At 41.6% G+C, this 72,089-nt stretch overlaps 1 protein-coding gene across 1 annotated transcript; it reads right to left on the reverse strand.

Moving 5' to 3' along the window:
- Window positions 1–19,768: 19,768 nt before the first annotated feature.
- Window positions 19,769–23,784, reverse strand: LOC147631564 (uncharacterized). Its single transcript, XM_086808076.1, has one exon. It carries the CDS (start codon window positions 23,315–23,317, stop codon window positions 20,042–20,044), a length of 3,276 nt encoding a protein of 1,091 aa, XP_086664202.1. The 5' UTR covers window positions 23,318–23,784; the 3' UTR covers window positions 19,769–20,041.
- Window positions 23,785–72,089: the final 48,305 nt, after the last annotated feature.

Consider the following 72,089-nt stretch of genomic DNA (forward strand, 5'->3'; position numbering starts at 1 on the left):
ATCCAATCTCTGATAAAGTTTCTTCTACTTTACTACATGCGGCTTGAGCAGCTGAACTAGGTTGCATCTTGTAAGCAAAACACACATACTAAAACACCAATTTCTTAATAATTCTCACCATGGCATGCAAAGTGCAAAATTGGACTCTGGTCAAGGAAATGTTAAGAATAGGATACCACTTTGGATCCCCTTGTACCATTATTCCGTCATGGCAAACAAGCTGGTCATGGTTTGGGACACCATCTATGCACGTGCGTGGTCTCTTCACTCCAATGTTTATTTCCATTATTGTCTTTTTTTCTTGATCGCATACAATACAAACAAGGAAATTTTTTATTGGAACCATTTGACACACCAAACATGCACTTCAAAGTTTTTAGATCTCTTGCAGGATGCCATTCTACTAAGTACTCACCAAAATCATCAACCTATAAAAGTTCCGCGCCACTTTGATGTCTCAAAACTTCTGGTATCTGTATTAAATTGAAGAAAACCTTCAACATCTCATGATCTTCTTTTGGTACTTCAAATGCAGCAAGCCACCATATTTCATTTTTGCTCTACACACTAAAGTGATCTGAATGATCTGACAAAATATTACGATTCAATGCTCTGTTCATGAGGGTCAAGCTTACTCGTTCTAGCTTCTGACACCCTTTATACAATTTCACTTTCATTTTTGCTCTGCACACTAAAGTGATCTGAATGATTTGACAAAATATTACGATTCAATACTCTGTTCATGAGGGTCAAGCTTACTCGTTCTAGCTTCTGACTCCCTTTATACAATTTCACTTTCATCAAGCTTAATAACAAATTTTAGCACACCACCACATTCTTCAACCATCATATTATAGAATCTAACCATCATATTATAGAATCTAACCATTGCAAATTGTACTTTGTATACATCCATCACAAAGTTATTCTTTTCATGTAGCTTGAATATTACCTCCTTTGAGCCGATCTCCTTTAAGCTTATCTTTGAGGGTGCCTTTGAGCTTATCCCTACACTTGTCTGTGAGCGTGTGTGCGCTTTTGCCGCACAGGTCGTAGCTGGGGACTTGCCGAACACCGTATGCGAGCCACGAATGGCTGCAAGCATACAACCAGGAAGGCAAGCTCAAAACAGAATGCAAAAGGTGTGTCACTCACCGCTTAACTGCTGCCTTGAAGGATTCTCGCGTCGTAGCTGTGAAGGAGGAGCCGCCGTCGCCGCTCTACCGCCTCGCCGCCGCCGCCGCCGTGCCGCTACACAGTGCGCTCGATCGCTCTCTCACTCTCTCTCTCTCACACACACACGCAGGAGAAGGAAACCAAGGAGATAAGGCAAGAGCACTCTTGTATTCACAACACATGAGAATGAGGATTTTAGGGTTACATTTGACTCTTATAGGTGACTTGGCCGTTCACACTTGGGTGCCCATACATGGCCGGCCGACCCTAACCCTTATCCTACTGATATCCAAGGTGCACCTCTCATCGACGATCACCCAATCCCTTCATCCTTAACATATCGTGCCGACAAGCCCGGCCCATGACTCAGAATATTTAAATTAATGACGTAAAATATAGTACGTCGCAATGTCCGCCATGAGTTAACATGCCCCCCTTCCTGATGTAGATTCCGTCCTCGGAAGCTATGGTATGGTAAGCTCGAGAGGGTTGTTGTGGTAGACCGTCTGCAAAACAGGGAAGTAGAGTGAAGGTATGCTGGAATTCAAAAGATATAAAGTGTATAAATTCAAGCATGTGAGACCACAATGGATGTTGCTATGAGAACTTAGTTTAAGGGTCACATGAGTGAGCTAGTGTAGCAAATTAATAGGAGTTTTAAAATTATTGAAAGGAATTCAAGAGTTAGCAAGGTGTCAAAGGTTAATCAAGGTTTATAACTGGCCTAAGTCAAGGAAAATAACCAAGCTTAATAAATAAACAGATGACCACACTGTGTCTACTCTAAGAACAAGTTAATACCACGCGTCTAGGGACACAAGAAACATCAGAGTTACAGGAGCCTTTTGCCTTTTTTTTTTTTTAATGCACGTGACAATTTTTACACACAATGGCGACCTTCCTAAGGCAAAACTAACATCGATCCTGGTACCATGTTTAACACAAGGCATTATCCAGGAATCTATTAGCTCACTTTAGGCAAGGCTACCCCCTACCAACCAAGGCATCGGTCTGGAGTAGAATACTCCTCGCCTACCAAGTATCAATAAGGCGATAGGCCAACATTAAAGCACATCATAGACTTGTATTGCCATTTATTGTAGGCTTTTTTTTTTAATAATCTATTTCTTTTGATCTTCGCTCTCCTGAACTATAATTTGTCTTGCATCCTTTCGACAAAGGGATAATAGCTATGTCCTAGAGGTCAACACACACATGGCCAGGTGTCAAACATTAAGATGGTTTGACCCTAGACCTAAGACAATCGTATTCCAAGGTTAACTAAAGACGTCATGCTGCCTAGGAATATTTCCAATAAAGTTAAGCTCATTAATGATTTACACTAGCATGCAAGCAACTTCAAAAACTAAGTAGTACATTGACAATTTCCATGTGGTCATGCATTATAGTTTATGCAATTGATTGAACAGTAAAAACGAAAGAGAGTGGGTATGGAAGAATTACACCTGTAATTGGAGATCTCCTTGATTTGACGAGACAACTTGCAATTTGATGTAGATATATTTTGATGAACGTTGCGGCAGTCTCAGGACTTGAAAAGCGAACCCACCTCAAACTTTTCAACCTGTACAATCAACTAACAAGTACTATACCTCGAGAGGCACATCAGTGTGAAAATTTCAAGACTTGTTTAAGGAATCTAAACTAGAAAAAACTTAAAAACACTAACCTACCTACCAGTCACCACACTACTACTAAGGATACGGTAAGAGGATGTTGTAGAGTCCTGGCTCTAGCCCTAAGGCTAAGCCTCTATCCGCATCATCCAAACAAATAAAGTCAACCTCAGTAGTGCCATGAGTTTCATCCGTCCATTCATCATTGTCAGATATTTCCTTTTCATTTTCCCATCCACATAAACTCATCAAAAATGTAACCATGCGAGGATAGTCATCTTGTGGAAAAGGAAAGCATTGGGCTATCGGGGATATGTCCTCTACGGAGTAGGGGTCAGTCATGGTCAATAGGCAAATTAGCCATTCTAATTCCTCAATATTTTCCTCTCTGGCTAGTACATCTATATGATCCCATTCAGTTTCAAATATAGGATAGCACATGTGGAATATCTGAGAAAGGTACAGATGATACCTCTCACCAAAGGTAGGAGTGGATGAAGTGTATGATGATCGGGCATCTGCCATATCTGCAAACACAGATATAGCATCAGTAGGTTTATGATAGGTCAATCTAGTTCTTGATTGTATATGGATATTTCTCTTGTTTTTGTGCTCTTGCTCTTTTTACTATTTTTTGTTTTTCTTTTCTTTCTTTGTTTTTTTTTTAAATGTATGAAGCTATATATATACATCCCCTTGAATTTGGCAATTACATGGTCAGGGGAGAAGGTTATAAGGAGGAAGCATTAGAATGTCGAGCGTGAGTACATGCTCCCCCTTTCCTTGGGTAGATCATATTATTTGCAATGATGTTGCAACCTCTTGGAACCAATTTGTCCAGCGGGTCATAGGTTGTGATGTGGGCAGATAGCTTTTTATGACCCTTGTGGCCACATCCAATTGCAGAGATGGTAGTGTACGCTCCCATTGACGAATGGAGGAAATGGTTTCCGATGATACTATTACAAGGGGAGACGTAGACTCATCGGTTTTTTGTTGGGTGTTGACAAGAGTAGGTGTAGAGCATGTAGAAACTTCTATATGAGTGTGTGCCTGGCATGAGGAGCTAGAAGCTTCATGTGGCTCCCCCCTTCCTGAGCTAGGTGGTAATGATCGATATCGTTTGGGAATCCAAACTAACTCTGGAAGAAGTGGTGCAGAGCACTCTATTACCTTTCCCTTACCACGGTCTTGAATTGTCATTGGGGTGGCAACAATTGGTTTGCAAGGTTTTACAGGTGATGTAGAGGGATTCAACTTATGTTTAGGGACCCAAATCTGGTCATTCCCCTCATAGTACCCTTGGGCTACTAATAATTTTTTAGGGATCCATCGCGATGTTACATTGCCCTTTCTCGGGTGGGTAGCTGCTTTCCTTTTACGAGGCTTCTTGGTGGCTGAACTAGATTGAGCAGGGGAAGTAGCTGTTAACGAAGCTTTGGGGACCCATTTGTATGTACTCTTTGGCATAGTAAGCGAAGCTTTAGGGACCACCCTGCGTGTTTCCACTCTTGGCATTGAAGCGTTAGAGGGGTGGCCAACAATCGAAAATGGTTTTGCCACTGGACTTTGTGATTTTTCGTTATCTAATATTTGAGTGGATGACTTAGGTGCGGGATTTTGAGCGGTCAGACCTAGTGTTGGTTCTTGCGTTGTGACTTGTCTGGTTGCCCAATCGATATTGCACTTGGTGGCCATCATCCATTTGTGCCCTAAGATTACAGTCCCTTCCATGGTACCAGCAGGCATAACCAAAAAGCTTTGAATTATGGTTCCCTTGTCATAGGCAACCGGAGTGTGCAGAATTCCTGAGACAGGGGTTTTCTTCTTGTTGATTCCTTGAACTTGGATAGAACTCTTGGTTAAAGGTGGTTTTCCCAGTTGACACCACACGCCATATGATAGCAAATTATGTTGAGCTCCTGTATCCAATAATGCATTATACAGCACCTCCCCGTATAAGGACTCTGTAACTCAATTGGGTATCTTAGAGGTGGGTCAGATTCCAGTGCATCCTCCTCTGATTCCTCGAAAAATACTTGCGTAATTCCCACGTTGGCTTCTCGTTGTCGCCTAGCACGCTGTTGACGTTCTTTGGCTTCAACTCTCGCTTGTATCTTTTTAAGCTCAGCTTATTCTTTAGCTGCCTTCTTTTGATGGATTGCATGTAACTCCTTCTGGCCCAGGGGGTCATAGTATCTTTTGAATTTACTCCCATTAAGGAATCCAATGGTTTCAACTCTGTCGAGAGTCTCCACTCTAATGGTACCTTGTGGGGTAATTTCACATACTCTATATGGTCCCTTACCAGCATATTTGAGCTTCTTCTTTTCGTTTCGCACTCCATACATCAGGACTTTATCCCCAACCTTGATGTCCTTGTCCTTTAGATGGGAATCAAACCATTTTTTCCTTCTATCCTTCTCCACAAGGGCATTGTATCCAGCCAATTGTCTTTCTTCGTTTAGCCGCTCAAGGATATACAGACGTTCTGCTAAGGGATTACCATCCCAACCCTCTTGAGTAGCAACACGAAGACTGGGAATGACAAATTCCCATGGCATGACTGCTTCTTGGCCATATACCATTTTGAATGGTGTGCAATTAATAGCCACTTTGTACGCAGTACGATAGGCCCATAAAGCTGTCGTAAGCTTTAGATCCCAATCCGTGCGATGAGCTTCCACTGTCTTTGTCAAAACAGAGATTAAGGTCTTGTTGGTACTCTCAGCTTGGCCATTCGCTTGCGGATAGTAAGGAGTAGATTTATGATGGGATATCATGAAATTTGTTGTGAGCTCCTTAATCACTTCATTTATAAAATGCGTCCCATTGTCGCTCACAAGTTCAAAAGGACAACCGAATCGTGTGATTATATTTTCAAAGAGGAACTTGGCTGTTGTCCTCGCATCTGCCTTACGTGTCGCTTTTGCTTCAGCCCATTTGGTCATATAGTCAGTGGCCACAATAATATAGCGAGATTTTGTGTTTCGGGCCGCTGGACTAATTGGACCTACAAAGTCTAAACCCCACTTTTCAAATGGTTGGTTTACTTTGATTGGATGTAGGGGCATCTGATCTTTCTGTTGGGGTTTCTTGTATCGTTGGCATTCATCGCAACCCTTCACAAAGAGTGATGCATCTTGGAACATAATGGGCCACCAATACCCTGATTGTAAGATCTTTCGCGCAGTTAAGTCTCCTGAGAAGTGACCACCGGCTACGCCCATATGTGCCTCTTGTAAAATGTATAGATACTCATCCTCTCGGGCACAACGCCTAAGAACGTCATCCTTTCCTCTTTTATAAAGAGTCCCGGCTATCAGGCAATAGGGTTCGCATTCTTTGATTAGCTTTCGAGCTAGATCTTTACGAAGCTCCTTGGGTGGAAAGCCATTAACCAAAAAGTTAACAATCTTCTCACTCCATTCAGGCATTGTCTCCACCATGAACAGGGAAGTGTCAGGTAAGTCATCATCAACCCCTGTAGGAGCCTCACCATTGGGTATGCGAGACAAATGATCAGCCATAACATGTTTCTTGCCAGGTCTCACAACAACCGTGAAATCAAACTCAAGAAGAATCAATAGCCATCGTGTGATTCTTCTTGTGGAGCATGGTTTGTTTACCAAATACAACAATGCTTGATGATCCACATAGAAAACAAACTTGGTGGCAAGGAGGTAATAACGAAATTTCCTTACTGCATATATCATTGCCAACCCTTCTCGCTCCGTAGTGGTGTAGTTCATCTCAGCATCGTTCAACTGGCGAGACTGGCAAAGCTAATGGGGTAGTCTAGCTTGTGTTCTCTAGGTTGAGTTAACACACACCCAATAGCAAAGTTTGATGCATCAATATGCACATGGAAGAGTAAATCCCAGTTAGGCATTCTCAAGATTGGAGCACTCGCCAAGGCCTTCTTTAATAGCTCATAGGCACGGTCACATTCTTCGGTCCAAATAAACTCGATGAGAAGCTTATACAATGGTCGAGCTATCTCGGCGAAGAAGAGAATAAACCTTCGATAATAACCAACGTGGCCCATAAAGCGTTGGACTCCCTTGTAGTTGGTGGGTGGGGGTAATTCCAGAATGACCTTGATTTTACTCTCGTCAGTGGAAATCCCATTTTTGGACACTATATGCCCTAAGATAACTCCGTGTTTAACCCAGAATTGGCATTTGAAAGGATTCAAGGAGATGCGATATAATCTACACCTTTCAAATATTTTTCGTAAACACATCAAGTGCTCATCCCAAGAGGAATGAACACAAAGATTGTCTAAGAAAGCTTCACAGAAGTCCCTTAGATATTCCTTAAAGGCCGTGTTTATCAATCGTTGGAATGTTGCAGGTGCATTGGTCAAGCCAAAAGCCATGACGCGAAAGGCAAACACTCCAAACTCCGTGATAAATGCTGTTTTAGCTTGGTCCTCGTCTGCAATTGTGATCTGATTGTAACCCGAGTACCCATCTAAAAAGCTATATGCCTCCTTGCCTGCCACTCTTTCAAGCACATGTTCAGAATATGGCAAGGGGTAATGATCCCTTCTGGTGGCTGCATTAACCTTTTTGAGATCAACGCACACTCTGAGTTTCCCATTCTTCTTTGGCACGATGACTATCGGAGAAACCCATTCTGAGTGCTCAATAGGGTATATGAATCCACATTTTACCAGCTTTTCAATTTCCTCTTGTATAATCTTTGCGTACTTAGGATTCATTGGGTAGGGACGTTGCTGGACTGGTTTAGCAGTGCTAATCATTGGAATCGTGTGTTGCACCACCGAAGGTGTAACACCCTTCATATCATGATATGTCCAAGCAAATATGTCCTTGAATTCTTTAAGAAGCTTCATAAGTGCAGCTTCTTCCGCCTTGGTGAGGTCTTGAGCAATAAAAACTGGTTTAGACTCCTCACCCGGATCTGCTAAGTCTATCTCCTTAACTACCGCAGGGCCATCGTAGACACCGCTACTCCCATTGGTAGGCGTTCGTTGGGCTTTTGTGTAGACTACTTTACGTTCCCCTGTGGTGAATGATTTGAAATGCTCAGGTGCGGGGTGTAAGTCTACTGGTTCTTGTTGTGCCCGGTTTTTTTCTTTTAATTCCGCCTCCTTTTGTTGTTGAGCCAACTCTTGGTTTTGCCGCCTTCTTGCAGTACGACTTAGTTTCGGCTTCTCTTCGATTTCTAATTGGGCGACGTCATGAGGTTGCGGAATACACCACATGACACTTTGGAGGTATTGTCCCCAATTATCCGCTATCTTCCGATGGCTCCTACATAACTAAGCCATTCTGCAGTGGATCTTTCCTTGTTTATTGCAGTGCGTACATTAGCTCGATAGCGTTGGCGCTTATGTCTCGTTTTCTTCTTACCAAGTTTTTGATTTTTGTTTCTATCAGATTCAGATTCACTTGGTCGATCTTCACTTGTGTCCTCCTCACTTTCGGATGAACTACAGGAGGTCATTGTCCTAGGCCGTGAGCACCTTGCTTCCACCTTTGGGTGAATATTTGATTCATTCCCCCCATCAGGCTCAGGGTCAGTTTCTTCTTGAGATTCATACTCAGAGTTGCATTGGTCAGAGTCTTCGCTACTTTCAGTGTCGGTGGAGTTTGCCACTTTCTCGCCATCAAGGGTCAAGTGCATAACACCTATCATGTTTATTGGCACTAACGGTGGCATATCTTGCCCCTCAGGTGTTACCCAACTTGTGCCTCTATTTCCCCATGTGTCTATGGTTGCCGCTAGGTGTACCCAATCCACGTTATCCGACTCAGTCATACCCGGTAGGACATCCATGTAAGGAGAATCTTTCCCATCATCAGTCTCTTTTTTGCATGTATAGCAATATCTTAATGGGGCAGAGTGAATAGTGGTATCCGATTGATTATCAATGATAACCTTGCTTCCTAAAGGATGTGCACGACCATTCTCAAGATCAACTCGAATGACAGAGTCCTGGAATTGTAGGTAGACATGGTTTTTCGACCAGTCATGCACCATTTGTGCTTCCCTCATGAAAGGACGTCCTAAGATCATTTGATATGACATAGGATGCTTGGAGAAATCCATTACAATGAAGGTATGTTTTACCTTGTATCCCAGGACCTTGATCTTGAGGTCCCTTAACATTCCAATAGGTTTAGCTATGGTTCCGTTTGCCATCTTAACCACTATGTTTGTGACTTCGAGGTGAGGCCTTCCCATAGATGCCCAACAGTTTTTAGTCACAATGCTCACTCCAGCACCACCATCAAGGATTCCCTTTAGAGTTAATCCCTTGGTAGTAATGGGGAGGGTGGCATTAGATTCGTCCCCTTCAAAGTACTGACCCAACTTGTTCACAGGTATTTCAACGACCGAATCTTCATCTAAGTTGGGTTGTAGATCCCAATGCTCCCCTTCATCTTGAAGCGTGTCGGGTCTATCCATGTTTGCAAATTGTGGTAGCCCCGCCTTTAGTTCTCCATTGAGAAATGCCCGAAGAGCTAAGAATAGCTCAGGATCTCCGTATAATTTGGATATGATCGTGGTTCTGATCTCAGAGGACATGAAATCCATTAGCTTAGACACATTCAACGGTACTTTTCGAGACATCGCCCCTTGACTAGGGACTGGTGAAGATGGAATCACTTCCTCTTCGATGGGGTCAGGCATTCCCTCACTAAACATTCTTTCCAGCAAGAAGGGTGTTTGCCCACTTCCGGATGTCCTATCCTCACTTTCTTCCCGAATGATACTCGGTATAGCTAACGGTTTATGGTTCCGGTGAGGCTGAACTTGCGTAGGAAACACTGTGTCTGGAATTTTGATTTTTCTCGGGTTTGGCTCCAGTTCTCTTTGTGTTTCTTCCACCAAACCCCTTAAGTGTTGCACTTGTTCAATCTCCTCAACTGGGTTTGGGTAAGTTCCAATCTTTTTCTTGAGGGTTTTTGGCCCACGTGGCTTGTCTTGGGGAGTCTCAGTCAGTTTGGGTGGTCGAGAGGGCATTAACTGACTTGGTTGTGGGGCCGAGGAAGTTTCCTTCTGTTTCCCCTTATTTTTGTACTCGCTCGATTCTCCTTCATTGAGCTCCTGAGTGGGTTCCTCCCTTAAGGTAGTGGCTTTGGTCCCCATGGTTTCTATTGAATCAGAATCATCTTCAGGATCATTCATATACACGGGGTCGTCTCCTGTCCCCCTATGTTAGTCTTTGAACTGGGCTTGGAGCTCGTGGCATTAAGCGATCTCTTTCGTCGTGTTTTCTTTTTCTTTACCTGAGCGATTGATGCAGTATCCCTCTCTTCAAGAATGTAGTTTTGATTTTGAAGCATTGACCGTGTAACTACATTCGCGGGTACAACGGGTGTGGTTCCTCGTGCTTGGTTGGTGACCTCAACCAAATTCAATGGCGTAATCTTGGGTGCATTAGGATTATGTGGACATTGAGCGATCAAATGATCTATGCCACAACGATTACATGTAAGTACCGGCATTCCCGATGTGCTCCCTTGATTTGGTTGCATATGAGTAGCGATCTTCTGTAGCCTATTAGGGCACTCCGCTACACGATGCGGTCCATCACAATCGTAGCATTGAAGAGGTGGTCTCCTCGCCATGGTATTAAGGTTTTGCCCTCTTGTGGCGAGAGCAGCCGTTTGATATACAGGCTTAACTTGCCCGAAATGATCCTCCATGTAGTACTGGGGAATCATTTCAAACGTATCAATCCCGTATGGAGCAGTGGGGTCTATCTCCTCTTCATAATCCCCACATGCACTATGTGACTCACAACCCATCTAGTTTACAGGGGTAATCCTTGGTGGATGTGGAGGTTGTGGTCCTAGCACTGGCGGTGGTAACGGCACAGACTGGACTACATTCGGATTCCTTGGAACTATGTGCTGTGACGGTTGCTCGACAGGTTGTGCAGGCATTAGCGCGGGTACTTGAGGTGTGTTTGACCAGGCTAGTGGTGCCTGATTTGCCAACATTCGCTTAAGTACTAGGCAATCTTTAGATTGATGGCCATACTTACCACATGCATTGCAATTCCCATTGAATTTGACTCTGAATGTGGGACATTCACTCGTGCTATGTGGTCCTAAGCACACCGAACACCATTGTTGCTCTCTCCTTGGGTACATATGGCTATTCTGAGGAGCTCGATTACCCCTAAAGTATTCTTGGAGAGCCTTAGTAAGGTCGGTCATAGACATTTCAGATATCTTGGGCTCCTTGGCAATAGGTTTTACCGTCATTGGCTCGTGCCGCCCAGATACTTGCGAACTAACGGATTTTGTTTCTGAAGACACCTTTTTACCTGCAATCATCAAGTTGTCTTCTAACTGGATTGCATTGGCAGTGACTGCTTCCCACGTTGTAAGACCTCTAATGACTAGGCCATTGTAAATGTCCTCATGGCGCAATCCTCGGATGAATCTATCGAGGAGTTGGTTGTTATTGAAGCGTTCATCGGGCAGCGAGAATTTAGATGCTTCAATCGACTTATAAAGTCTCTCACTGACTCCCGTTCCTCGCGTTCAGCTTTTTGGAGTTGAGATGCTACTCCCCAAAGCACACCCTCACGTATGTATTCTTTCAAGAACAATCTCTTGAGAGTGGGGTAGTGAGTGCGCTCTTCAACCCTTAAGGTTCGATACCAATCTCCAGCCTTCCCACTCAAGGTTAAGCCTAGGGCTTTACACTTATGCAGCTCATTGTGCTCTTCCAAGGAATCACACACGTGTTCAAAGACTTCAATGTACTTCCTAACGTCCTCGTTACCACTGAAGTTTTGAGTGAGCTTAGCCACTTGTACTGCCTTGCTTCTAGGTTCTCTCTCAGGCATGCCCCGCATGTTTTCCGCAATGGATCGTCCGATCATCTGAGCAAACGCTGCGAGATCACCTAGGTGAGCAGGCATAGCTGGTGGAGGCACTTCTGGGATAGCCTGGCTGATAGGAGTTGGCGTTGGTCTGAGTAGGTTGGCAAATGACGTAGGATATGATATGTGACTTGGCCTAGCTCCTCTTGGATAAGGGTTGTGATAAGGCGGTCGTGGAGCATACGCCCTCGGCATACCAACAGGCGTAGGAGCTACTTGAGCATGAGTAGCAATAGGTACATAAGGCCGATAGGCACTGCCACGCACTGTTGTAGGTACTGTTCCACTAGGTAGCGGTGTCGTACTAACTACAGTGGTAACAGGTGTGCTTTCTGTCATGCTCATCATTGGGGTAGGCATTGTGGATTCCTTAATGGAAAGTTGAGCCAAGGTTGGAAAGCTAAAGTTACTGCTCGTGGGCTTAACCTGCATTGAGACTCCAGGCGAAACAACATACGAAGGGTCTATGGGACTCATCGAGGGAGTCTCCCAATTGTGATAGGGTTGGTTGTTTTGCCTTGCCCGTATCCAAAAATCTCATAGGGCCAGTGGAAACTAAGTTCACTCCCCTATTTTGCCTCTCAATTTGGATAATTCTATGAATCACCTCACATATCATGTGTTGTTGCTCCTCTAGATTAGTGGCGCTAGATGTAGATTTTAGGACTTCTAACCAACCTACATGGTATGTGTAACCTGTGTATAGGTCAGTTAGAGTCTCTGTGTGTAGATCATATTCCCAATTTTCATTGAGAAATATCCCATCTAGACTTGGTGTGCCAAACGGTTCTCTTGAAGTGGACGCAATTTCACTTCTTATGGATTGGCTTCTAGGGACCTCTACTTTAGGAAGAGCATTGGAATGTGGTAGCTCAGTAGGGCCCTCATTAAACGAAGTGGGTAGAATATCCACATGGACACTCTTTGGGAGGGTAGGGTCTACATAAGATGTGAATGGCGAATCTACTACCCCTCCTTCCTCATTTACTTCGCTTGTCGCATGTTCAGAGCGTGTAGCTCTACTAAAGGTCTCTATTAAACGACTAAACATGCTAGATCCGGGTTGTGGGGCCCACACTGGCATGTTTTGGCTTGTCTCCTCAGGGTTCTTGGTAGGGTGCCCTTCCATGGCTTCTGAGTCAGAGGATGAGTCACTATCCACTATTCGTGGATCTTGGGTTGCACTCCCTTGGGTTCCAGCCGAAGGCCAAGATGCCAACGTGGAGGGATGGTGTGAGCCTGCGTAGACTGAGACACTTTCTAGTGGTTCAGGCTCTAGCACCCGACCAGAACGTAGATGCATGTGACGTGGGTACCCTACGTGCGTTGACTACCCTTGAAACTCACACAAGTGGTTTCTTAGGTGTTTCGCACCCCGTTTTTACTTGTTTTTAGATTGTTTTTAACTCGTTTTTTACCCCCTTACTTACGGTCGAACTTGGACTAGGGCGTGTGATAGCTCGAAACGAGCGTATCGTTCAAAGGGTCCTGGTGTGCTTTACAGCACTGTGTTCGCCTATCTAGAGCTCCTGTGGTCCTCAAAACAGTCCGTTTCCCTTGGGGGGAAGGGGCAAAAGCCTATTTGCTTCTTGTGGAGGAAAGGGTGAGGGCTTTATCCCACATGCTCACTTTACTCCTTGGGGAGTGGGCTACATATAGGGCACAACTTCCCATAAGCTCTCACTTGAAAGAAAGCTATGGAGGCTCACTCTCCTATATATATATATCAAAAGACCGAGACCGAGGCCGGGGTCGTGGGTCAATTGGGGTTCTTTCTTTTCAAAAAAAATTTCTCCAATTAGAAAAGCTTTCCTCTCCACACGTTTGGTTCTTTCTTTAAAAATAAAATTTAATTTTTTATTTTTTATTTTTTTTAGATTTTTATTTTCTGTTTTTTTTTAGATAAGTTTTCTAGGGTTTCTTTAGTGTTCAACCTTGGCCGCCGCGACGCAGTTCGCATACGCACACAGCACAGATCTGGGGATTCAGAAATCCCCCTGCCCTCAGATAACCAGATAACAGAACGCACGCCCACGCGCACGGAGCGGAAAAATAACAAAAGGAACAGAAATGCGGAAGACAAATTACAAAAGACAGATTGCAAAACACAGAAACAACAAACACACAGTCTCTTTTCTGCAGTGTAGATTAAACTTCACTCAGCAGCAGCCGAGCTGCAAACTGGAGCTTGGTGCAGGGCAACTCCCCGGCAGCGGTGCCAAAAATGTGCGCTTTTGCCGCACAGGTCGTAGCTGGGGACTTGCCGAACACCGTATGCGAGCCACGAATGGCTGCAAGCGTACAACCAGGAAGGCAAGCTCAAAATAGAATGCAAAAGGTGTGTCACTCGCTTAACTGCTGCCTTGAAGGATTCTCGCGTCGTAGCTGTGAAGGAGGAGCCGCCGTCGCCGCTCTACCGCCTCGCCGCCGCCGCCGCCGTGCCGCTACACAGTGCGCTCGATCGCTCTCTCACTCTCTCTCTCTCTCTCACACACACGCAGGAGAAGGAAACCAAGGAGATAAGGCAAGAGCACTTTTGTATTCACAACACATGAGAATGAGGATTTTAGGGTTACATTTGACTCTTATAGGTGACTTGGCCGTTCACACTTGGGCGCCCATACATGGCCGGCCGACCCTAACCCTTATCCTACTGATATCCAAGGTGCGCCTCTCATCGGGGGCGATCACCCAATCCCTTCATCGTTAACATATGGTGCCGACAAGCCCGGCCCATGACTCAGAATATTTAAATTAATGACGTAAAATATAGTACGTCGCAATGTCCGCCATGGGTTAACAGCGTGCCTTTGAGCTTAATTTATAAGTGTGTATGTAACAGAGATGTACAGGCTCACCAATGAGCTCCAAGATTTTATTGTTCAACAAATTTCATACCTATAGTATATAATAGGGCTTTGGAAGAGGTAAAACTCTTTTTCTCTTTAACACGATCTTAAACCGTTTATCCAATTGCTTTGGAAGAGGTAAAACTCTTTTTCTCTTTAACACAATCTTACGCCCTTTATCCAATTGCTTAAATCATAGCATATGATTGTGAGCTAATCCCCACTTTATCCACAAATACCTTGAGCATCATTGGGTGTGAAAGACTTGCTCACCTCCTACAAACAATTTATGGCTGTCCTTAGAGACTGATTTAAATTTGGAAGATTGGAGTGCAGACTTTACCGTGCCTTTTGTGAGTACTTTTGAAATTGCCATATCAACTTCATCATCTGGATTGGTAAACATTTGTTCAATGTTCTTGCATGCTCTAATTCGACACTTCCATTGACCACCTCCAATTACCAGTTTATCCATTGATTTTAGCTGTTTTACATGCTCACGTGGCCCTAATGGAGTCAACTTCTCTAGCATAGTTTGTACCTTCCTATTCCTTTGTTCTAAACTTTGCACATTAATAGACAACTGAGCATTTTTTATTTGAACAACATGCACTGCATCCTGCAATTTATTACACACAGCTTCCTTCTCAATCAACGGATTTGACAACTACACAATCCTTGCTTCCTTGTTCTTTAGTAGATGTTGAGTAGATGTATAAACACTATATACTTGGTTGACAAGTCTTTTTGTGTATCCTACCAAACCAGCATGACCCTCACATACATACTTAATGAAAGATGTTAATCCTAAAAATTGAGGAGGTTGTAGAGTAAGAGGATCAAGTGGATATATTGATCCCTATACCCAAAGATGAACATGATTTTTACTTGCATCTCTTTACTATTGCATCACTCTTTGTTGTTGCACTATTTTTTCTTCTGTCCTCTTATGTAAAGGTGCATACTCAACATCTAATTTAAAGTGTATATCTCTTTCCATGTTCCTTCCTACATCCTGTATTGAAAATATACAGAAAATTAACCACAAAACTTATAATACAAAAATTTAACCATTGAATCTTAATCAAAAAACATGACATTAATTCTTAAATAGTAAACCAAATAAATATAACATATTAAAAGCTCACTTAACATAGTAAACCATAACAATAGCAATAACAACATATTAAATCATAATATTAAGCACACTAATTAAAGCATAACATCAAGCTTAACTATAAAACATTTTAAGAAATTTAATATAACAATTTATATAACATTGAATCATGTCAGTAAAGTAGAGTATAATATTAAACTTAAATATTGTACCATTACAAAAGAAAACTATATTAAAAAACCATAAGAAGATACCAAAACATAAAAAGGACCAAACCTCCATAGCTTTCTTCTCCTTTGAAGTTGCAGCACAATGGATATCTCTGAATAGAAAGCTTAATGAAGGGAAAGCTGAGTTTTTAGTTCCAACCAAATGGCACCAAAAAATCAACACACCCTTCATCATCAATCTTGATCTCTACATCATGTTTTCTAATCGGTCTCATGCTTGAGAAGATCAGCGCCATAAATATGGGAATGGAGGGAAAGGAAGAGATGTTCAAAAAAAAAATAGAGGCAAGCTACACAATTTGAAGGCCTTACATAGAGATTCAAATTTCTCCTCTGCAAAGGAGGGAAACTCGAAACAATACCCTAATCCCTCATAGCCCTACAAAAAAGAACCTTAAAAACATAATGGTTAATTAAAAACATATAGAGTAAGTCTCGAAGTAAAAAAAAGACTTGTAAACTGAATAGAAATTGGGAAAAATGTACATACACACTCTTTAGGCCCTAATCTAGGCGTGGATAAAAAATAATTCAAAAATCTGAAGTCTACATGTATATATATGAAATTTCTTAATTGAAATGTAAAAAGAGCTTAAATTCATCAAATTTGATGAAATTTGAAAGGAAAAAGCTAGGAGGTTAATCAAGAGAGTCACATCAACAAGCTGCACGTTTTAAGTTTAAACAAAAAACACTTTTTGTTATCTTCAAAATCTAGTCCCAATCTTAGACAAAGATATTGTCAAAATAAAAAAATACGTGAATCTATTATAATATAGCCAAAACGTGATCTTTTAAATTCTAAAAGAAGAGAGAGAGAGAGAGCTAATATTTTATAGTTCTTTTTGTACTTTTCCTTGATTCATGGAAGAGAGAGAGAGCCCTTACAAGGCCCCTTTTTGAGTCCATATTTTTCCTAATGTTTATTGTAAAGTGGATGCATACTATACAATTCACCTATAAACAATTTGTGAATTAGACTTACAATATTTGATATAAATTATGTGCAATTTATCTAGTTTGAAGATCACCTATGATAAGTAAGCACAAGCTAGATGCACTATACTAAAAGAAGATGTAATGTATCCACTTATATACTAAAAGAAGATGTAACGTATCCACTTATATACAATGTGAATGCATAATATCCACTTTTATGAAAAACTTGATATTTATGAAATGCTTAATACAAATCTATTTTGTGTATAGTTCAAAGAAGATGTAATGTATCCACTTATATACAATGTGAATGCATAATATCCACTTCTATGAAAAACTTGATGATATTGATGACATGATTCATATGAATCTATTTTGTGTATAGTTCAAGCACAATATCACTTTGTGCAAAAATAATAATAATACTTTCTTAAAGTAAAGCATGCTTGGTATCTGAATCATGCATAAAGCATGCACGAAGTGGTATATCCACTTGATGTTTTTTTTTAAGTTGAATATGCTTGGTATCCAAATTGCACTTAAAAGTATGCTAGGCATCACGAATTGATTATACTAGGTGTTTTCTCACAACTATGGCTAGTAAAAAGCCACACATGAAGTTTGTTTTCATACCAAAATGATCCACTCAAAATACTTTATATCATGAGACTTAAAATTGTGGCCAATAAAAAGCCACATATGAAGTTTGCTTTCATATGAAAATTATAAGCTCAAAATATTTTTTATAATGAGACTTGAAATTGGTGTGTGTAATGTTTGCAATATTCAAGAAATGGATAAAACATTGGACGATAGAATGTAGTTGTGAGTGCTCTACAAATCTAGATAGAGTGTATAAAAAATATATTTTGTAATAATTACATGTGTTTTAATAGCATGGATGTGATTTTATAATAATCACATGTATAAAAATATATTTTGTAATAATTACATGTGTTTAATAGTATGGATGTAATTTTTTTGCATGAAAACAATTATATACGTGAACAATTCTTACAAGTAGTATGCATCCTTTTCAACCTTTGGAAAAGGAATCCTTAGTGTATCCTAAAAATTGGCTACCTAAAATTGTTTTCAACCTCCCTTTGGAAAAGGGAGGCCTCTTACTGATATCCCAAAAATCGGCTACCTAAAAGTCTTGAAAACATTAAAAAAATCCAATGTTATATACTTTATTGAATGCATATAACACCGCTTAGGGAAATATTTTCTTTATGTGAATTAACAAGTGATCATTCTTTTCAAAATAACACATAGAAATAGCATATCCCACTTTCTCTTTTGTAAAGTCTTTAAAAAACCTTTAGGCTTAAAATCTATTTGTTTGACCGCTAAAGTAAATCTCAAACCCCCCCCCCTCTCTCTCTCTCTCTCTCTCTCTCTCACACACACACACTTCTCCGATGACCTCCCTCTCTCTCTCACTATCTTCTCACTTCCTCATGCCTGCCTCAATTCTATGTATGCACACATGTACAAATCTTACATGTATTGTATGCCATGCATGGCATTGTAGAAATTGGATAACCATTTTTTTTAAAAATAATCCAATTGTATGTACTTCATTAATTGCATATAGTACTAACAAGGGAGGAATTTTTAATTTGACAATTCCCACTTGTCCTTTTTGTAAAGTCTTAACAAAAATTACAAAAGAATAATAGAATATGCATGCTTGTCGGTCTGTAAAGTCTATATGTTTGAACCCCTAATGCAACTCTCTCTCTCTCTCTCTCTCTCTCTCTCTCTCTCATGGCATGCCTTATTTCTTCTTTTGTATCAAAGAACTCAAGTTTTAGGCTTCAACACACCAAAAGTGTATGCATTACTTCTTCTTTTTTTGATATATTGTATTTAAGATACTTTCCTCTTGTAGATTTTTAAACTTCTCTAGTGGACTTTTGGATGTAAGGTTGGTAGTAATTGATGAGGGTTTGTGGGCAAGGCGATACCGTTGACAGGGTCAGAAAAACTTTCAATAATGGCGGTTAAACACATCTTTTCTCTAAGGTAAAGAGGATTTTGTGCTTCACTAGAATGTGAAGAGTTAAATTTTTAGCACTTCCAACACCTATCTTCGCTATGTCACATTACATACAAGAAATCCACAACACCTATCCGCTATGTCACATTACATACATTTCTTTCTTTCTGTCTGTAATGATATACCTAGTCTTTTTTTTTAACTTTTGAAGGCACACTTACAAGATAAGCTAATGCTAAATGCAAGCGCATATAGGTACATGTCTTTTTGTGTTATATAGATTTACATGAAAGGAGCATTTCTTGCAAATTCTCTGGCATTGCAAAATCAGACTGCCCCGACAATACATGAGCGCTTCTTTTTTTTTTTGGGGGGGGGGGGGGGGGGGGGGGGGGGGGGGTGATGGTTTTGGCTCATGCTCACATGCCTACATACAAATGGACAATTTTGGGTGTGACTATGCTCTTTCATGCCACTTTCCTAACTATTTAGAGCTTCAAAAAAAACTATCTTTATCATGTAAAACGTGCAGAATGACCCTCTCTCAACATCTAGTTGAGGAGACAGCGTGGCTTGTGATCATGTCGAGGAGGTTTGATTGTGGGGGTCAGCACTAGATGCACTTCCCGTTTTAATCACGTGTAGCACTCCCCAGAAATGTGTAAGTGTGTCATTTCTTTGCACTCTAAGTTAATGGTTTAATGGGAGGAAATGACCCCAATTGCCTCTCAGTATTGCTGAATACACTATGATGATGCTCGAAATTTCTTACAGAACTTCATCACCACACGCATAGTTGCATCAGAGAGACTCTCAAGCTCCTACATTCATATCCCTGTAATAGCACCATGGGGCAAAGAGTATCTCCTACGTGCCTAACGCCACTTTGCAAGAACAAGTAGCGAAATCGCTTAATCTTGCTTTGCAAGAACAAGGAAAATTTCCTAGTACAAGGATCGCGTTTCATTGTATTAACCTTCAGAAAGTTGCAACAAAACCTTCCAAGCTGCATTTGTGAAAATTTACAACAGAAGCCGTCTGAGCTCAATAAGTATCCCCAAGTATAGGTCTACTCATTTAAGTTTAAAAGGGATAAAAGCTCTTTTTACTTGGAACTATTGAGGGAAACAAAACTTCTAAGCTTATAGAGTGATAAAAAGAGGATTGAAGCTTCTTCCTTCTAATCCACCATGCTTGTTGAGTGCTGCCTCCATCAATTCTCAGTGCTGACAGCGACGTGGCCGTTTTCATATAACTGTTCCACAGCGACAGACTCAACCATCTCTGCCTCAAATGTCTTGGAAGGTAGCCTTTCATACATCTTGGAGCCCATGCGCATAAGCTTGCTTGACCCTTGCCGCAGAACCTTTGCCCATTTCAGCCCATTCCACCTCTGCTGAATGTATACCACAATGGCTAGTATGACTGCGAACACTGGTATGGCTATGTCTCCTGCTTTCGAGTAGAAGTCTGAGCTTGGATTGGCATATTGAAACTCATCAGCAAAGTACGGATTGAATACAGACGGACGCAGGCTGTCGTACACATGAGGCAACAGCCTTAAAACAGTCACCCCAACATAGAAAAGACTTCTCAGAGGCTTCCCTCTCACTACCCACAGATGGTTTCCTACCACTTGTGGGAGTAGAAACAGGTCTTGCACCAATCCATAATACTCCTTTAGTATCCTCTCCCAATCATACTGTTTATGCAGGCCACCACGCCAATCCATGTACATGGATGAGCTGATGGGGCGCTGGCTGATACGGATGGAGTGCATGATGAGTACAGTGATGAACCCAAGCACATGGACACCAAAGCAGATTGCTAGCACTTTCTTATCACTAGGCACCCTCCATGTCTCTAGGGGTCGTCTCGAGAGCAGGCGGATCCTCGACTTGTAGACCTTCTGCACAATCCTCAGTGTGAGAAGAAATGTAGCAAGAGTGAGCAAATTCACCATGTACCCAATGGCCTGGGTCCACCTCCCCTCATTGAGCACACTCTCCCTCATGTCTTCTCCATCTGAAGTTATCCGTGCAAACAATGCCTCCACACCTGTGATAAGCGGGATACTGAAACCTACACCTTGTATTGCAAGCATGAGCAAGGAGATGTAAGGAGTGGACTCTGCATGGCTTTTGACATAAACCACCTGACTGATCAAACACCCTAGAATGAGGCTCAGTGTTAGCATACTGAGCCCCCCCTCCAAGCTCTTCCTAGAAACTATCTCTTCCCTCTGTCTCTTGTATAGGATAGGGAATGTTTCGAGGTTCATCTCTGAGAAGAAAAGGGGATCATCCTCCGGGCGCTTGCTAGTTATGGTGAGCATCACAGTTGGGTTCATAAGCCACCTTGCATTTGTGGGCGGATACTCCACCCTGAATTCTATTAAGCAATCAAGGCCATCTTCTAAGAGTTCTGCATTCTCTTGCAACGTATTCCAGGGCACACTCACCTCTCTGCAACCCACAAGAAACATCCGTCCGACTGTCGGATCATACTCTCCCTCTGCAGACACAGCAGTCACCTTGTTCCCCATGTTGTCTTTGATCTTGAGCTGAGCTGCTACTTTGTAGTATGTCTTCTGCTCATCTACCTTCTCCACCTCATCATCAGTAGCACTTCCTGGTTCCAAAGCACTGTAGTTAGATGCCTGCACCCAATGCAACTTGACATGGTCTTGTATGGCCACTATGTCCAGCTCTACATATTGCTTGAGATGTGGCCCTTTTGATGAATCGGGATTGGTGATGGCTAAAGATCTCAATGACAGATCCTCAAACAAGTTCAAGAGGCTTTCTTGGGCAGAAGGATACTCGAGCAGGGATTTCTTGATCTGCTCCCCGACACCAGTCTGTTCATATTTCTCCAAGAGGGCTCCTGCCTCAACTATCTTAGTGTATTCATATGAGATGTTGTTAACAACATCCACCGGAAGTTGGAGTGGGTACAGTGCAAGGTGAAAAGAAAGAGGGTAGTAGTTAGAAGTGCCTTCTGTGCTGGAAATGCTGCCCTCTAGGATGCTCCTTTGCTTCAAAGAGAGGGTAAGGGGGATGAAGATGCAGATCTTTGTTTCACATGCTGGTTTCTTGCTGCCTCCCCTGCACCCCACCATACAAAGCTCACCAGAGCGGCTGTTCCACTTACCTTCCGCGGCTAAGGTGAGGGCATCTAAGTTGGTTCTTTCAAATGCCAAGTTCTTGTTTTGAGAGGGCAAAACAGCCCTGATCACAGAACTAATGTTGGCACTTGAAGAGCCATCATTCTCCCTATAATCCACACACCGGATATCCTGCACAAGAAGCTGCGTGCCATTGAACCCACCATCCATGAGTTGCTGCTGCTCCTTTGGAGCTGAGAAAGGGCCGAGCTTCACACAGGTGGTGTTAGATATGCTGCAATTCCAATTGGGAACCACATCAACCCACTGCCCTGTCAGAAGCTCCTGAGCCACAGTGCAGAAAGCATTTCCCTGATACACATTCTTTGGCGGCAAGATTTCTCCTGGAAGGCGCCCTGTCTTGGCACATGCAGAGTTCACAACATCCCCAGACAAAAACTGGTAATTGGAGTAGGCACCCAGCTGAGAGAAGATGTCAACAGGGTTGAAAAAGTTGAGCTCAGATGGATCATGCAAGCTTTCTAGTCTACCTAACACTTCCCGTGAGGTCAGAGTTAGTTCATTTGGGAAATGAAGCACAGCTTTCAGCTGCGAATCATCAGAAAGTGGTGGAGAGAAAATACCCTTATTCCAAACAGAGTCAAGCCAATCCCACGGCAATGAAGTATTCTTACCACGGACGGGCAATCTGCTAGATCCCAGCATGCAAAGAAGCCTCTTCCCATTCTGCAACTCGGCATACACTCCCTCCATCAAAATGCCCAAGAGAGAGAAACCCGGATACACTTGGAAACCCTGCAAACCACTGCTCATGTAGGAAAGAGCTCTCTCTGACGACACACCCACTTGCAATACCGCACTCACATTCACCATGTTCCCTTGTACAGAGGGCCCATTTGGCACATCCACATCTGTAATCCAAAACGACACAAGATGGGCTCCCTGGTCCTTGACCGATCCATCAGAAGAATTTGAAGACACAGGCATGAAGGGCATCAACGGCTTCTTCCCCCCAACTTCCTGCCATTGACCATTGAGGAAGGAAAGTTCATTAGTGATAGCCCACTTCTTGTTCTGAATGTCTTTGTGGAAAGATGGGTCTTTGGACAGATCTGTCAGATACGACTTGCATTGTCGCTGCACCTCTGCACTGCGGCTATAGGTAGATTTGAAGCTGTAGCTGCCACCCCCTCCTCCTGCTTCTGCTGTTGTAGTGCTTGAGCCATCCCACATGCGGAAAGCACCAGGAGCTGGCATAAAATGAGAGCTAGAAGAGGCAACGCTAGCAAGAAAAAGAAGGTGCAGAACCATGAAACTGCAGATAGGGCATTGTGGCGAGTCGCTTCCCAGTAGTAATGGCATTGTGATGGAGGGTTGGGCAGCTATGGCCTTGATGCTTGAAATGGTGTGTGGAGAAGCAAAGACTACACAGAAATGGGGATCAAGAAGCTCATCAAAGGTCAGCAAAAAGACCCAAAATAGAGGCGAAGAAGCACATTATGGGAGCCCACTAATAAGATGTGCGTTGGAGATCACAACAGACAGAGAGAGAACAGAGCAAGACCTAAATGGAGATGCAGTAGTCGTGAGCAAAGGGAGAGATAATGTAGGTAGCTAGTGTGAGAAGAAAGCCGGGGCCGGGGGAGAGAGTGGTGCGTGTGCCAATATTTATGTTTTTTGGGGGAGGCAAAAAGTTGCATCGGAGCGGAGCTAAGACAGAGAAAAAGGCGTGAATTCGGCCGTATGATTGAATAGAGGAAAATGGGCCCTAAGCCCCCACACACACACACAGACTCTTATCTCTCTCTCTCTCTCTCTCTGTCTCTCTCACACACACACACACACTCACTCACTCACACTCTCTCTCTCTCTCTCTCTTTCTCGTGTATATTTATTTATTTGAAAGTGGGCACTGCAGCGGCCAGCCTAATGGGTTAAAAAGCCTAAATTGCAAGAGTTTCAAAAGTGTGCATTTATTATGCAGAGCTGATGATGCCGTCTCCGATTCGCGGAGTCGGAACCCGGATCCCCAACCGCGAGTTCCGTTCGGCGGGTATTTAAAAATTGTACCTCTGGTGGAGTAGTCTCCTAAAGAGGCCGAGAAGAGAGTAGCTTGGAACCCTTGGGCCTAGGGGCGAACATGCTCCTTGTCCCCCCCTTTTCGTTTTGGTTACTGCTGTCGTTAATTTTTGCCGTATACAAAAACACCACGTTCGATTGCGGATGACTGAAAGCGCGTGGGGTAGGGCTCCCTCTCTGCCTCCCCTCACATGCGTTGCTGCTTTTCTCCTCGCTCTCATCACCGCCATGGTAGTGATGGTACCTTGGTAGAAATTGCCCACAACTACCGCCCGCCGCCCACCATGGAGATGATGACCATGGGACCAGTGCCCATTTTCTCATCTTCATCTTCTTCCTCATCATCGTCGTCGTCATCGTCACATCATCCCATTAGTAATAGTAACCCGCAACCCTAGTGTGTGCGTAGCCCAACTCTGATCGTGATTGTGGTTGGGTGGGGGGGGATGGGCCGGCAGAAGGAGAATGCGTGTGTGATACGTGTCACCGTTTGTGTGTGTGTGAGAGAAAGAGAGAGAGAGAGAGTCTCTCTGCGCGCGATTGAAGAGAGGAGAGTCACCGAGAACTTATGGGTGCAAATTGCAGTTACCTTCTGAGAGAGAGAATGTATGCTCTCGGAACGGGTAATTGCTTCGAGACTGTGTGAGTGCAATTAGAAGAGAGAGAACCTTGTGTGTGCAGAGAGTCACGACGATCGTGTCGGAGGGTGCTCGCCAGAGTCGCGATCGTGTCGGAGGGTGCCCGACTTCCCTCATGCCCATTGCTGCCCATTCATCATCTAAATTGGCATTCAGATCAGTGTTCGAAAAATATTTGAAAATTTGCATACCAAGAAAAAAAAACTTACTTTCTTTTTTAGCAATGATAAAAAAAATTACTTTTCACTACATAAACTTGAAGGTTTCAACACTCACTAAACTCGTTGAAGGTAACAAGTTTTGTCATTCATAACCATCATTCACTTAACTCGTTGAATTCACGTAATAAGTTTTGTTATACACTAGTGGCTTGACCCGTCGCTGGACGGGCAAGAGTATTCTTGCATGCATAAAGACAAAGGGCTCGTCCTTGTCGACCGCAAATTAGTGTAGTGGAGAGAGGTGTTGCTCGAGAGTCCCAAGGTCACAGGTTCAAGCCCTCATTGCGCAAGCGATGGCACGCATGGGTGACTGTTTCCACTTACATCACCCCCAACATCATCTTTTTCAGCAGCATACCAGCTACTCATCTCATCAAATACATCCTTGCTTACCCTAAATTCACGTATAGCAGGATTATAGCATCTATATCCCTTTTGCTCAAGGGAATATCCAATAAACACACATTTTTATGCCTTTGGATCTAGCTTGGTGTGCAATTCATCTGGCACATGCACATATGCTACTCATCTCATCAAATACATCCTTGCTTACCCTAAATTCACGTATAGCAGGATTATAGCATCTATATCCCTTTTGCTCAAGGGAATATCCAATAAACACACATTTTTATGCCTTTGGATCTAGCTTGGTATGCAATTCATCTGGCACATGCACATATGCAATACATCCAAAAACTTTCAAGTGAGACAAATCAGGTTTCCTGCCAGTAAACTTCTCCTCTAGTGTTACATCATGTATGTTTATAGTTTGACTCTAGTCCATAAACTATCACAACTAATGACGTCAATTTGCATACATGCACCCAGTGGAAAATTTGAGACCTCTTTACAGTACACATAGTGTCTGCATAACCAATCGCCCTTCCTGTAGTTTGAAAAACAGAGTTCTGTAAAGAATCGAAACTTATTCGTGCAGTGCCCAAAAATGCCTGCGAACTGAAAAACACAGGTCTAGATGCACCCGAAATGCGTTTTCAACCCAAAAAATAAAGTCCAATAAATAAAATAGTTGCCATGTAGCTCTGCTCCCATGGAGAAAGCTCCTCAATCAGAGTTCGTTTGTTGCCAATGCCTCCCGAAGAGCTCCCGATATAAGGGTGTAGTAGGCAACACAAAGGGGGAAGAGTAGATGAAGCTCTTACCCTCGTACTGCTTCCTGTGCTTCTCTTGTTGCTTGCTGCTCATCCCTTAGCATGAACCAAGCTCTGATACCATGAAAAGATGCAAGGGAGAAGAGAGCTTGAGCTCTTGCAAGCACACACACACTCACACAAACCCTAGAAGAGAACACATAAGGTGAGAGGTTGAATTCGTAAGCCCACCCCCGTTCCAAGAGACATTTCTGGTCTCTCTTCCTTTCAATCTTCACAAGTACAAATTCCCATTCGCACCTTACTTTAAGGTAGTCTAAGTCTATGAAAGGATTTGATAGAAGGAAGGCTTGGAGCAAGAATGAGGGAGCAAGTGCAACTGCAAGGGTACATTATTGTGGGTATCTTGAGAATAGCTCGCTAGACACTTCTTGGCCAAGTTGAGGTGCATTGTGTTGTGCTGGTGCTGGCAAAGCTAGCAGTTTCCTTAGATTAGGCAATAAGTCCTGCGACGATATGGGCCGGGCTTGAGCATCTCTTTGGTGGTAATAGTTTGATATTTCGTGATTTCCCCATCTCTGGGTAGTAAGCGGAGTAGAGAGTTGGTCTAGGTCTCAAATGTGGAAACTCCATACTAGTGTGGTTTGCTTGGCAAATTGGTTCTCTCATTTAGAATAAAGACGAGGTTGATTGACGTGGTCATGGCCTTGACTTGTTGTCCATTGTTGGGACATTTGTGGCATCAATACAGCTATTAGCTTCTCTACCTATTGTTCTGAAGAGGATTCTTTCCCTTTCCCTTCAGTTTTTTTCTTGTGGTTTTAAAGGAAGCTTCAGAGAAAAGCCTTCTTCCTTCGAAATTGTCTTCATAATCTATGGAACTTCTACATTATTGCTACTCGAAGGAGGTGTGTCCAAGAGCATATAGGGAATTTTGCAAGGATACATCTTCAAGTCCTTCTAGGAACCAATTAGTCTTTCATCAGAGAACTTGTCCCTACTATCATTACAACAAGAGTGAAGATATCTCACTTGATTGATATAGTCTCAAGACAGATTCTTCCTCCTTCCATCTCACATTCTGTAGTTATTTAATCTAACTCCATCAAGTTCCCTATCTAGAATATTATACTTTGAAGGCCCCTTTCAAGGCACCAAAGGTAGCCTTGTCTTCTATTTTTAGTGGTCAGAACCAGTGCCCCGCTTTTCCATCGAGGGTGAGGCCAAAGGCACTTACCATAATCTAGTCTTCTACAAAGCCGAATGCTTCACTGATCTGGTTAAATATCTGTAGTAAATGAGGTATGAGATTCCCTGACCCATCAAACTTAGCAACAATAAGTCTGGAGATATGGGCCTATTTGTTCCTTTCTAGTCTTGGCAATAGCTACATGGATACTGGTGGTACCATCCATGAAGCTACCCCTCCCTATTTCCATGGCTAACCTCAACATTTCAGGTGCCAACCCTACAGCTATCAGAGTTGGTTAGGTGTGGAAATGCAAAGCCTAGAGGGTATAATCCCATTTGTGGATCGTGCCTCAGTGGGGTGGGCTAGTATGCACTCAATAGGGATCCATATGGTATCCACCAGAACCCCTCGGGGTGGGTAGTTACTATACATGGGTGCCGTGTGTTGGCTGGGGTGCTCTAGGTGGAATCTCTCCCCTTTTTAGGAGATTTTAGGGCCTAGGTTAGCTGGGCCCTATCCCACCTCTGGTCTTGGATCCATGGGGATGTGATAGTTCTCTCAGGTAAGTGGTCCATGGTTGTTTCCCAAGGGTGAGATTCTTCTAATTGCGTGTTTCCCAAGGTAACGTTTCTTAGTCTTGAGGTAAGAATCCTATGTGAATGTGTAGGGGATCCTAGGGCTTGCTCTTGAGGATATGTTCTGTCATTGGTACACTAGGTAATAAATCCTCCTAGCTCCAAGTCAAGAGTAGTTTGTCTCATTCTTGTGTGCTCTTTACTTTCAGTGGTGCTATCAAAGACCAATACTATTTAGATCCATGCGATATTGATCGATGGGTTAAATCTAGCAAGCGATTATGCATAAGAGAGTTTAATATCATCAAATAATGGGTTAAATCTAGCAAGCGATTACGCATAAGAGAGTTTCATATCATCAAATAATGGGTTATGTCACACTAATTTCCCTCAGGGTAGGTGCATGAATATGTTAAGTGAAGGTCTAGAATCACCCTTTATAGTAGGTATAAAGGGTGATTCTAGACCTTCTCAGAGGGATAGATGTTTGTCTGTGTGAGTACAAGCATGGCTTAACTAGAGCCGTGAATATTCATCTTCTAAAAAACATGGCGGTATGGTCATGGATAAGTTTTTGGGAATGGATGTTCTCTTGCTACAAAGAAAGTAGGTAGACTAGGGAACAAACGTTTCCTCAGAGAGGAACGATTGTTCGTTAGTCAGGAAGGATGCACCCGTTGGGTAGATAGAGGAATGTGCATTCTTTCACAAAGGGACAAGCCTTCAATTTAGAAAGAGTGCAGTTGTGGGGATGGCATTGAGGAAAGGACATTCGCTAGTGTGGGAATTGTTGTGGGTTCAGGTACGACCGTTCACTTATAAGTCGAGGAGGAATGGGCATTTGTTTATGAAGGTACAAACATTCACTCACATAGTCTGGCAAATGTGTCTGAATAGCGTCGAAAGGGTGTATCTTTGATAGATGAGTCTAAATATTCTCTTGACAGATTCGACTGCACAACATTTATGCTCCTTTAATGCCCATTACTCTCATTTATGGATAAGTTTGAGATTCTCAAACTAGAAGTGAATGAGCACGGCTAAGGAAGGTAGGACTATACCTCTGTGAAGGAACGGGTGTTCACTTCTCAGAAATGTAACCTTCCTAAGAATGAGTTACTTTCTTTGATTTTTTCCCTTTGATGTTTTTTTTGAGTTTTTCTTTTTATGTATAGATTAGGCTAGTCCCAAGCTGCCTAATGATGCAAGAAATTCCTAGTTTAACCTAATATCCTAGGATCAATTGTGTAACTAAGCTAACATACAATTTTTCTATCTACTTGAAGAAAAACAAAAAATTAATGGAATCAATAGAAAAATTAGGACACTTACTTGTTGCTTTTGCCTTTAATGTAGCCTTTGAAACTCCCATTGCTCCTAATTCTAATTTCATTGTTCCAAGAAAAACAAAAAGTACACAAATCAAACAAGCCCAAATTTCTACAACCAGTGGATTTGCATTCCATCCAGGCAAGTTAAGTCTCTAGCATAGGAAGAGATTGTAAAGGGCACTAAACAAAGTGCTATCCCCAACAATGGTGCTAAAGATGTTCACCTAAACAAACATTCTCCTTGCATGAGAAAAGAATGAGAGAGAAAAGAGAGAAAATGCAAGGGTCGGCTCGGGAACATGAACTTAGCCAACCCTAAGGGTGTTAATGCCTCGATGTGAAGCCCCTAGGAGCTCACTTCTTCACCACCACTTGAGAGAAGGAGCTATGGAAAGCTCACTTCTTCACCACCATTCTATGGAAAGCTCAACTCCTATCTCAATTCCTTCATGTGTGCAAGAAGGGAGAAAGAGAGAGATGGAGAAGAAAAGAAAGGAGAGAAGATAATAAGCATAACCTATAAACACACAGTCATTATCAAGCAAGCAAGCATGCATCCACACACAAGCATCACCTATAAGCACACAGTCATAATCAAGAAAGCAAGCATGCATCGACACACAAGCTCACCACCATAAACACACAAGAGAGCAAGAGGGAAGAAGGAGAAGAATAAAATGTGATAATGATATTGTATCCTTTTCATATTTCATTAAGTCACTTATATACATGAGATCCTTTTTTACAAGCTGCTTGTTAACAATTTGGGGCCCAAAACTAGTTCTCTAGCTCAATGTACACCTAGGCTTTGTAGCTCATGGTGGCCAGCATTACACATGTCATAAGCTCGATCATCCCACATATTTTTACATGAAGCGCATAGTGAGATTTTACATAAAAACTAATTATATGAATTGTAACCACGCTTTGATAAAAAATGGTAAGGGTAATGTTAACCATTATGGTTGATACACGAGTTGTTTTTTGTACAAAAGAAAACTTCATAAGGCAACTTGATAATGAAAAGGAATCTTGCCTTTCTCAAAAGTAACTTGATTATGAAAATATCCAAGATAAGGGGTCCATGAACGAACATTTATCAAAGTTATAGGACTTAAGAGAGAAACTTCTCAATATTGATGAAATCATTCCTAAAAAGGATGTGATTAACATTACCCTTAACTCATTACCTGAATCTTATTTGGAATTCAATACTTCCCTCCGGCGTTCTTTGGAGAGGCTTCCTTTGAGAGGAAATATAAACTCTCTGACTTATCAAGAGCTTGTTAGCTTATTGTTGTAGGAGAAATATTCCAAAAAGAATGTCTCTAAAAGTTTAGGTGGTTAGGCTCTAGTAGATAAGGGTAAGAAATTTGAGCAGAAGAACAATTCAAACAAAACTTTTGAAGCTAAGGTTAAAGCCAAAGAAGGTGACTTGCCAGTATTGCAAGAAGCATAGCCATGCAATTGAGAGTTGCATAGCCATGCACTTGAGAGTTGCTTCAAACTTTAAAATATGGAAAAGAAGAGAAAGGAATCCACCAACATGTGTTCTAGCCATTTTGCACCTGATAATCTAAGTTTAAAGAAAGAGGAATGCTAATTTCATCATCCATGAAGACTTCTCACAAGATGCATGTCTCATTGCAACTATCTTTGAATGATAATTGGTCTTTTGATAGTGGTGCTTCTAAGCACATAACTTCTTAAAGAAGTCTAGTCAAACATATGGAGACTATGCAAGAAGGTGGTCGCATTGTTATGTGTGCCAATAATGTTGGCAATCAGTCCTTCTCTCTCTACCACCACATGGATATCATATATCCCATATATGATAAAAGGGTAGAAATACCCTTAGTATAAAGGGTTAATTAAGCTCTTGGCCTCCTCAACCCTCCACATTTATGGTGGCTTGTTGCATGTGTTTATGGAGGGAAGGGGGTCTCTAGTTGCAGTTGAGGCTACCAGTGTGCGTGTGTGCTTCATGTGCACTTAATTTTTGACATGATATCAGAGTAGGTTCTACCTCAGTCTTTGTCATTGCCATCAAGCTCCTGCCTCATGATCAAGCTATAGAGTGGTCAAGCCAAGCCCATATACCTTTGAGCCTTTGAGCTTGCCATGTGCCTCCGAGCCAAGTTGTAGAGCCAAGCCAAGCATTCACATCACCTCTAAGCCCAAGCATCTACAAACCTCTGAGTCAAGCCATCTTGTCAAGTTGCAGCAAACTGCTATCATAGTGTGAGCATGGAATCAAGTTGAACAATCAGGGGTGTTGGTGATCATTCCTTCTAGCTACCACGTGGATATCATATATCCCATATATAATGAAAGGGTAAAAATGCCCTTAGTATAAAGGGCTAATCCACCTTTATAATATCTTGAATGGATTTGATAAGGGAAGGGAGGGGCCCTAGCCACATTTAAGACCCCCTATCTATATGTTTCTACTTTATGTACACTCAATTTTTAAAAAATAATACCTCTTACCACGTCAAAGGTATTGGTGAGGATAGTTCTCACTACTCTTAATGATGAGGATCTTTGTCTTCAAATACACTTTTTACTCTAAGAACTTAGAAGAATTTACTTTCTATGCCCACTTTAGCAAGGGGTCTTAATGTTGAATTTATAGATGATAAATGCATTATCTGTGTGTGATAGAGAATAGGATAAGCATATTGTACTTACTGGATTGTACTTATTAGATTGTACTTATTGGATCTTTAAGCACTAGTGCTTTGCACAAATTGGACATGTATGATAGATGTAATGTTGTTTGTCCAGCACAGACATTCTTATTGCAATGAAAGATGCCTAGTTATGGCATGCTAGGTTTGGTCATGATTTTATTGGTAGTTTGATGTTTTTGCGAAAACATGGGATATTAGAGAAACTTCCTCAATTTGATCCACCAAACAAGATATGTTTGTGAAGAATGTGCATCCTTGGTAAATTTACCAAAGAATGCAACAAATAGAGCTGATCACAAATTGTAGCGCAAATTGCAGCTCATACACAGTGATGTGTGTAGTCCAATGAGGACTACTTCTTTGGGAGGAAACTTATACTATTACAAAACAAGTATGGCTAATCTTACCCTATGAAGGAAAAATCAGAGGTATTTTCTCATTTTCAGCACTTTGTTGCTATAGTTGAAAATGAAATTGGCCTAAACATTCAAACTCTCCATTCAGACAAAGGGCGGGGAATATATGTCTAATGCATTCAAAGCTTTTTGGCACAAAAAGGCATTAAGTGGCATTAGTGTATAACTCCGTATACACCATAGCATTAATGTACAACAACTCCTTATACACCACAACAAAATGGTGTCATTGAGAGGAGAAATGAGACTCTCATTGAGAGGAGAAATGAGACTCTCATGGAGATGCTAGATGCATGATTAAAGGTCAACAAGTAATTCCTTCTTGTGCTACTTATGTACTGAATAGGTGCCCCACTAAATCTTTAAAGACTATCACTCTAGGCTTGGTTCACTCAAAAACCTAAGATTTAAACACATGCATGTTTTTGGTTTTTTTGCATATGCACATGTGTTAGCACAAAGAAAAAACTAGGCACATTGAATGGTTTTTTTATTGGTTACTATAGTATTGAAAGCAAAGATTATCATCTCTACAATCCTCTCACAAAGAAGATTATTGTTAAGAGAGATGTTCTTTTTACATAGGATTCTGACTTTTTCAACAATGATGGAGCTTATGCCAATTCTCTGGACATGTTTGATGGGTGATCCAGCAATCAATGAATCTAGGCCTATGCCTAAATCGATTAGAAACACCTTGCAGGGATAGCAAATTGTCTGCTCCTTTATAGAGCGCAGTACCAGATCCGAATACTAGAACCACTTTTTTATGAGATTTTGTTAAGTTTGTATTTATTCGTTCTTTACATGATGTAGATGAACTCGAGTCTTTTGAAGAGGCTCAAGAAGATCCAAATTGGGTGGCAACCATGTTGCTAACCCATTTTATAGTTAACAAGATTTACCACACCCAATTATATGGCAAATCATGAGTAATCTATAACAAATGTCAAGGATGGACACACTAAACTCATGTATAAACAAGCCATGAAGCAATGGTGTCCAAATCTCAAACTTGGATGGGTTCCTATAAAGGTCCAATGCATAATTAATGACATTTTTTGCTCCAAGAGCACCATGGTAGTGAGCAAAGATGTGCTCCCTAGTGTTATAATGCATCACCATATTATGAGATGAAGTAGTGTATAAGTAATAGGCCAAATAAAAGCTTTGGGAACCTGCCCAACACAGTTTAAGTGTGTGTAAACACTTATGGCCATATATATAAGGTAATTTCTCTCATATTGTAAGTACACTCTCCCATTGTGCAATTAAGCTTTTCCTCTTGCTAAACCTCTCTTTATGTTTTAACAACGAGATTAGATGCTTACTTTTTACACGATAACTAGGTTTTTTGTTATGTTTGATTGCATTAGTATGTTCGTATTCATACTAGGTAGCTTAATCAACAAAATTTTCTATAAAAAAACAAAAGAAAACTCTTGATTTTTGTTAATTATCACTAATATGTTGGTTTTTTTATTAGTGAAATGAAGAGACAAAAATCATAAAAAATAGAGTTTAAAGGGTAGATTGGGCTCCATAGAATACATATTCATGATCTTCATACTTAAAGACCCATACTAGACAATTTGGTCAAATAAAAACATTAAAAACTTCCTAAAATTTGAATTTCTTTTTTTTTTTTGGGCAAAATCACGTTTTTATAAAACCTGTAAAATAACGGTCGTGATTATCTTATGAAGATTCTCACTGCAATTTTTGGGATTATCAAGCCAAAAATAGCAAACTTTATCTTATCTAGATTGGCATGCTTCTTGAGTCATGACAACAATTGATGTGATTCTGTAACATTGGTCATGATAACAATCGATGTGATTCTATAGTTAAGAGACAATAGTCAACGTGATTCTGCAAATCATGAGACAACAATCGACATGATTCTCTAATCATGGCAAAAGTCACTATGTATGACTAGAATCACAGTGTGTATGAGCAAACCTGCAAAAACACGGATGTGAAAACTTAAACTTGTAAAATCATGATGCAAGGATAAGGTCAAAAGAAGATAGATGGAGCCTAAAATAACAAAAGGGAGTGGGGAGAAGCTTTTGAGAAGCTAGGAGCTTGCACTTCGACTTAAGGATCTCAACCTGACGAAAGCTTGTAGAGGCCTTGTTGTACACTCAGAAGTCTATTTTTTGTCATCTAGGGGTCCAAATGTCACCTGGAGATACCTCAAAGTTATGCATTACTTTTACGCTAGGGGGTCCCATATACTAGAAACCTGAGAGAAAATGGAGCTTCTTAGCCAAGAGACTTGCAAGAACAAGGTCAAAAGAGAAAAGAACGGCTACTCTAGGAGGTCAAAGCTTACCCATGCACATGCAGAGGCCTAATTCAGACCTTGAAGCCAGCCTTAGGCATCCATTTATTGAGATGTCAATGTTGGGGCCGGACGAGTCGACAGCCAAACAGGTCGGAACACTACACTAGTGGCCAATCAGCAAGTGTAACAAACTTATTGTCATAGCCATGATTGATGTAACTCAGCCATTGCTCACAGCAGCACGGGAATTTCTTTTTGTAACTGCGCCCTTAGCAATATAAGTTTATAATGGAAATCCAAACAAACTCATCCTCTTAGCCATGATTAATGTAACTCAGCCCCATTGATTGGTGATATGCGGCCAGTGGGATGACAGGCTGTGTGACAGCCATTCTAGAGACTGGCATAGTTATAGCGCCAGCTCATTTAGTTGGGTTCACACTATAGAGAACCCTAGTATGTATTTGGTTGAGTACCTTTTCATATGGTGTGCACTCTTATCTTTGTATATGGTGTGTTGAGTGTTGTGTGAAGAAGAAGAAGATTTTTAGCCTCTCACCTTGTGTGTTCTCTTTTAGGGTTATGTGAGTGTGTGTGTGCTTGTTGGTTGCAAGAGCTCAAGCTCTCTTCTCTCCTGCATCTTTTCATTGTTTGAGGTTGATGTGGTCAGTATCATGGAGAAATACCACCTAGCCCAACATCAACAGAATGTGTTGGTGGCTCATTATCCTAACCCGCCCACAATGTGTACATCCTAGGGTGTAGGGGGGTGTGCCCATTTTACTTACACCCCCTTCAAAGCACCCCATCACCACCCAAATTAGGAGATGTCCAAGTTTGAGGTTTGAGCCCAAGTTTTGAGTTTGAGTTTGAGTCCAAGGTTGAGGATGAGTTTGAGCGGTAGTTCTAGATCCAAATCCGATCCAAAGAGAAATCCAAATATGAGTCCAAGAAAAATTAAAGGTTCATATGCTCATTTGCTTCTTTTGTCTCAAGCTTCAAAATAAAAAATATTAATAATCTTTTCCACAAATGGGGGGAAAGAGATATTTGATCATAAAAGTTTAATGCATGCATATTCGGTTGCGATTTTGAGACATCTGGTCTGCTGAGTTTTATCCATGGCTTGGATCTTGGTATAGCACCAAGATCTCCAAGTTGTGTGCTTGATTGGTCTTGCATTAGCGTGGTGCACTTTGCAAGATCCTTCATTTCTCATTACCGTGATCAATGGGTAATAAAAAGAAGAAGAAATGTGATATTTTCTTAGAGAAGGATCATAAAACTAAAGTATGTCGATATACTTGTGTGAGCCTTGTAATAAGGGAGATGAATGCAAATATTATTGCATGGTTGAGTTATTTGGGAAGTTTTATGGAATCATTAAAGCATTGAAGAAAGCATCATCCTCTAGGAGGTTGGAGAAATCCAAGAGTAAACTTTGTGATTTTTTAGATACTCTAGAAGATGCATATGATGGGTAGACATAGATCATGTTCTAGCCAAGGAGGATAGCCCTATTGCAGTCAGATGATAGAGGCATTAGAGGAGGCTTATGTGAGTGACTCAAACTCGAATGATAGTGTTGATGATATTGAACTTTCTTGCCATGATGATGGGAGGGATATGGTAGAGGTTTGGGGTGCATGGGAGAATCAAGAGGGCCAGAATTGCTAGGAGGAGTTCTCAGATGACCCTAGCATCTCATCAAGTGTTTTCTATGTTTTGGTGGATGGTCATGATGCTCATGATGATGTGCACATTGTGGAGCCTCTTGTGGTGATAGCACCACATAGTTTTAATGGTAGATTCCTTAATATTCTCACAGGGAGAGGGGCAAGTCATGTGACTCATTTTTAGTGGAGTCTACTTCACCACAAGATGCAGTTTCAAATATGGTTGATGATAGCTAGGTTTCTTCTCATGTTTAGGATGATGCTTTTACACATGATATGGTGATTCATGATGATGTATTGCTTCATGATGATGCCGCTCTCATGGTTCAAGAGGATGATGTTTCTCACATGGATGCCGGTTCTTGATGTTGATCCATTAGAGCTTGGTTTGGCTAGTATGGATGTAGACATGGGCTCTCTCTTTGAGTTTATTTACCAGGTTCCACATGCTCATGATCAAGATCCAAAGGTTCTATTGATTGAGCCTATTATGCATGATGGTGATGATCACGTTAATGTCTTATTGATGGTTCTATAGGATCTCTAGTTATTGATCTTCATGGTGTTTCCATGCATGATGGGATCCATGTTGATGGATTTTTCCATGTGATGGAGGGTTTATCCCATTGTTTTATATGAGGCATGATGGGCTGATTTGCCTATCCATGCTATGGTTTCTTATGCTATTCATGATGGGATTTATTTATCTTTCCATGCTCATATTGATGGATGTTCAAGAATATACTTATGGATGATATAGGAGGGCATGGATTTTCCTATGCTATTATCATGGGAATATCATTCACATATGGTTCTATTTGTTCATATTCTTTGATGTTGACATGGAGAATAAGGTCCTTGAAGGCTCTTTTGGTGATTGGCCACACACATGCATCATGGAGTAGATTTCTCTTATTCTTATGGATCATGCATTGTGCATGAATGATGTAGTTACCTATGATGATTCTCTTCATCATGGTGATGATACTTCTATTGATGGTGGCGAGCATAGTTATCCACTATGTGCTTCATTGGATGAAATGGTTCTAGTGCTTAGTGATCATGTGGATGGTGTTGTACATGATGAGGGTGTTCCAGATACAGATTCTATTATGGTGGATCACGATGATTCTATGATGATTTCCTTGGTGGATGTTTCAACCATCCTTGAGTTGCTGATGCAGATGCTTAGATAACATTTGGCATGGTCTTATGGTGATGATCTTTCACCATATGCTTCATCAATTTATTCTTTTGTTGTATGCCTTTCTTAGCATGTGTCTGAGCCTACTAGAGGATCAACATTGTTATATGTACCAGCTACTGGAGTTTCTTCATCGATATATCTTTTTGGTGATAGGCTATTTTTGGCATATGATGTAGATGCTGGAGCTTCATGATGCAGATTTTTATGTGGTAGTTACATGGTCCACTCCATGCTCTTGGAGTGTGGACATCATTATTGATTCATGGTTTCATATATTCATATTGTATGATATAGCATGGTATTGCATTTACCTCATGGGATTTCATTTCTGGCATACCACTATTATACTTGTGGGTTTTCTTTAGTCCTCATTATGGACTACCCATGCCAAGTATTGATGGCTCATTACCCTAACCCACCCATAATGTGTACATGCTAGGGCATAGGGGGTGCGCCCATTTACTTGCACCTTCGGACACCCCATCACCATCAACACATACAATGTAACTATTTCATATCATTCCTACAATACAACTACAACAATGGTGTTCTCTATATCAGCTTGAAATCTTCGTGTTTAGGCCAAGCCTAAACAGAATGAGGCAAAAGAGACTCAGCAAGTGGAGTCTCCAGATGAGGCCCAATAATTTTATGAAGAATTGGCAGATGATGAGACCATGTACTAAGCCTCCAACAAATCATTGTAGCAGAGAAGGCATTTGAAAGGGACATGAAGTGGTTTGAATGGGTCAAGGAAGATGAGTTGATCGAAATAAATCTGGGTACAGAGGTAGACCTAAAGTTTGTTCGAGTCAGTGCTAAATTGGTGGATGCTGTGTTTCGGGAGGAGATTCAGGTATTGCTCACTTCCTTCAAGGATGTATTTGCATGGAGATACACCAAGGTGAAAGGGATTAACCCCCAATTCTACTAGCATCGGATGAATATGAGGGAGGACGCAGTTCCAATCAGGTAGCAAAGATATCGAATGAACCCAAACTATGCAAAAAGTGTGAAGGAAGAGATGATAAGCTTTTTCATGTTGGATTTATATATCTAATCGATCGGGCAACATGGTTGTCTCTGATCATAACCATCCCCAAGAAAAATCAAAAGCTCAAGGTCTTTGTGGACTACAGGAAGCTTAATGCCACAATCATCTCCTCAGACTCCTTCCCTCTGCCGCCCGTCAGACTCCTTGTTGATGAGTAGCGATCCATAAAATTTATTCATTCTTGAATAGATTCAGTGGCTACAATCAGGTCCAATTGGCACTGAAAGGATCGGGAGATGACATTCATCACACCAAATGGGGTGCCTTCGCATCCAATGTGATGATCGGACTAAAGAATGCTCTGAAAAGATTTCAAGGGTGTGGATAGTCCATGAAAGTTTTACAGAGCATTGACAAGCTTCATGTGGGTGTTCATTGATGACTTAAGTGTCTTTGGGAAATCATGCCAACACCTGATGCACCTGGAGTTATGCTTGTCAAAATGGAGAAGTTCTAGATTGAGGTTGAACCTTATTAAATGTGCATTTTCTATCCAAAGAGGTATGCTCCTTGGCCACATAGTATCTCAGGAAGGCATTTCAATAGACCTAGCCAAGGTGGAAGTGATTCAGAAAGCCCTGGTTCTGTTGGCAGGGGAATATGACTGCTTATTTCCGCTGCAACCTAATGAGATTCACTAGTTATGCATGCAGCATACACTAGAGTAACTACAGATCTAATGCAAAACAAACATAGTACACAGATCACTGAACACTACCAGGCTATCCACTTAATAAACAGGGATGAAACGTGATACGTTAAAAGATAACTTTAGAGACCATCATGTATGAAGCAGAACTGAAATATACAAAAACGTAACAAGAAGATGAATGTACACGAGAGGGAGGGAGATAGCAAAAAGGGATGGTCTTGCTTATATCAATCCAAAACAGAAGATGATACAATCAGCATCCAGCCTTTGCAAGGCTCCGGACTTATCCTTTTATAGTGCCTACTTACAATATCTACTAGTATTTTGATGATAAGATGCACCGGTTGAGCGTTTAAGGAAGTGTCATTTCCTACAAAAAGTAGGCGGCCTTGATAGTTGACGGTGCTGATCTATCCGGATGCGACATTGGTTGACGATGGCCCATAGCTCAGGCTAGCCTATGGATAACACTTGGCACACCCGATGGGTCGGATTCCCAATCTGATGACTATAACCCACAAAATTATCATCTTCCGGATTGCTAGATGTCTTTCATCTGGGCAGGTTCTGATCACAGCTAATGATGATCTTTGGTTCGATGCTTGTAGATTTTAAATTTTGAATGTTATGGTAGTAGGCACATCTTTGATAAGTTGATCTAGAAGGCTGAGGATGATGAATGCCTTCCACAGGATGAATTTCGGGGATTAGTTCCCGAAAGAAGCAAACTCCGAAAGAAAAATTGTGGGGTAGTACTTACTTCCTCCCAGCGTACTCGCCTTGAGTTCCTTGATGTGAGCGAGGATCTCTATGGTGTTGTGGTTGTCAGTTTGTTACTGGTCTTTATTGGGCATCATCATCATGATTAGCTGGTCATGCATTTGGTCATAGTTCTTTTGGAGAGCAGTGGAGTAATCCTTCAGCACTTCCAATAGCTGCAACTTTTCTATGTTTATAGGTGCAGTCGGACTTAATGCTGGTAGGTTCTAGGGGTATCTCTGCTTCTGCTGCTTTTGCTACTTTCCTAACTTCACCACTTACTTCAGAGTGCAAAGTTATGCTCTAAGGTGAGGATGGCTATACCTCTTCTAGCATTATTCTAGCGACCTTGGGAGTTACCCATAATCCTTGAATATGAGCTCTCGTGTTTACATGTTCCTGCTGTTAGTAACTTCAGAACCATACTGTTTTCTTATACATGGTCCTTTGGTGTCATTGTTGATGTATCTCCATCTTTTAGAATGCTGGCTTCTTTGTCTTGTGCTACCAAAGTAATTATCTTTGTCATCAAAGCTATGACTACCATGTTGGTTGTTGGCATAGCTAGAAGTGAACTTTGGAAACCCATTCTTTGATCTCCAATGTTGCGAAGAAGGTGGTTCTCTTTTTGGCTATTCTTAGCTTATCCCTTTGTTGTAAGGATCTTTACTGGTGGCACCTGAGCACTAGCCTTTATAATAGAAACTTCTACAAGGGCCTAGATCATCGCCACAGGTGGTGGCTTCTTTTCTAGGGTGATGGTAACTACGGCTTGTGAAAATAGAGACAGAAGAAGGAACTAAGGGTTGTTGAATTTTGGGAGAGTGTGGTACCTCATGGGATGTGGATGTGTAGACGGGTGGTATTTCAGTGGATATGGGGGTTGGGTTTTCTAGGGTTAGGAGTTTGGCTTTGGGTGTGTATATGGTGTTCTTCATGGTGGCAAGAGAAAGTGTAGAAGGTCATTGTAGGTGAAGGGTAATGGCTTGGTGGGGCGAGAAGGGGTGCTGCATTCAAATAGATAGATACACCCATATTAGTTGAATTTAGGGGGGTTTAAAAAGAGTTACCATGTAGCATTGGTGCGTAGTTATTGAAGATTTTTTATTAGACTACATCATGTCGCTAAGCAGTTGAGGTGAATCTTTCATGATTGTTTAGAGAGGGGAGCTGGCATGATGGTGACGGATGCTCAGGTAGTGGATTGGCAGTTTTGTTGCCTTAATGAAGGGATTTGGTGGCACCAATACGTGGTAGGGTTGCAGGCGATAGCCATTGACTGGATTTTGAAGACGTTCAGCATTGAGCGTCCTGAGAAGGAAAGTACCGTCTCATAAAACCTTTCCACGATCCAGAATGGTCGTGTGTCCACCACTTGAGCTTCAATTGTCCGAGATGTGGACCCATGCGAGACTAAAATAGGAGGACTGGATATTCTTCTTTGAACATCCAAAATTTGGAGTGACGATCGACCCATTTCTTCCTTCTTTTTTGAATAACTGTGATGATGATGTAGAAACTCTTGAAGCAGGCTTCGTCTAGTGCAAGGAGCTGGTCTAGGCGATGCTAAAGGGACTCTTCCAAGCTTAGCTTTTCTACAATAGCAATGCAAAGACTTGGCACTAGGAATTCCATGGGTACGACTGCCTTACTGCCATATACTAGTTTGAAAGGGGTCATTTCGGCGATAGTTTATAGGCTATGCGGAATGGCCATAAAGATGAATAAAGCTTTTCATCCCAGTCATTGTGATTTTGACTAACCAAATTTGTGAGGATTTTCTTGAGGATTTTGTTGGTTGATTCGGCTTGACTGTTGGCTTGTGAATGATGAGATGTTGGGTGACCAGTTCTTTAATGACATCATTGTGACAAAGTGCTTGACAAAGTCACTAATCAACTTGATCAGGCATCCAAAACAAGTTATTATCATCTCATACAAGAATTTGGCGATTGACTGTGCCATGTTATCCCAGAGAGGATGGGCTTCTACCCATTTAGTGCTATAATCTGTTGCTACTAGGATATACTTGTGACCGGTGAAATAGGCTGGGGGCTTAAAAGGGCCAACAAAGTTGAGGCCCCATTTATGAAATGGTTCTAGGGGAAGGATTGGGTTGTGTGGCATCCTGTCTATGTCTGTTGGCTGGTCAAGATGTTAGCATATGTCATGGTGTTTGGCCCATTTTAGGAATCACCAAGTACTATTGGCCACTAGAGTCTTGAAGGATTTTCCTCCTGGTGATTTGGCCCATTTTAGGAATCACCAAGTACTATTGGCCACTAGAGTCTTCCTTGAAGGATTTTCCTCCTGGTGATTTCTCTGACGAAGTGTCTTCCACTAATTCCTTGGTGGCTTCTCTAAGGACAGCTTCCTTCTCATGTGGTGAGATACACCTTCGGAGGATTTGGTTGATTCCTTTCTTGTACAGCTGGCCAACTATGACTTCAAAGTACCAGCTACGGATTACAATCCGCTTCTGCTCATCTCTGGAAAGATTATCCTCCATCAAACCTGTGACAATAAATGTTAGCATTTCATCATAACATATGGGGGTGACTATGGTAGGTCATCTAGTCTAGTAGACTCATCTACTATGGGTGATGTAGCCTAGTAGCATTTTGCTTTGGACAGCAAAGGCATATTTGGCTAGATTGAGACTTAATCTTGAGAGTCTGTAATTGGCCAAGAGATGCATCAAATGTTGAGATGATTTACAAAAAACACTAAAGTCATCAATGAATACTTGCATGAAGGAGATCAAAAAATCACCAAAAATTTCATGGACCATGCGTTGAAATGTGGCAAGAGCATTCTCGAGGCTAAAGGTCATGACATTTGATGCAAAGGCTCCCCATTCTATGATGAAAGCTATTTTGTGTCGGTCTTCCGGGGCCATTTGAACTTAATTATATCCATTGAACCCATCTAGAAATGAATACATCTCATGGCGACCTGCTCTACAACATCAAGCATGGAATCTGTGAATGGCAGGGGAAAAGGATCTGAGATGGTTGCTGCATTTAGCTTCCGATAATCTATATAGACCTTTAACTTTTGGTTTTTCTTGGGCACTATTATGATTGGGACCATGTTGCCAGATTGATCAGATATATAAATCCGACTTGTAGCAGCTTATCTATTTCTTCCTTCACCCTTTTGGCATAATTTGGGCTCATCCGGTATCTTTGTTGTTGCTGGATAGGGATGGCATCTTCCTTTAGATTGATTCGGTGTCGGTAAAAGTTGGGATCAATCCCTTTCATCTCAATGTAGCTCCAAGAAAACACATCTTTAAAAGAAGTGAGCAACACCCGGACTTCTTCTTGGAACTAAGTGTCTAGCTTTGCACTGACTCGGACCATTTTTGGGGTCATCAGTTTCAAGCCTTCATTTCCACGAGTTCATCCTCTTTGACTCTCTTGGAGTGCCTAAGATCTTTTTTAAAATCTTTTTCTACTGCAGTGAGTTGTTGTAGGCTTGGAGTAGTGCCTTCCTCAGCGCTAGAGCCTCATAAAAACCTTCTGCTGTTTTCGGACTATGTTCCTCCGTCCGTGGGGAAGAGACTAATCCTTGGGAACCTCATCCTTGTGATGACTACTTGGTTGATATCTATCCATTATTTGGACTACATCAACCTTAAACAGGCTAATCAAATGAGCATTTTGTTGAAGATACTCCTCCTCTTCACATCGAGGTCTAGCCCTTTGATCATATTGACTCCTTCAGCTACTTCGGGCCAGGTTGGTTTTTCCACCTTCTGCCTGTTGGCAATAGAGATCTTGATTGTCTTCTTACCAGGCTGGATAGTAATCATATCTATGTCCTAATCTTGCTTGATATGTGCTTGGTGGAGCCAAAATCTATCGAGCAACATTGGATAAGCACCTTTGATATCTTCCACATGGAGCACCATAATTGCTATCTGCTGGAAGCTGTATCTGGATACCTCTAGCATGAGATTTTGGATTAATCCAAGTAGCTGCACTCAAAAATGACCTACCATTTTGATAATGAATGGCACCAGCTCCCATATGCTCAAGCCGAGCATGCTGCATGTTGCATCTGATGGATATTGACTCTGGAACTGCTATCCAGCAGAACTTCTGCTATATTTACTCTGGCCAACTTGACCTAGATCATTGGGATAGCTTCATCATAAATAGGGGCTTCCCTTTGTGGGGTATTTTCCCTTTCAATATTCAAGTCTTTTCTAAAGTTTCAAGCAACCAATCAGTCCCTGAAACTAGGCACCAATGTAAGTAATTACTCCATCGACATGTGTATTGGCTGTTGTGAGGTGAAAAAAAAGAAAGAAAGACCCGCCTCTATAGCTCTTCCACCTCCCAAACTTGGAAACACTCACACGAACGAGGCACCACCAGCCACCGACTGGAACACTCTCTCACCATGCACCACCCACCCACACCATAAGGACAGCTCAAAATCCCAATAAACAGATGATTATTTCAGCAAAAAGATACAAAGCACCAACCATGTACAACTCAGCAAATACACCAAAGACTAGGACTCTGGCCAGGATTTACTGCCAAGGGAATACACCCTTGCATCTGATGACCAAGCCTCTGTCTCCCGGTCCCTGTAATCTCTAGAGGGCGCCCACACCAGCAACCCTTCTTCACTTTCTCTGTAGCCCGGCTACTCTCTATCTCTCTCCAGCTGCTACACCTGCCAAGTGTCGTAGGCGAGCCCCTCTGTCTCCAGCCCACACATCAGCACCTCTACTGCATCCAATCCACACAAAAACCCAAGGCTCCCTCTCTGGTCAGCATCTACTCTCTGCCTGCAATCATCGCCCACACAAGACCAGCTACTCCCTTTAGAAGGCGCCCACACCAGCTAACCTTCAACTCAGCAGCTCCCACTCTCTGTGTGTCGTGACCAGCAGCTTCGCCAACCCCCACCACACAGAGCCTCCTACAATCTCTTCAGCACCACGAACCACTGCTCAACGCAGCTTTTTCAGACATCTCTTGCATCCAGCCAAAGCCACATCATTTTAGTCCCTTGGTAACAGCAGCCCTCCCTTGCTACTTCAATCATCAGCCCACACTAGACCATCACCCAAGGCCCACACCAGCCTGATTCTTTACCTGTATCCCTTAGCTTCACTTGTGGTACCAACTGCCTTCCAGCCCTTCAAGAAGCTTCTCCACCTACAGCTTTCACAAGGCGGCTCTCTGTCTTCGCCTCTGTCTTCACTCGATCACCCAGTCATCACACAAACCTTCCATGGCGGCCTTTAACGCCAGCACCTCCACACGTCCTCACAAAACCAAGGCCCACCAAGGGCTGCACCCCTTGCTGGCTGTGTTGTCTTCAGCCCACACACTCTGCAGCAACAAAACCCCGCTTCACACACGGCTCCCCAGGCCTTCCACACGGCGGCTATCTCTTTCTTTACGTCTCTCCTGGTGCTGCAGTGCCTGTCAACACCACAAGGTTGCCTGCTCCTCACTGCTTCGCCTTTCAGAGTCGCCCTCTAGCATAGGCCTCCAGCTCCTTTACGTAGCCCACAGCAAGGCGGTCCTCAGCACCTCTGCATACCATGACGCCTCCAATTACCAACTCTGAGGCGGCCACTCCACCGCTTGCCTCTCCCTCTTGCCTCTGCAGCGCCAGCAAGCCTTCTTCTTACACACGCGAGCAAGCCTTCTTCTTACACACGCGAGCCTCTTTTTCAAGGCGGCCTTCTCCTCTTCGTTTTTTTTCCACCACCTTCTCGATCATCTGTTGGCAGAATATAAGAACTCCACGTGGCCATTTATAAGGTGGCCACATCACCCATATATTATTTTTGTTTTTCTAAGGCCTCAAAATGATGGCCACACATGCTAAAAAACTCTCCTTCTCCTTTCTTCAGATCATCACGCCGCGCCCATAATTTCCAAATAAATGCAAGAGCTGCCCCCTCTTCATTTCCTGCTGTAGCTACTTACCAAATCCGACAATTGCCAGTCGGTACCCTGTATTTAGTAATCATCCGCACATCTCACAATTGCCATAAAACTCCAGATCTCCAGCGTCTGCTCCGGAAAACAAAACACGTGCATAAACCAGCTCACTGCCAAACCACTCGGCCTGTACACTTGCCAGGGCATTCAGGGCAAATTTTATTCGCAAACCATCCACACCACATGTACACAGACCCAAAACACGTTTCAGATTTTATCCTGACAGCTGTCATTTTAGATCTTCCCATAGATCATACGATTGGTGTTCTGCTTCTGTAAGCCTTCTTGGGTAATTCATCTGCTTCTATGCTTCCACACATTCTTATGGCCCCGGTGTCTCCCCACATTTTATTGGCTGTTGTGTCTGACTAGTGAGGCCACTTTGCCTTGTTTTCCTTCAGGGTTCATCTCCAAAAAATTGAGGTCTGATTTTGGTTGACAGATGGGCTTCTTCTTTTCCAAGTTCTTTTTCTGTAATGCATCTTTGGCATGCTGCTCTTCTACCCAAGTGGATACTTTTACCTAGATTTTGTGTTGTTCCTGCCAGATGACTCCTTTCTGCTTTCCATTCTTATCTGGGTTGGGTACTTGCACCACCTTTGGAATCTTAGGTTTCATGGACGAGGTCACCACCATGGCTGATGATTCAGTTCGCCGCTTGTGTGGTTGTTTGGGGTACTTCTTGCTCATCTAGAGCTTGGATTTCCATCGTGTTCACTGCGGGTCGACCGGTTATGAAAGCCTAGGCTCCCTCTAATTCTGCTTTATGCTTTTTCCATAACTCACACTCTAACTTCCAATGGCCTTGACCGTTGGCAGTAAAAACAAGTGACGATAGTTCTTGGGGAACCAACCGCATCCCGGAGGAGGAAAATTTCCATGTGGGTGGAGCCGAGGTCTGCTGAACTACTCAGGCGTGGCAATGGGCTAGGTGGCTTGGACTGCCAAGTGGACTACGGCCACCCACTGGAGGTTGGATTACTGGTTGCAGAGGGACTCTCCTACCATTGTAGTGGTAGGCTTTAGTTATATGTGTGGCCGTACTATAGATGGCACACCAGAGTTTATTCAAGCCACATTCATTGGCTCTATGTCCATAATTGCAACACTTCACACACTAGATGTTTGATTGGACGGTAGGAGTGAGCTTCGCACCTTCACTAGCCAATTGAGCCTTGGCTACAGCCAGTGCCTTGGCTGTCTTCCCTGCGGCTTCTTGCTCTTGGGCCTAGTTTTGTGATCTTTCTCCTCCTCCTCCTCCAATTCCTCACTGGCTGTGGAATCATCAAAACCATCTTCCTTGTCTGAAGATCTGGATGAGGACTTCTTGGACTTCCTTTTACTCTTGGATTTTTCCTTGCTTTTGCTTGGGCCTATCAACACCCTCTCTACTCTAAGAGCAGAGTCTACAAGCTGTTCCATGGTGATTGTAGTGAGGTCATCACCAGCACAATGGAGCATTTGATCTGCTTACTGAGGCCTTTTATGAAGTAAGAATAGATGATTTCTTCTGCTAGCCTGCTGCATCTAGCCTAAGTTTTTGAAATTTTGTAGCATAATCTTCTACTATCATTTTGCATAGCTTATCCAGCACATGCATGGATGTTTCTTATTCTTTGAAGCAATATTAGGAATGCATCTCGGATGGCATCATAAGTGGGAAAATTACTAAGCAACCTAGAGAGTAGCACTCTTTTGGAGTGTAGGAACAAAGGCAGCCTTTTTGAGTTGCTGATCAACTGGACCAGGTATATTGACATGCCAAGCAGTGTCGAACATCAGGATGTGAGCATTTGCATCATCTGAGGATTTTCTAAAAAATTTGGGGTACTTAACATTGACAATTGCTCGGGGCATCATATTGTGGTAGTGGAGGGGGCGAGGTTGCGGGGAGTGGTGGTGGTGGTGGTGGTATGAACAATGTTGTGGTGAGGTCGGGGAAGTAGGGGTGAGTGGTTCTTCTTTTGAGTGGTATGTGGATTGTTCTGGATCAAATACGGTGGGTTAGCCTTTAGGGTTGCCGAATAAGAACTACCAAACTTGGTTGCGCTCTAAGTAGCATCTTTCATGTGTGGACATAAAGGACAGGTTTGAAAATAAGGAGGAGAGATTCAAACAGGATGTCAATCATGCAGCACGCAAAATAGCAACAATAAGAAGGAGAAACAAGCATCGTGGTCACCAAAGTGTTGGTGGGGAAATATGACCGCTTATTCTCACTACAACCTACTGAGATTCACTAATTATGTATGTAGCATACACTAGAATAACTACGGATCTAACACAAAACAAACACAGCACACAGATCAGTGACCACTACTAAGCTGTCCACTTAATAAATAGGGATAAAACACAATACGTTAATAGATAACTTTAAAGACCATCACGTATGAAGTAGAACCGGAATATACTGAAATATAACAAGAAGATAAATGTACACGAGAGAGAGAGAGAGAGAGATAGCAAAAAGGGATGGTCTTGCTTATATCAATCCAAAACAGAAGATGATACAATCGGCAGCCAGCCTTTGCAGAAGCAGGGTTCCAGACTCATCCTTTTATAGTGCCTACTTACAGACTCATCCTTTTATAGTGCCTACTTACAGACTCATCCTTTTATAGTGCCTACTTACAGTATCTACCAGTACTGTGATGATAAGATGCACCAGCTGAGTGTTTAAGGAAGTGCCATTTCCTGCAATAAAGTAGGTCACCCCGACAGTTGGCGGTGCTGACAGCAGCTATCCGACCGCTGTTGTGACGCTGGCCTATGGCTTGGCTAACAGGTTCCAACAAGTTTGAAGGCGCTCAGAAGGTTCTTGGGGCAAGTATATTGGCATAGCTGAATGCTCTAGTATCTAGCACATGTAGCAATGCAACTAAACCAACTAGCACATGTAAAGATGCCAGTAAACTAGAAAAGCATGCCAATTTGGAATGGTCAGAGGAATGTGATATCGCAGTCAGGTGCCTCAAGCTAATGTTGACCCCACTAAAGTCCCTATTGTCTAGGCACCCAATTGGAAACCGCCATTCCCGTATTTGTGGATGCATCAGACATGGCAATAGGGAGTGTTTTGATGCAGGAAACAGAGAAAAGGTGGTTCTGTCCAATATACTATGCCAACTCGAGATTGTCAGATGTAGAGCAGAACTACTCCACCTCTCATAGGGAGGCACTCAGGATGATCTACTCGGTGAGCAAGTTCCACCACTACCTGCTCAGCAACAAATTTACTTTCTACGTGGATCATTCTACGTTACTCTACCTAGTGGATAAGTAGAACTTGGCAAGCATCGTCCAACCAGCCATATAGTGGGCGGATTATCTATCTTGACTAGAAACAGGTGAAGTCTCAATTGGAGTGGGCTGATGATTTACCAGATGCAAAGCTATTTGCAGCAACAGCAGTAGAGGCAATTGTGCCGATCCCATCGACATGGTATGATGAAATGTTGTAGTTTGTGGCAATGGGTCTGATGGAAGATACCCTTTCTTGGGACCAGAGGAAGCGGTTGGTGTCATCTGAAGCCAAAATTTTAAAGTGATAGCAGGATAGTTGTACAAGAGGGGCATCAACTAGATTCTCCATTGCGATGCATCCCACCTCATGAATAGGAGGTTGTCCTTCGAGAAGCCCATTAGGGGATTAGCGGTAGCCACTTTGCAGGGGAAGTGATGGGGAGGAAGGTACTCCAAGCCGATCTTTGGTGGCCGACGGTACCAGGCAATGCCTATAGATTGGCCAAGCATTGTGACGTCGTCTACTAGAGACTCGACCAACCAACTAACAGAGATCGGGGGATGCCTCACCAACCAACTAACAGAGATCGGATGCATTAGGGGAAGGTTGAGGTCTATGGGGGCCCTTTAAGCTGCCATGAGATTAAGGAGATGATTAGTGTGAAGGCCAATAGGAAAAATACATGTGTACAAAAACGTTGGGTTGATTAAGACCCTAAATCTTGTGGTCAAAGGTGGAATCTTACCTTTTTCAGATCTGCCAGCAAAGAAAATCTTCAATATCTTTTTTTTAAATATTTTTTTAAAGGAAAAGTTTCAAAAAGTTACCCCCCCTCACTTCCCTCTTCCCTCCAAAAGTAGGGGCGTGTTTCTCTCTCCTCCCTTTTAGACTAACCCACTTTCCCCATCTACCACTCACTACACCCTCACTTGCAGCCCTATCTTCATCCCCAACTTGAGGAAAGCTCTTTGCTACCACCTACTCAGAGAAAGCTCTGTTATCAGCCTCTTTCTCTCTCTAGAGGAAGCTATGTTATCAAACTCTATCTCTAGGTCTCTCTCTCTCTCTGTGTGCAATCAGGCACCTAATGCAATCTCTCATTAGCTTTCTTTTGAGGAAAGCTCTTTGCTACCAGCTACTCAGAGGAAGCTCTGTTATCAGCCCTTCTCTCTCTCTCTAGAGGAAGCTCTGTTATCAGACTCTCTCTCTCTCTCTCTCTCTCTCTCTCTCTCTCTCTCTCTCTCTCTCTCTCTCTCTCTGCATGCAGGCACCTAATGCAATCTCTCATTTGCTTTCTTTTGAAGGTTTAGCTTTCTGTGTGTGTGTGCATGTGTGTGTGTGTGTGTCTGTGTATTGTGTGTGTGTGTGTGTATGGATTTGCAGCAAACTTCTTTGAAGCTTTAGCTAGCTCTCTCTCTCTCTGTCTCTGAGCAGGTATTTGCTTTTTTGCCATATTCTTAACATTCACTTTCTTTTCATTTGGGCCATCTATGGCTCTTCAGTGTGTACGTAGGCCATCATCCACTATTGAGTCCATGGCTATTTCCACAGTACAGGATGATGAAGGTTATTGGATTCCTACCGTTTTTAAGCGGTTCATGTGGATAACAATGCAGCCCAGTTTGAGGGGTGCACACAAGGTTCCTCGAAGGCACATGGCTTCCACAAGCCATCACTGGAAAGGAAGGATCTTAGAATTCAAAGTTTGCAACAAGGATGGAAAGCGGCTTGCAAAGGTGCAACATGTTTACACCTCAAGCCAAATACATCTTGAAGATGAGAACTCACCACGGTTCCCAACTAACTGTAAGTTTCAGTCCTTGTTTAATGTTTCTTTGCTTTGGAGAAATGCTTGCATGAAGACTATGTGAATATCAAGAACTCCAATGTATTCTATTGTATGCAGATGTTTTCCCTTCAACATGTGTGGAATGGCAGCCTCTAGAATGTTTTACAGGGACCTTCGAAGCATGTCATGTTGATCTAGGTAGGCTTATGTATGCTGGGGAAACAAGTTCCGAACTTGCAAATAGAGGAGTATTTTTCATTGCTGCAACATATGTTGTGCCACAGAGGGGAAGGTTTGGAGCACTTGAGCCAATTTCTCCTCCTGCACTAAATAGCCCGGAATGGCCCATTCCAGACCCCACTACAATGGAGAGCTTTCAGCGCAGGATTTTCCATGACATTCAGTCAAGCCTAAAGGCTGCATATGGATCCCACAGGATAAGTGTATCTCTTTTCATGCCTTTACATGTGTTTATTGCTATTTTCAAAGCAGGCAAGTTCCATCGCACCCCAACAATGTGGATAAGCAAAGATGGGGCCTTTGAAGCTCTAGATACATTTCTAAAAGGCGATTGGACCACCAAGGTGGCAGAACATAAGGGCGATGTAATAAAGTGCTCAGCGGTAATGTCAATGGTAAGATGCAGGTATCAGATAGGCAAGCAAAATCTAACTATGGTGTACCCTATTAGAAGGTGGAAATGCTCGCATGGTGAATGGGAGGCTTTGGACTCTGATCTCTATGCTAGGGAGGAGGTAGAACTTCATATTGAAGTTCACCCAGGAGAGGAGCATACAGTGGTAGTTAATGATGATTGGAATTTTGCTCAGTTGAGAGATCGTATTGTCATGTCCTTTAATGTAAGGAACCAATTCAAGTTTGTTGTTTCTAATCGACCCATGCGTCAAAGGTCAGAGAAACATGCACTCTGTGTGTCATTGGAGCCCCCTAGGGTCCTTAGCTTGAAAGACTGTTAAGTTGCAGACTTAGGTAACATTTTGAGTGATTTTGGGCGATAATTTGTAGCGGTGTACTTCTGAATACAAAATTATTGATTGCACCATAGTCCCAATGTCCTCTGTATTTCACTGCAATTTGGATTTTAATTTTGTTAATTTTAAAATTTTTAAGTATGTTCTATAAATTTATTAAACTTTATAGTGGAATGCTTTATAAGAATAGGTTTTGCTCTATAAAGCTCATTTCATTCTTAAGATCTTGCAGTTTCTATTTCCCTTCAATATCCCGCCATGGCTTCAAGCTCTAACTCGCTACGCGCAAAACTTGAGAAAATTGGGCTCTCAACAGGTGCAGGTGAGAACATCGCCATTTTTGAGGGGGTGATCGATATGCAAAAAACTATAGACCTTCATGCAGAGGCTTTTCAAGAGCAGGTCCAGTACATGAATGATGTAGTGGCACAATATGTCGTGCAATTGCCTGAATCCACCACTAAATGGGTTCCAGTGGACTTAATCAGGCATCTGTACCATGGTGACAAGTCGTTCCGATTCAGGCTCAACCGATTTTTGAAAGGGCTTACATCTAGCAATTATAGGGTTGAAGATGATGACACCGTTTATGAATTGCAGGTTGGTAATGTAGGCACCACCTTCCTTTCATGGGATATGACGTTAGCACTGTTTCTGCAAGAAGCCAGGGATACAGAAAAAAAGAAGGGAAAGGCAGTGAAAAAGGAAGTAGCTCTTGTGAAGGAATCCAAAGGCGAGGTGGAAGAGGTTTTCTCAGAAGAAGCTGAAGCGTCCATGGCCTTGGTGCTTCTCCAACAAGGGTCAACTGAGGATGAAGAGCCTCACCGTGACCTCGAAGGGGATAAAATTGTGGAAGAGATCCCTGAGTTGGATGTAACCACTTTGAATCCCATCATCATGGATAACAAGGAATTTCTTTTCCTTGATGACATTTGTAAATCCTTGGGGTTAAGGGAGGATGAGGCCTTAAGCATATTAGCAATTGGGTCTGGTTTCTGCAAAGAAGACACACTTGAGCAACAGACTGCAAGTGTACAGATTGATTTTGATGACCATGATCTTACCAAAGCGCTAGCATTCCAAGGTTATGATACAGAACGTACAATTGAGGAAACTGTTTCCAATGCTCTTGTTGCTATAGAAAATGTAGCAGCAGAGTATGAAAGTGTCCCTCAAGAAGCATTTCAACCACATAAGCGCTTGCATGTAGATACATCAGTTGAGCAGCGTGGAAGCAGTATAGACATATGCAACCCACGCATTAGCCAATGTGATGATGACATTGAGGTGGGTTTAAATCAAAGTTGTGCCTTCATATTTATAAGTGAGTTATTACTAACACCTGATTTTTTTCTCTTGTAGAAAGCTTATATTTTTGACAAGTTTGCTGCACGTGGAGGTGGAGTTCGTGTGCAATCCGATGGACGAGACACCTCCCTGATTCATTACCTTCCTGGCCTCTCTCCATCATTTATTCGAGTAATCCATTTAGAGTACTCTGAGGAGGCACAAGCAGAGCTCATCAAGTGTAAAGCTCTAAGTGGGGTTCTCACCGAAGATGGGCTAGCAAATAATGCAAACAAATGTATACTTATTAGCAGGGAGGCAGCCATGTACACATTTGCAGGCAACTACACCGGCCACGTGCTAAGCCACTGTGCCACTTCAATCTCCAAAGGTATAACCAATCCTATTATTATAGCTAATAGCCTAGGTGAGAAAACCACACAGAGTGATGAAGCTAAAGAAGCTCTCAGAAATCTTCTCAGGAACTTGTAATTTTCTTTCTACGAAATCAATACAAAATGTATACTTTTTTAATTGTAATGTTTCTAAGAAGTCTGAACCATTTCTCTTGTTTATTTGTTGTGTCAGCACTGTGCCCTCTAAACTTTTGGCAGGCATGTGAATGTGTAGGAAATTTCATTGATAATGATCAAATATTTGTTCTTTGAATGTCACTTAACATCAAACTGAAATCTGGCAGTACAAAATCTGAACAATTTTTAAAAAATCAAAATTTTTTATGTTTTTTGATATTTGTAAGCATATTTTTCATCAAAAAAGTGCACATAATGCTGGATAGAGTCAAAAAATGATCAAAAAAGGGCTGTGCGCTACGGCGCGAATTTCAGCCTTTCAAATTGCAGGCCAGGCTTAAATTCGCGCCGTAGCACACAGCCCTTTTTTTGATCATTTTTTCACACAAAAATGCATTGTGTGCACTTTATTTTGATGATTACTCTGCCTAGAACCATAAAAAAAAGAAAACTGTTGCTTTTTTAAAAAATGTTCTATCTAATGCCAGACTTCACCAGGTGATTTTGAGCCCCAAATAACTTTTTTTTTTGTCCCTGAGCTTTTCTAAGGCCTTATTGAGCTTTAAGCCTTTTTTTCGGACCAAAAATAAATTCAATATAATTTTGTTTCTGCACTATGTAAGGATCCTCTGTTCAATGCCAACCACAATGCCACGTATAACAAGATAATGTTTCACAATCACCTTATTAGTAATATAAATTTTGTTCCTGTTTAACTAAGGCTCTTAATACATGATCAACAGTTTCTCTCATTCAAACAACAGTACAAGAAATGAAATGTCTGCTTTTATAACAGTTGAAACAAATGAATACGTTGGTTAACGAGTCATTGACAATATCTTATAGATTCAAAAAAATGTATTACAATGTCGAGATTACAAAAGGCACAAAGGCCGCCGCCTAAAAGCTTAATCCTATCCTATAAAGCCTTCCTTATGGAGCGCTTTATCCTGACGTAAACGTAGTGCAAGTGCTATGTCAACAGGCTTTAGGGTCACCCTTTTGGCGTGAGCATGGCACAACACCGAATCTTGAAACAGAGAGACCAAAATTGTTTCTGACGCCTCTTGGAGGGCCTCCAGTGCGGTACTCTGTACCCGAGTGACCCTGTCACTGTACTTGTCGATGACTTCTTTTACAACTCTTGCAAAGGGGGCCTTCGCCATGATGGGGTCTGTGCTCTTTTGGTACTTTCTGATTTCTCGCAGAGCCACGGTCCCTGGTTTCCATCTTCTCTTCTTGTTGGCTACAGGGGGTGGTGGTGGATGCGACCTCTCTTCCCATGGTTGTCTATCATTTCTAAAAATTTTTCGCCTTTCTTGCTCGGCTGGATCTAGATTTAGTCTTCTCTTACTTGCTTCTGCCTTCTTCTTTTCTTGTTCTTTTTTAATCTGCGTGCTTCTTGAATTCTTTGTTCCCGTCTTTCCCTCTCCCTTTGCACCTCCTGCTCCAGTATTTCCCTCTCCCTTTGCTCCTCCTGCTCCAGTCTTTCCCTCTCTCTTTGCTCCTCTACTTGTCGTCGATCCTCCTCTTCCATCTCCACCTCTTGCTGCCTGTTTGCACGTTCCTTCTTTCTCTTGACACGAATCTTTATTCTTTGTTTTTTAGGTGGAGACGGGGGCTGACGCCTCTCAAGTTCCTCATGTAGTGTTTGTGCTAAGAGCCTATCCAGCTCTTCACGATGGCTTATTTCCTCTGCTTCATAGAAGTCAGCAGCCTGTTGAAACTGCTCTTGCTCAATACACAGAAGTGCTTCCTGGTCTTCCTCAAATGCGACCCTTAGCTCCTCTTGTAGCTGCTGAGGGAATAGGGCTTGCTGTTGCTCTCTTCTTCTATGCTCCTCCTCATTAATATGTCGTTGTTGCTCTTCCAGCACACGCTCCTGCTGCTCAGCCTCTGAGAGAGGTCGGGGGAATGGTGTACGCGTGGCTCTAAATGAGCCGGTGTCTCCAGGCTGCTTGGAGACATCCTCAATATTGTCCAGTCCTGAGAACACATCCGGCTGTACATCTTCCTGTCGGGTCTCTACCTCTCTGTCCATGCTTGTATGCTTCTTTTTGATACGTTTTTGCACTTGTTGAAATGCCTGTGCCGCGGCTACTGCGTGTATTAAGTTGTGTGCACCAGACGGTACGTTTGGGTTCTCAGTTTTGCGTGCAGTGTGCTTAGTTCTAGCCATCCATTGACTTACACGAGTGAATGAACGTGAAAATGTAATTTTAAAACTCACTTTCACAGGTTTATATAGTTTTTGAAAAAAAACTTATTAATAAAAAAAATCTCGACATTAATAAAAAAAGCTCTAACTTAAAAAAGGTTACAATTTTCTAATATGGAACCCATTTTCGACCCATACGCCTCCGCGCAGCGAACCACTCACGCATCCCATGCACGGCACTTGATGCTCGCCATGCAATTGCTTGTTGTTGCAGATTGACATTTTTTACAACCCTTCGTAGTAATGACACCTGCCCTTTTGGTTTCTGTCGGCGTCGACCTCCCAAACTGCGATAAAACCAATTAAACATCTCATGCAAGGCATTACTTTTTTCCTTACCACCTCCACCATGTCGCGTGTTCTTAAAGTATGCTGCCTTAGCTTGATAATGAGAGCGCTCCATTCCTTGGGTGCTCCAAATTGCCATTGGACCATATTCGTCGAGAAAAAACTGTGCGTGGGCAAATATAATGTGCTGCAACAAAGATCATATCAGAATTTTACTATTTGGCGATTAATATCAGTAAATAGATAGAAAGGTAAATACCATATAGTGGGTGATATGTGTTTCTCCCCATGCATCAACCATTTGCTGAGTAAATGTATGTATTGCAGTCTTCAAGTTTGCAATCTCCTCAGCAACAAGTGGAGCCTTTTCTAGCAATTGAATCATTTTGTCAAGTGACTCCCACAGCCTTGCCCGCTTGAGACCAAGCTCTGCATTATTCCCACGATAAGTGGTGCATTCACAAATGGCCTTCCATAATTCATATTTTGTGTGACTATTGTACCCCTCGTAATTTGAGAGAAGGTGTCTTGCTTTGGACCCACCCATGCATATTTTGTTTGGATTATCCTGACCCAGTCCTGACTTTTTAGTATCCTTAGTCAACTTTACAGCACCACCATGAAGCCCCACACTTGAAAGGACATCTTCCAGCTTACTGATGCATTCGTTGCGAAGATGTTCAGGCTCCATATTCCATGCATAATTGATATGTAACTTCAGTAATTTGTCCATTATGCGTAACCTAGCATGAAGCGTGCAAATATGAACACGGGAAAGTGGAATCTCTAATATAGGGCTCCATGAGATATCTTCTTGATCACGATTAGGCGGACAATTGGTATTACAATTCATGATGCCATTAACCCACTGCATAGGTTTCTTTGGATCTTTGTTTTGCGTTGCACTCATTGAAGTTGGTTGTACATTTTTCTTGCCCTTTGCATGAGATTTGGTCGTCTTGGTGGCTGCAACCTTGCCTGAAGCTTTGCCGCGATCAATATACTCTAATTTTGAATGGCAGCAATAAATACATGGAAAAAAAGTATTTGCTCCTAGCTTGCATCCCAGCATACACTTCAATGTCTTTAAATCACCTGCCATGTGCCACTCAACTGTAAATGTTCCTACATCTTCCACATGCAAAGTTTCTCCTTTTGATTGCAATGATATGACATTTGGGATGCCTGTTCGGGTAAGGTACCATCGCAATGTATCATTCGTCTCCTGTGGAAGCTCAAATGCTGCCAACCACCATATATTCTTTTCTGATTGCACTCCATAGTAATCTTTTCCCTGAGATTGACTTCCCTTGTTGGAATTTGAGGCTTGTGCACTACAGTCAAGAAGATTATCATCCTGTTCCATATTTCCTTTGATAGCCCTGTTCATAAGTGTTAGGCTGACTCTTTCTAATTTTCGTGCTTTTACAATTTGACACTCATCAAGCTTTAACACAAACACAGCCTGACCTTGGCACTCCTCAATGCTTAGACCATAATAAGAAATCATAGCTCTTTGAAGGGTCCTTAAATCAATAAAGACATTGTTGTACTTGTTGTATTCAAATACCTTTGTAGTACATACAGGCAGAACATCCTCCACATGACGGTAGCCACCTAACATGGTCGCAATTTCTGAGTTTGCACTTTTTCTTGCCATGGTTACACTGTATGGAGTTGGTAGCATGGGTCGAAGAAAACCTTTAGCACGATGACCTAGTGTAAACACCCTGTAGATGGCTTCATATCCCTTCCTACTGACACCAGCACTATCACATGCATCCATAATCTGTATGGGGCTTACCATATTTTGCAGCTCTCCAGAAATTCTATTTCGGATTTGCTTAGATATTTTGCATGTGGGATCTTCTAGCAGCTTATATATGTCTGATAACTTAACAACATGTTTCAATATGCCTGCTCTACATTCCTCAGCACCACCTTCATATCCCATCATATCCCCAACAATATCTCTACATGGAACATAAATACAAAATAACATCAATATGTTTCACAAAACAGAAAGGCCTGCAAAACAATGGCAAGAATAGAAGTTACCTTGTTGCTCGTACACGACGTTTTCTTGCTCCACTTAGGATTGCCAAGGTTTCTAGGGACTGACGCTTTCTTTTTCGTTGTCGAAAGCCTACTGGAAGCTTCTTCAAGCTTGCAAGATGTCGTTGCTTGTTTCGTGCATCCTGTTTGGCTGCATTCACCTTGTCCCGTTCAGTATCAAAGGCCTGCTTAAGCAAAAAGTTGTTCTGCTGGAGCTCCTGATTCTGAGTTTTCAAGTTGTTCACCACTTCTTCAAGCCTATCAATGTCCTTCTTGTGTTGCTTCTGCAACTCAAGCCATAAGCCTCGGAAATGCAGTCTTGAATGCGATTCCTGAGCTGCAACAAAAGAAAGCCTCCTACAATAGCCAAATAGACCATTAGCTCCATCACCTACATAACTAAGAAATGTAGTGATATTAACAAAATGAGGTGGAGCATTGGTGAGCGGGTCAATAGGGTATATGAATCCATTCGTCCAGAGGTCAATACATTTTCGCCCTTGTGATCGAAGAGTACCCAATGGCACATCGGTCACACCACTTGATTTTGTGCTGCGGATTGTAGCATACTCAGCAGCCAAATCTACATGTAACCTGAACTTTGGTGCTCTGTTAGATATATCTTCAAGTGGCATTTTCTTTAGGGTTAGGCAATGCTGAAAAGAGCTTCTTGTAGAACACAATGCAAGAGTGAGGATAGGGTATTCTGAGGAGAGTGCAATGAAGTTTTGCTGTAAAAAATATTAGAAGGTCATAGATCTTCTGATTAGGTAATAGGAGAAAGGACAAGGAAGATGGCAAGAGGCATAGAAAATGGTAGATTGAGGTTTTGCAGCATAATGCAGTAGAGAGAGAGAGAGAGATGTAGATTGCAGACAGAAGTAGGGGATATGTATGGTAAACAATGCAAGAATGGAAAATGGTAAGCTTTGAAGCTATGGTGGAGGTTGACAGAGGGATTTTCTGCACTTCAATGGGGGAAAGACATGAGAGAGAGAGAGAGAGAGAGAGAGAGAGAGAGAGAGAGCAGAAAATGATAAAAAGATGAGGCATGGAGGATGAGAGAGTGTGAGATATCTGCATTTGGAAGTTCAGAGGTTATGGAAGCTTACTAATCAGAGATGTAGAGCCATGGCACACCCAAATGTGAGAAAGGGGAAGAGAGAGAGTGGTAGAGAAACGAGGGCGTCTTAGAGAGAGAATGTAGAGAGAGAAAGTGGGGGGGACCTAAACGTGGAGGGAAGAGAGGAGGGAAGGCTTTCCAGCCATTTTGAATTTGGGGAAACCAAAAAGTTACCCCCATTTTAGCTCAAGCAAATATATATTTGAAAAAATAAAAATTCAAATAATGATTGCATAAAGATCCCCTTGTCAGGCCTAGTCAAAGTATGCTTAGAGTCCTTAAGCAAAAGTACTTAAAAACATAATATGGCAGCTTAAAGGGCCCCCATAGACCTCAACCTTCCCCTAATGCCTCACAACTTGATCCTTTCGCTCAAGCTATTCCAAAAATGGGGATTTGACTTTGTGGGTCCATTCAAGCCACCAACCTGCTTTACCAGTAAACCAGTATATTATGGTGGCCACCCACCACGAACTACTACCTTACCAAGTGGGTGGAATCGAGAGCTCTTAAGGACAATACAGCCACCAGGTTCACAACCAAGTTCCTCTATGAGATGATCATAAGCAGGCTTGGATGCCTGATTGAGCTGGTCAATGTTCAAGACAAGAATTTTATGAATCACATCATCTACCAAACTGGTCATTGCCAGCACTTGATCATCCATAAGAAGTCCACCATCTATTACCTACAAGCCAATGGTCAAGCAGATCCCACAAAGAAAATCTTGCAAACAAATTCTCTAGAAGGTAGTCAATGACAATCACACGGATTGGGATGAAAAACTATATTAAGCTTTATGGGTATTTCAAATTTCCTATAAGATCTCCATATGGATGACTTTGTTCAAGCTAGTGTATGACACTAAAGCAGTGGTGCCAATGGATTTCTTGCCCAATCTTCGGATCACCACCATCGAAGAAAAACTGAGCCTGGAGGAATCCCTACAGCTACGTCTGGATCAACTCATGCAGCTAGATGAGGATTGGTTTACCAGTTATTTTTAGGTTTTGTGTGAATGCCTTCACTTTCTCATTTTTCTCTACCTCCTTGCATGCAATTGTTAACTTTGCACCGTGTTCAAACATTCTAACTTTGGCTTTAGGCTTCACAGCCATCACTGTTGCTCTCACAAACCTGCCTTTGCTGCATCCTATTCTCATAACACAGCGCTATACCCGCTTCAACATCTCATAGGTAGAAGCACTATGGTGACCTTTGACCCCTTCACCCTCATTGCCAAGGACTCTGAAGGTGTGTAGGCATGGCTAGTCAATATAGGGCTAGCAGAGTTCATGAACATGCCATGGCACATGATCCCAGTACACCCTACAGTCAAAGAAGTTGTCAGATTACTGAGAGGGAGCACCACAATCACACTGCAAGGGGTGGAGACGTAGCGATAGAGAGCTTGGTATAGTAGAAAGGCTTAATCTACCCACCATTGAAGGTATCACAGAGATCTCCCAAGCAGGGCATGAAGTAATGGTTTGCTACTTTGGGGAGAGAGTGAACTGAGAACACAGGCTCGCCAACAACCACAGTGCTACAAAATGTTCTTGGAGATGTTGTGTGGTTGTGGAAAAAGACACATCATATATTTACACAGCAGCCCATGGACTGGAGTAGAAAAGCTGAAAAGGGCAAAGAGGTAAACTGGGCATCTCTCTGCTTCACAAAGTTGCTAAAAGAAGTGGGCCGCCTGGCAAAAAGCAACACCTTACAAGAAGATCTGATCTGGAAATGGGATAATCTCATGGACCAGCTTTGTCTACTCCTCATAGGCCAATTGTATGCCCCCTGCCATCCTCCCAAAGAATGATGAAGACTCAGATGATGAAGAGGATGCTGAGTTGGGAGCCCCGAGCAAAACACCAATCCACCAGCCATGCAAAGCCTGATCTTGTGAGGGCATCTCCAACATAGCCCAGCCCCACTAAAGGATTAACCTCTTCATCCCCATAGGACGATCTAATGTTGAAGATGGATCAGCTTAAGCAAGAGCTCACAAGGTACAACGAACAAAATGCCAAGTTAACTGCCCTAAGGAAGAGGCCTATCCAGATCTAGGAGGATTAGGTCAACATGGAGAACGTGCAACTTTGGCCATGGTCTCCATATCTGGAGCAGCATCCTCAACCCATTGACTCGGCCATGGTGCTCTTCAAGGAACATCCAACAGCCCTCCAAAAGAACTACAATGAGCGGCAGGATTGGATGGCCACCATGAAGATGGCCTACATGGATATACACAACCAGGCCTTGAAGGACAAGAATGACATGCAGGCTCACATCGATGAGCTGAAGACCAAGCTAGCTAGCAAGAAGCCTCCGCCTTGGCGAGGGAAAAGAAAAACCACAAACAAAGATATCCAGGAGGCCATGGCAACCCTTAAAGAGGCAAAGAATGTAACACTCCGAGCTGACTTGGCATGTGAGATCCCACTACCCCCTCCGCGCACTGGATTCTTGATTGCTGGCAGCGAAAGCAGCTCCCTCTTGCACGGGCAGGGTTTCCCACTCACGGCCTCGCCCTCGAATGTCCGGGCACGAGACTAAGCTGGTGGTCATTCCGAAAACCGAAACTGGGAAAATTTCCCATGCCCGAAAAACGGAGACGATTCCACCATTTTGAATTTCTTAACGAATTTTTCTAATGAGGTCAAGATACTGAACTAACCTTCATCTGAATAAACCAGATAGAAGGGAAACTACTACAGACTTAACTTGAAGGGATCAACGCTTTTTTCCTAATTGAATTAGGCACAACCGTTGATCTATTCATTTGAGAAGTCTTCAGGTTATTATTTAACTATTTGAGTTCTAAGCGTATTCCTATTGATCAATTTTATCTACTGATTCTAGCCTCCATCCGGCCCATGGGTTGGCCACCGCCCAACCACCCACTGGAATTGGTAGAACCGAACAAGTACTCACCCACCCATAATTGAATGCCTTTCTTAACTTTTGCTTTAGAATACAGATACGCACACACTCTTCTTTAAACTTTAACTTTTAAAACAATCCATTGAAAAACAATTATTGGTTACAGATGTCATAACTCAAAATTTCCATTCAATCCTTGTTTCTCACAAAACAGTATCACTCTGGACTCTTCGTTGAGACCAGCAGGTCAGTCAACGAGATCTAGTAACAGATTACAATAATTTTCTCATCATCATACATATATATATCTTCCACGACATACGCATGGGTGTCCTAAGCACCGCGAGCCCGTGTATCGCCTGGTCAGAACCCTCCAGGATCATCCTTAGGTGTCCTGGCACCGCTTCGTCGGCCCTCGCCCATCGTACCGGAAGCACACCATTTTACACCATACCCAGGCTGGTCAAGACCTGGGCAGGTCTTTGCCGCGTGAGCCATCCTTTGAACACTCCCCGCCAGCTGTTGCAACCGAACTTCCCTTAGAAAAACACATATACCAAGACAGTCCTTTAAGAAAACAGGGTTTCTATGCAAGTTTTTAGTTTTGATTTTCTTTTGAATACAATGAGTATATCTTAATTCCGTATCCGAAGACTTCTAGATCACAGGTCTGGATTCCCAAGCAGAATTCCTCGAATTCTGTAATCTTGATCCTCAGATTAAAATCAAAGATCTCAATTTAATTTCAGATTCGGTGGGTGATTTGATTGAATTTTCCTGAATTGGTCACATCGTCTTTTCTTTGAAACTGATGAAGGAGATTAAGTCGAGGTCATAGTCTGATTCAAGGTTCAAGTATGGAAAGGTTCTCCCTGAACTATCTTTCTCAAAGGGTAATATTTCAATTAACTACTTTACTAAATTTTATTCATTGAGTATTTTACTTAATTGAATTCAAAACTAAACACGTATTCCTATGAGGAATAAATTAATCATTTATCTAAAATTATGACTTCGATAGATCTGAATTTTCTCATTACCATCCTAGAAAATATAAAATAGTATAATTTTCCTTCACAGAGTATTTACTTATTCATTTACCAAATTTTCTCTCTCTAAGCCAAAATAGGTAGAAACAAGATCTTTTATATATCTGAAGAGGGATTTGATTACAGGGGAAGATATTGGACATCTTGAGAGGCTGGGGAGGAAACCATTCTCTTCCACTTGAAAAACGTGAGATGTCCTCATCTCGCAAACTGGGAGTAATCTCATAACAGTTCGGCTTCTTTCTCCCAGGTGGCATCTTCAAAAGGATAGAACTTCCATTTGACCAATAATTCTCTCAGAATTCTGTTCTTGAGAATCTTTTCTCGAACATCAAGGATTTCTTCAGGTTGGAGTTCCATCTACCCTTGGGTTGAAGAAGTTAAGATTTCATATCATCAAGCACATGATTTGGGCTTGGTATATACTTTTTAAAAAGGCTGACATGAAATACATTATGTATTTTAAGATAAGGAGGCAGAAGAAGCTCGTAAGCTAAGTCACCTACTTTCTTTGTAATCAGATATGGTCCACAATATCTAGGGGATAACTTCTTGTACTTCCCAAGAGATAGAGAACTTCTTTTGGGTGTACTCGAATGAAGACCATATCTACTTCTTCGAATTTTCTCTTTGACCTCTTCTTATCTGCATACTGCATCTGTCTATCCTGGGAAGCTTTTATATCTTTGCGAATTGATTGCATTTACTGCTCCATGTCATCAAGAATCTGTCTGGACATCTCGACCCTAATCAATGGGTTGGACCAAGTTAATGGAGTTAAGCAATCTTGTCCATACAAAGCTTTGAAAGGGCTCATCCCAATACTTCTATGATAAGAATCATTGTAGGTGAACTCGACTAGGTGCAGATAGCTTAGCCACTTCTTGGGTTCCCTGCCACAGCAGCATGTCTTCGATTACTTGGTTCACCCTTTCAGTTTGACCATCGGTCTTGGGGTGGTAAGTTGTGCTGAGATCCAAGAAAGTTCCTACTGCTTCAAAAAATGCAGTCCAGAATCTTGGGTGTGAATTTGGGATCTCGATCACTTACTATTCTTCTGGGTAGGCCATGCAATCTGAAGATTTCTTTGAGGAACACTTTGGCTACATCCACTGTAGTGTAGGTTTCTTTTACTAGAATCAGATGGGCAACTTTGGTTAGTCTATCAACTACCACAAAGATGGAGTTGTAACCTGATTGCACTGAAGGTAATCCAGTAATAAAATCCATACTGATACATTCCCACTTCATCTAGGGGATGTTTAATGGATGTAACTTCCCAGGCATTTTTACTCTCTCGGCCTTGACTTTCTAACAGGTTAGACATTGACGTACATGATTAAGTACATCCTTTTTTAGACCACGCCAAAAGAAGCTTTTCTTCACAGACATGTAGGTTTTGATGAAACCTGGATGTCCTGCAATAAGGCTGTCTCATGGGCTTCATTCAAAATTTGACCCTTAGTTCCCTCATCATTGGGAATGCATAGCCTGCGATTATAATACATAATTCCATCATCCAGGCTCTACCCTTATTTGCATTAAACACACACAAGTGGAAGAGGACAATATAGATATTTGGCACAAATGTATTGGTCATATGAATGAGCAAGATTGAAGATAAAAAATTCAAAATTGTTATATGTTTGCCAAAGTTTAAGGTGGTTGGAATGCATAAATTATGTGAAGCATGTCAATTTAGAAAGCAAACAAAGAATGTATTCACATATGATAGGAATGTATGTAAGAGAGCACTTGATGTGGTGCACTCAAATGTATGAGGGGTCGACAAAGATGGCATCAGAGAGGGTGTAGTTACTATGTATCTTTCATTCATGTCAAACAAGAAATGTGTGGATCTATTTCATGAAAAAGAAAAGTGAAGTGTTCTCACTTTTATAATTTTAGAATATTGGCTAAAAAGCAAATAGGTTTATAGGTTAAGTGCCTAAGGTCAGATGGAGGGGGAGAGTACTTCTCCAACAATGAGTGTACTGAGTACTTGAGAAAGCATGGAATTAAAAGAAAATTCACATATAGGTACACTCCACAACAAAATGGTGTTGCTGGGATGAAGAATAGTCACATTGTAGATGTCACTCATGCATTGATGGTTGAGAAGATCATGCCTCACCATTATTAGGCTAAAGCGGTTAATAACTACAATTTACACTATGAACAAGATGCCCATAGTGGGGCAGTGTATGGTGTGATTCTTGAGGAGAAGTATACTAGCAGAAAACCAAATTTGTCACACTTGAAAGAATTTAAATGCATTATATATATACATATTCTTGATGAGCTTACAGTAAGTTGGATCCAAAGGCTTAAAAATGTGTGTTCATTAGTCACTACCTTGAGAAAAAGGAGTATAAATGTTATGACCCTATCACACATGAGATGAGGGTGAGCAAGGATATTATCTTTGATGAGATGAGTAGTTGGTATGGTACTATAAAAGACTCAATTGGGGCTAATGCGCATGATCGAGTGCACAAAATACAAGTCAGTAATCACATTGAGTAGGACTGAGAGAGTCCTCTAGCAAAATACAAGTCAGTAATCACATTGAGTGGGACTGAGAGAGTCCTCGAGCAAAATACAAGTCAGTAATCACATTGAGTGGGACTGAGAGAGTCCTCCACACTGGGTCTATTAATAGACTGAGATATTAAGCTCAATTAATGTTGTAAACATTGATGAGCCACCTGGGTGATAGCTTCTCTACTTATGCCACTACCATGGTTGGTGAGATTATGGTTTGATATACCACTCGTGGTGGATGACAAGCTGTGTGACAAAGCCAATTTGGAGTACCGGAGTTATGGCATAGTTATAGTGCCAACTCATATAGTCGAGTTCACACTATGGATCAACCATTGTATATTATTGTAGGAGAGTACTTTCCCTTATAATATGTACTCTTATTTTGTTAATTATATGGTTGTAGAGAAGAGAAGAAGATAGAAGAAAATTCAGCCATCCATATCTCTCTTGTGTCTTGCTCTCTCTTATGTGTGTGTTTTCTTACAAGGAACACAAGCTCTCCCTCTCCCCCGCATTCTCTTTAGACCATGAAGGGACAGGCCATGTAAAAAAATCAATCCTACAAGTTCAACAAGTGCATTACATAAAGGTTAAGAGAAGGTTGATGAGTCTCTTGGTATGCCTAACATTTTAGTAGGGTTGATGGAGAGTCTAGTGGCTCAAAAAGTAGAGACTTGATGAGGGGTTTAGGATTCTAGCTATTAGGATACCTGGTGCAAGGAAGGCTAAGCTAACTCTGCAAGCAAACCAAGGATAGATCTAGGACCATGCAAGTTGAGTAAGGTCAAAAACCCTGTTTAGAGATTGATGTATGATGGTCATGTAGTTCCCCATTATGCATACATGGCAAAGGTTGTGTAGGAGGTTGAAACCACATGTTTTAAGCATGCCATTAAGGATGTACATTGGGAGAAATCCATGGATAAAGTAATGGATGCATTGGATACAAATAATACATGGGAATTGGTACCTTTTTCTGAGGGTAAAAAGGCTATTAAATGTAAGTGGGTCTACAAAGTGAAGCACAACTTAGATGGAAACATTAGCAGGTACAAGGTAAGATTGGTTACCAAAGGTGATTCTCAGGCCTACGACATTGATAATGAGTCATTTATCCCATTGCCAAGATGTGGAAAACTGTGAGAGCTATTATTGTAATGAATATATCAAAAGGTTGGATTTTGTATCAAATGGATGTAAAGAATATATTCTTGCATAGTGAGTTGCAAGAAGATGTATATTTAGACCAGCCACTTGGTTATGAGGATTTGAGTCACCTAGATTATGTGTGAAGGCTATGTAAAGCCTTGCGTAGCTTGAAGTAGGCATTGAGAGCATGTCATGATAAGATTGCACAGTATCTTATCAGCCTTAGCAGATGATAATCATTCACTCTATGTGGGAAAGAGTGATAAAGAGGATAGTGGTCATCACCATCTATGTGGATGACTCAATTGTTGGGGGTGACAATGAAGAGGAAGTTAAGAATGTAAAGGGTCTCCTTAAGAAGAGGAAGTTAAGAATGTAAAGGGTCTCCTTAAGAAGAAGTTTTACATGAAGGATTTGGGTGAGCTGAGATACTTTCTTAGCGTTGAGGTGATTAGGATGTGTGAGGGAATATGGCTATCACATAGACAATATGCATTGGACATGTTGTCCAAATGTGGTATGGCTAGCCATAACCCCCCATTTCTATACCATTGGATCATAATGGCAAGCTAAGTGCAAATGTAGGTGAGATTTTAGATAATGCCACCACTATGTATAGGAAGATAATGGATATCTTAATCTACATGATGATCACCAGGCTAGACTTGAACTACACGGTTTGGTTGGAAGCCAATTTACGTAGCTTCCTTGAAAGTTGAATTTGATAGTGTGAGGTACACATGACACCAAGTGAGGTCCATAGTGGATTATGGCATCTTCTATGAGGTTGGTATATAGTTGCATGTGTATGTATATACTGATGTAGATTGGGCTAGTAGCATCTTGGATAGAAGAGGAGCAGCATTGGCCTCTCGCGTAGGGCAAGGATTTCCCACTCAGGGCCTCGCTCGGTGAATGTCTGGACAAGAGACTAGTTCGGCGGTTCCGAGCCCAAAAAAACTCCCCTCGCCCGAAAGGCGCACAGGCGATTCCACCAAGAAAATCATCTAACGGAAGAATTAATCTAAAGAGTCAAGGCTGTTTAACAATCCTAAAATGGGATTGATCATGGTGAAGGCCATAGATTAAGCAACATAATTAAGGTGGATTAAACCACACTAAGAACTCCATATACGAGAGAGAGAGAGATTGCACACTCAACACTCAATTCTATTGCTCTATTACAATGAACCATACAATGATATAGGCCCTCTAGCCTTATCCCACTTTACACATCATCATCCATGTGGCACTCCCTCTTCCACTCTTTTGGTCAACACTCACACACCATTCAATATTACATGTGGCATTCTTATCTCACCACAATATCTTGCACCTCTAGGGTGCTTTCCCACATACACACAACACCACGATTACATCTCTCAACACCCCCTCTTAATCGAGGTGTTCCACAACTCACCCATCACCCATCTTAATCGAGGTGTTCCACAACTCACCCATCACCCATCTTAATGTAGCATTGCACAACTGCAATTGCTACCTCTCAACACTCCCCCTCAATGATACATTGGAGTGTCCATCAACCAAACATGTGTGCGCGTGTCTACCATCTTAGACACCTAGTCCATTTTGAGCCGACTCGCTCACAGTGGAACCACTGAGTCCGATTTGAACATGGAAGTTCGGGTGGGAACCAACCCATGCACATGCACCTCACACATGCATCGCTCATGTGCACACATCACGCAACAACCATTTCAAGCTTCTAGGTGAGCTCGGCTAGGGAAACCCTCATACCAATGGGTGAGAACAAAAAATACATATCTCGTTTTGAGCTTTAAACTCGGGTACAATTACCCTCATAATCATGGGTGAAACAATACAATCATTTTGGACAGTGGACCAAATGTAAAAAATCATCCACAGTTTTGTATTTGTGAAGCCGATATTTTCCTGCTATTTCAAGGTGATACTTTTTGCTTATAAAGCATGTGAATAAGGCTTACAAACAATTGAAAACGTATGTGTGTGAATTAACCTTTATTTTTAAAAGGTTAAATTATTTTTTCTCTTCAAAAATTTAGAGAGATGCTTTGTCGTTTGCATTGCTGGCATCTACAGTCGTCAGCCTTTTTTTCTTTGTCCTTTACAGTAGCACCATTCGCTACTAGATGTACACAGTTTTCTTTGTCCTTTACAGTAGCACCATTCGCTACTAGCTGTACACAGTTTTCTCCTTTGTGCTTGTTTCTGATACCGCTGCCCCCATCGCCACTCATCAAGGTTGAGCTACACTTAAGTTGAGGTCTAATGCTCGCTTTGCTGTGCTACTGGCGATGGTTGTGTTGTAGTTGGGGTCTCTTGTTGTTGAGAGCGATCACCTGATCTCTACACAGTTGTAATGATGATGTCGTTGCTACCCGCTTTCACTGTGCCTACTATTCTTTCTTTCTCTGCTACTCTATCACCAGAGGTTCTCGCCACGAGAGCCATTTTACCTTGCCTTGGCATCAGTCAACCTACTAGAGGCGGAAGGTGCAACAGGTCTCCACTTCCATGCTCTAGTCTATGAGGCGCAGGCTTGTTGCTATCAAATGGCCTGCAATTCTCATGATCGTGGTCTAACAAAAAATTATTCGGTTTGCTTCTAACTTTGATTTCTAAGGATTTTTCTTCTAATTAAGTGATAAATTAACGGTGACTTCCAATTGTAAGGGAAAATCCAATTTCAAAAATTCATTCTATTTGACCACAATAGATTTAAAAATAGTTCTACTTGAGAATAATGGGATTTTATAAAAATAACTTTTTTTTCCAAATAATCCAATTATGAATACGCATCATTTTACTGATTAATCCGCATAGAAATATCTTAAAATATTCTTTTCATCAATTTGAGCTTCAACATTAATATCCCATAATTTCCTACATGAAATTATGGTGAAAACTTCTCTTTTACACCTAAATTAATTTATGCATTTTTCTACTTAAAATAAAATAAAAATTCCTCTTTTAAATAAATAAAAATATCCATAATTTGGAATATGCCAAAAATTCCTCTTTTAGCATTTAAATGTTTGCATCTAGAATATTATGGGAATTCCTCTTTTTACATCTAAATTTTTATGCATGAAAATAAATTTATCACAAATTTCTCTTTTCTTTAATTAATTAAATATGCATAAATACTATGAAAGTATTTTCCATAAATATGATAAAAATCATTCTTTTAGCATAAAATATCTAAACCTAGAATATGATAAGAATTCATCTTTTTTCTTTATTAAAATTATGCATAAAAATAAGATTTATATTTTTTTCTATAATATTTTACCATAGCTCTGCTGCAATTACGAAGAATATTCAATTTTCTATTTAAAATGAAAACTTATAATGAAAATATGATAGAAACTCTTCTTTTAAACTAAAATTAAATTATGCATACATAACATAATCATAATCATAATTATAAGCATAATTATGAATAAATCTCTTGATTATTCTAAAATAACCATTCCTCATTTCTTTTCAACATAACTCTCTTTCAATTTAGAATGAGTTAATATGATTTTTCTATATCATAAAAAAGTTTAAAAGAATTAATCATTCTTTTTTCTAGATTAAAAATCATAAAAATAACTAATCTCTTTCTCTCGCTTGTCAAGCCTAGAGTTTGGATTAAGATAAAGAGATTATCATTAAGAATCATCCTTCTACCAAGGATCTAGCCATAAAGATGATTAATCATTCCAAAAGAGAGATTTTCTTAAAGAAAACATTATAATTAGGCATAAAGATTAACATTAATCTAATCAAGCATTATCAATCTTTGGAAAGCTTGATTTGAAGAAAAAGCCATTGCTTTGAAATCTTCTCAAGCTCTAGAGGGGTTGAGAAAAGAAGAAAATCATTGAGAGAATTGAAAAAAAACCATTAAATTAGGTTTACCTTTGAATTTGGCTAGAAGTGAAGCCCCCAAGCAAGTCCTTGCCACCAAGAGGGGGAGGGTAATCTCCAAGAGAGGATGGAGAATAGAGAAGCTCCAAAGCTCTCAAGAGAAGAGGGAAATTAGAGGGATAATAGAAATATGCCAATTTAGAGATAATACTGGCATGGTATTTCTCAAAGATGAAAATACAAAGGAATGAGGGTCTATTTATAGGTGAGGGAGGCCACTAACCAAGTCCAACTGGGTTCTAGATCCTTTCGGCTTCAATTTTTGACCCGATTCGGACAAGATTTGGATTAGTTTTGATCCAGTTTGCACCAGGAGAGAGGAGAGATGAAATATTTTGATTTTTTTGAATTAAAAAAGCCAAACAATGATGATAAAAAAGGTGCCTACCTCAAGTGGCTTTCCCTCCAAACTGAGGTGTCAAAAATTCATGATTTTATCAAAATTTCTCATTTTTTAAACTAATAAGCCTTAATTTTTAACTAATAAACCATGTACTCAGTCAACTCTTCATCTTATGTGAGCATTTACTCATTTTTGGGATATTTTCTTTTATTCTTTGTATTTATCTCATCCCAACACTTGGATTAATCCTATTGGCCTCTTGGAACCTTATTTGGACATTAATCCAAAAATTTCTGAAAATGTGGACCCTTAGGCTAAGGCCTTTAATACACATATTCAATTAATTCCTAATGCACATTGAAAAATTTATTTTGAATTTCTATTTTAGGGGAATTCATCTTAGATATTAGGAGAAATTTTGTATGCAAAAATATCTCAATTTTGAATTACCTCTCTCTAGAATATTTCCTCTCTCTAGGCCAAAACAAGGAAAAACAATATTTATGAAATGCTTGGGTGACCATTCCACCTTTGCACACCACTACTGGCGCGTTTGGTAGCTAACATGACAGATCTTTGTCATCAGTGATTTTATAGCTAGACTACACCTACCTAGCTCAACTAAGTTATGGCATACTTATGTTTCCAACTCACCTACTTAGTATGTTCCCATTATGGACTGCTTGTAGATAGTACTCTAGTACTTATGTTGATTTCCACTTATCTTTATAGACCTCTTTTGAGAGAAACAAGAAGAAGAAGATTTCAGCCTTCCATCTTTGTGTGTGTCTTATCCTTTGTTTAGTGTTTATAAGAGCTCAAGATCTTTCTCCTCCCCTAATC

The sequence above is a fragment of the Cibotium barometz genome, chromosome 14 (genome assembly GCF_041138505.1).
Source record: "Cibotium barometz isolate CiBa-2024 chromosome 14, ASM4113850v1, whole genome shotgun sequence".
Lineage (NCBI taxonomy): Eukaryota > Viridiplantae > Streptophyta > Polypodiopsida > Cyatheales > Cibotiaceae > Cibotium > Cibotium barometz.

Coding starts and splice junctions, on each gene's coding strand:
- LOC147631564 (XM_086808076.1), bottom strand. CDS start 23,317: ATGCCATTACTACTGGGAAGCGACTCGCCACAATGCCCTATCTGCAGT.